The sequence below is a fragment of the Tinamus guttatus genome, unplaced genomic scaffold, assembly GCF_059628265.1.
Source record: "Tinamus guttatus ecotype Peru unplaced genomic scaffold, ASM5962826v1 Tinamus_guttatus_pri_ptg000060l, whole genome shotgun sequence".
Lineage (NCBI taxonomy): Eukaryota > Metazoa > Chordata > Aves > Tinamiformes > Tinamidae > Tinamus > Tinamus guttatus.
The window spans coordinates 432,961-505,049 of NW_028288594.1; the positions used below are offsets into that span (position 1 = coordinate 432,961).

Sequence of the window (72,089 nt, forward strand, 5' to 3'; positions counted from 1 at the left end):
TAAGTCTTTGCAGCAGATGCCCACAAGCGGATCTAGGTACCTGTCAGGCTGATGGTGGCACTGAGCTAACATGGCATTTTAAACAAACAGGCTGCTTCACAGTGAGAGCAAAGTCCATTTATGTTATGTCAAAACTAAACTGCATCAGTGCAACAGGCAGGAGCAAGATTACGCAGTTAATTTTGATATCGGTATGAATGGATAATACGTGACATTGCTGTTCACCAATGGGGAATTATCAGAATAAGAGTGTTGCCAATGAAGTCTTTGGTTCCCTCAGACTGTGCTTCCTCTAAAACTGTGCTTATCAAAGGAGAATTAATATGGAGAACTCATACGGTTCACGTGGAACATGTATTCACAACACTTAGTGAAATTAGGGCCAATAATTGTATCGGCTCCAAGGAAAACTGTATTTTCTGCTATTATAAACTGGAATTATTTATTCAAAATCACTGGAACCAGTAGATCTATGAACATCTGTATCCGGGAAGGGTATGTTCTAAACTCTTGCTGACTTGCTTGTGTTCCCAGGAAACCCTGGAAAAAGACTGAGCTTTTTATTCAGGTTGTGCCGTAAACAAACATACTGATACTTTACTGGGATAATTCCCAGGTGATATTGACAGGAATCAATGTTGATGAGTCACTACTCGGTAGTTTTCCATCTTGGTCAGGATTCGTATTACACCTTAAGAAAATTAGAAAGAATATCTGTTGTCTAAACAGCTTCTGATTATTGAATAACCCCCAGTACATTTCATAAGAGAATGGGTGTTGCCATTGAGAGGAACTATAAATGTGTTTCAGTGAAACTGTCAAGGAAAATTGTATGATGTGCAAGAAAAGGGTATACATCTTTTCTCAGTGATGGATATGTGAAAATGGCAGTAATGAACTTCAACAAACACCTATGTTGTTGAATTTATTTGCCAGTATGATGCCTCTGAGAACAGGAACATGTGTTTGTTTCTATTTTCTATTTATGATTTTTATGTGGCCATATGATATTAATTTTTCATTTGAAGCTTCTTGGCACTTTTTTTTCAAGTTTGCATTTAAAATTATGAATGTGCTGAGTTCAGCCAATTGAATTTTGATAATCGATCTTCATGAGTGAAATATATTTATTGGTCCTGAACATACATATACAAATTAATTATAGCAGCTGAGAGTCACTTTATTATCTCTTACGTTAGTCTTATGTTTTAGAAAATAGACTATGTAGAATAGGCAATCTTTGCAGTGTCCACATTCCTTTTTTTCCTCTTCATAAATGTTCACAGCTTTCAAATAGCTCTATCTGGATTAGTTTGGCAGTGACTTTAATATCAACAGAAAATATATACAAATTAATACAAAAATTCTGTGATTTGTTACCAGCCATTGATTTCATAAGTAATAACACATTAACTAAACTGACAATTTTTTTCTTCTGCTGGGAGGATCGGGAGATATATGGTGGGAGGACAGATGTGATCCACAGTCCATGGATCTTGACAAATGAGGGTTTCCTCCTGGCCTCTTCTTCGTGGTGACAAATATATTTTGCTATAGTAAATTCCTGTTTTATAATGGTCTCTAAGAATATGGAAAATTATACCATGAGGGAGCCACTTCCTATCTCTAGGGTTAGAAAAACAGTAGTGTGTAGTGTTTTTCATTCACCCATCTTATACCCTGGATTTAGGGTGGGCACAGTTGGGTTAAGACCTGAACACCTGCCCTACCAGCTATTGTGTACCCTAGCAAGCAGAATTAGTGTATTTCTAAGAAATTATTTTGATTCATTTAAAGGCGTGATAAAGACAAATCTGGTTTCCCCTGCAGACAGACAGGATTTCAAACTGTAAACCCAAAGACAATGATCAGTTCAGAAAAGCCTCTGTTTTTTTTTTTTTTTTTTTTTTTTTTTTTTTTGAGAACATCAGACTTCTGTGCTGCCTGAATTGACGGATGAGTAGATAGCAAAGGCAAATGGGCCCTCGCCTTACTTAGCTGCCTTGTTAGGCTGCTGGAGAAGAGGAAACAGTTGTGATTTGTTCTGAAGAGCCCAAGAGCCCTAGATGAGAGGGCAGCTCTCTTCTGCAGTAACAGCCACTGCTGCGGTCTTCTCTAGCAGAGCCTTGGAAAAGGCAGCTGGGCTACTCTTCTCCACTAAGTAAGCCAGCACCATTTTATTTTTTCCCCATATTGTGGGAAAATTAAAAGTCCATTTTACAGACTTAATGCAGTCAAAATTGTCGGGAGAGTCTTATCCCATAATATAAAAATATTATTTTCTATTATCATTGTAATAGTGTGTGGTTTTCCCTTCAGGAAATTTGTTATGTTGTTAATACAGTTTCCTCTCTGTTTTCCTCCCCCCTTTACTTTTCCTGTTAGATGTACTTGTTTTTTTTTCCTGTTGTGTCAAAATAAGGTGATTGTGAGTGATGGGTCCTTTCTGAAATGAGAACACTTTTGCAATCTGCTAACCTTTGGCACAGATTGCACATACTAGTGAAAGGCCCAACACTTTAGAGTGATTCACTCTGAAGCATTACAGAAAATAGGTTTACCAGTTGAAAAATTTCAAGGCAAGTTCTCTTTCGTCAATGTGGTCTCTATAAAGTACTCTCATTTTTTTTCTATTATGTGATTAAGAAGAGAGGAGATAATGAGAGCTTCTTAAGGGATCCCGTAATGCACCAAAACGTATACTAGTTCTAATGATTTTAAGAGAGAGAATGAAAACACTGGCAGGAGATCAGCTAAAAGGAACTATTTTCAGATATATTGCACACTAGGCTATATCCTACTCTCAGTTTGCACACCTAACTCCCATTAACCTTTAGGGAGGTTAGGTGCATTCATGAAAGGGAGGATGTGTCCGAATATTAAGATTCTGAAAGATTTGCTTTCTTATGTATTGTGTTATTAACAGAAAGCTGATAGGATAAATAGAATGTAATATAATAATAAAGTATTGACTTTTCAGAATTTTTTAACTTTCATAATTGAAATAGTTTTCTCCAGGCAAGCAGAAGTACCATTTTATAATCTTATGCTAAGATACTGAGATTTGCTAAAAATGAATGCTTTTTCATCCAGTAACCTCAGATTATATTACTGTAAAAATATAAAATTTTTAAGTTTATAATTATTTACAAATGAAATAAGAGAGTTAAAAAGACCAAGTAATATGGGATTAGAAGCCAGTAATCCTGGCTTCTAGTCTTCTATTCTTACCACACAATAATACTTACTTTTCTGTTTTTGGGATTGTAAAAAGGGTGATTTCTAGTTAACTTTTCATAATTTTGCATAGGAATTACTTGAGTTATGTAAGTTTACATCAATCCCATGACACGTGATTTTAAGACTTCAGCAAACCATAAGACAATGAAAAGCATACATTCATAAAATGTTAGAAATTTAAACAAATACCCCTTTTAGTTTTTAAAGGCTGGGGAAAGCATACAATTTCCTGTAAACAAGGTATATTTTGCTGCTATGTATGTGTAAAAGTGGATACTCTACCGCTGGCAAATTTTTATCCAATAAATGTTTTTTAACCATAGGCGTCATCTCCACAGGTTTCGGTGGCTCTCAGTGTGCAATTTCCTGTGGAGTCAAATCTGTCTTTTTTGTCAGGACAATTGTTACAAGACACAAGCCTGTTTGTCTCAGAGAAAACAGTTAATGAAAACTTAGTAGTTTATGTCTCTGTAATGAGGAATTTGGCTCCTTGGTGTTCATTGACACTTTCTATCTTTCACACTAAATAGGAGTTAAAAGTAAGTGCAGATAAAGATCTATATCATGAATCAAAGAAATGAAGCAAAAAAACCCCGGCCTATACCTATTATATATCCATATTATATATTCTTTTCATTTTTTTACATTTTAAAGTATTTTAAAATATTAATATTACTGTTTCATATATTGCTTATAAATATAGTTTATAGAGCTTCAATTGTTTCTGATGTATACTTAATACATCTGCAGAAATGGAAGACTTTTTATAGAAATCTTTACTAGTCAGAAAAAAATGCACATTTTAGTGTAATGTCTGTCCTTTGAATGTGATCTAAAAATTCAGCAAGAAAAAGATTGTTAAGCCTTTAAAAAGCAACATTATTTATACATTTATTTCCATGTTTTCCATGTGCTGCTCAAGTGTGTGGTAGAGATAAGGAGCCTTCTTCTGGTAAAAAGCAAACTGTCCTGAGTTCAGTTGCCTAGGGAAGAATATGTATGTGTTTATTTCAATTTACATGTAGGAGTTTTTAATCATGCATTATTTCTACACAGTAGAGTCTAACCTGTTCAGAGATAGATGCTAGCCAACTGTTGTGATATATTTGCAACAGCAAGTTGAAGAAACAAATGCAAATCCATTAGATTTTATTTTATTTTTACTAGTGAATATAGTATTTTATCAAATTTATTTCTTTGAGAGAAATAAAATATTGGTGTTAGCAAATAGAACATTTTAAAACGGACCATTTTCCAGCTCTTGTCCTGACTCTGCAATTTTGTTTAGGGAGAAGTTACTTAAATCGTATCTTCTTCACCTTGAAATCAGATTATACAGAGGGCTTTTGTCACGACTAGTGTTCGCTGCTGATTAAGCTGATATGGCATTTTATTTATGCAAAGTCACAGTTTTTCAATGTATAAAATTAATCATATTTATTTCAGTAATGGTTTGTTACAGTTAAAGCTAAATTAATTGATATTTGGAAGCTTTTTGAATGGCAGGCATCATATGTAGTTGTTATTATAATCATATCTGCGTGGCATAGATTGCATGTAACTCTTTTCCTGACAAAAAAATTGACATCTGGATCATACCCAGATTATTTCTGATCTTTTGCTCTTGCAACCTTTCGTAAACTGATTGAGTTACTTCAAACCTGTGTTGTGAGGCTAAGGATGACAAATATTACTGAGAGTTTTAAAGGAGTTAACTTCAAATTAGAGTGATAGAGGCATTCAAGTGGCAGTTAAGAACTGACCTTGCAGTTCTTAGTTCTACAGTCAACTCAAAAGAACATACCAGTTTTCTTACATATGAAATAATTTTTAGATTTAAACATTTAAAATGACTTAAAAAGTCTAAAATTTTATGGTTAAAAGATGACCTCTGTGAGGATGAAATTTTCTATGGGCCATTGTTTGAACTTGTGCAGTCTGCTAAGGCAAATTTCATATATTTCCACTGAGAAGGCAAATTACTTTTCATAGAAAAGGATCAAATGCTTCAGGGTGGGTATGCCATATTAACGATGGGAGGTGGGACAGTGAGGGTACAAGAATTGATGGGACACTTACGGTTCAAGGAACTCAGCACTTTTCATTTATGCTGGAAAAAAATGTAAATGGTGTCACCCTCGCCTCCTGGTGCAAAGTTATCAGACAGACATCACTAAGTGCATCATATATCTGACATTAAAATGATTGAAATGTTATTTCATTCTATTTCTTTTCTTTTGAAAATCTTATTGCAAATGAAAAAAAATCACGTATAATACTGGAAGAAACACTTCTGGATTATTGCCATCCTATCTCAAAGCTAATTGAAATCCAAGATGTTTGTATCAAAGCTGTAATGAGACACTGACAGGTATCTTTCTGCCCCACTGGAAATGTAATCTTTCTATTGAACATTTTGTCCTGGTGAATTTCATCTGCAACAGGAATAGGCATTTTGCATTTGAATTGAGAAGGTCACTGCTTTAGATCAGATGATATGGTCTGTACTCCACTTACCTTTAGATGAAATGGATCCTTTACTGTACTGAATTAGATGGAGAATTTTTAGATGTAATTATCTTATTATTTGATCTAGATTAATTTTGAATTCTTAAACTACCATCACTTTTTGATCTGTGGACATACCTATAACATTGCAACCAGTATCAGTGTGACTCTTAAAAAAGATCATTCCCTAGTAATAATATACTTTTATATTCAGTTTCTTAGCATTTCTTAGCTAAATTAAAGCAGAATAAGATCATAGCACTTGATATATTTGATCACCTGATAACATTTTCCTCAGTTTTGCAGCAGTATAGCAAAGCTATGAATATTTGCTCCAACTTTTTGGAAGTAAACTTACTAAATTCTAAATATCTAGAAATTAACTCTAAAATATATTTTCAATGTTTTCATTATTTTGTTCACAAATAATTATATTGACTTTGGTTAAGAAAGGCACAGTAAAGCTGAACAGCAGTTGTGATGTATTAATTCACCCTCAGTGTTAAACCTTGCATCGTGTTTCTTTGAAAAGGTGGCCTGTTATTTTTGATACCCTAAGGCAAGTTATACCAAGTGTGTACAAAGGCAATATTTTTTTTTCACTGACATGTTCTGACATGAAAACATGCCATTAGCATTTTCATTTCATCAAATATATATATTATTTTCACACACACACAAAATAAAAAAAAAAAAAAGGGAGAGAGAAGGGAAGAGATCTCTGGCTATAGAAGGGGTAATATGGAAAGCATGAATAGCACCTCTGCAGATTTGATCCTGTTCCTATGTAAACCGGTGGAAATTTCACTGCAGAATGCAGTGAAGGCAGGATCAAGTCAATTACAAGTGTGTTCCTGGTAGTTTTTCAAACCTTTCAAAATATCTCTGTAAATCACAATTGGAAACCAATCAATTTGATATTAAGGTTCATCTTATTAAAATAAATTAACAATATTGTGTAAAATGAAAGGAAATAGCTTTATTTATTTACTTCTTTTAAAAGGCTAAGTCATATCTAGGATTTTCAAATAGCCATATTTTGTTTGCTGAAACATCTGAGACTCCACAGCACATTGATGTGGCTCTTCCTGCAGTTGATTTGTTTCTGTGCTATGAAAAGTAGTGCTAATGCTAGGAAGCTGAGGGATGAGAAATTGCTATGTTAGACATTGGCCTGAAATACATTTAAAATAGACTTTTTCTATGGCCCTGTTGCAATTGAAAATTCTGATTCACTGTCTGTTAAGTAAGTGTTGGAAATGCTTTTAGGTGTTTCATAACTAATATTTAGTTTCTCAATTCAGTAATTGTAAAATAGCTAAAATATAATTGTAACATAGGACTAAGCACTTTTTACTGTAAAAAAAATTGTGGCTCATTCTAATGTGGATTTATTTTGAATCTTCTGCCGTTCACAGGTGATTCGGTAATGGCTGAAGAGTACACAACAAGCTGGCAGGCCCTATGGCATAAGGTTTGCACAAAGCTTCTTTTACATTTCTCCAGTACTGGCCTATTGCATTCCAGGCCCAATATTCTGAGTCGTTAAATTGCATTCTTGTTAAACATATTGGCCATGAGATCATACAATGCTATGTTATATATTATGCTACACTATGCCACATTTACAGAGAACAGCATGTGGTTTTGAAATCTTAGATATTGTTTCTATACATTTTAAATTACAACTTATCTAATCAATCAATATCCAACAATATCTAATTTATAAAATTAAGATATTTTTACATATTTGAGATATAGTAAAATATGTACATAAGATTACACAGAATATGGCTATGTAATGCAGCTATTATCAGTATGTATGTATAATGCATATATATGCTTATGCATAAATAATTATATAATTGGGATATTAGGGTTATTAATATATTCAAGTTGTGAATCAAGTCACAATGTACTGCCAATACCTGATAGTTTTAACAGAACCAAAGATCAAACAAGCTTCATAAAGCAATTCAAAACAAAATATTATTTTAAAGTGGTTTATGAGGAATCATTCTATAGCATTTGTTTATAATAATAAGGAAAAAAACAGGAAAAAATAAAAAAAAAATGAAAAGAAATAAGGAAATATTGTATATCAGAAAATATTTGTTGAAAGCACATATATTAGTGTATATTATAGAGCCTGGTCCTCAAAACTACTAAATGTATTCTCTTCAAATGGAAAAAAAAATGGAGGGGCACTGGTATTTTGAGAAAAAGCATGAGAAATATTGGCCTGAAGGTAATTGTTTTGGAAAGTTAATTTAAACTGTTGAAAACAAGGTCATAGAATAAAAGTGCCATTTCAACCATATAACTGTAATAAATTCAACTAATGCAGAAGTTCATTCTGGCAAGAATAAATAAGAATTGCAAAGCCTCATATAGTCAGAACAGAATTCAGAAATGTATCCAAGTGAGTAAACACCAAATGAAAGCTTAGCCCTACTTGTGAAGAATCCATTCCAGCAAGAAATTGAACTATGGACTTTTGCATCTGAAATCAGTGGGACTCCCTAGAGAGCTAAAAGGGAATTTGCAGTTTCTGGCAACAGTAGGCCAAGATTCTTTGCGCTGTACTGTAGTGCACAAAGGCTCACGTTCCCCTGCTTCCCTTTACTCAATGAACTTCTTTACTAAACAGAACTTGGTGTTCTGAGTTTTAAAAGTGTATTTTCCAGGTTTTCTAAGCTGATGCTTTGCATCAAAAAAGAAGTCTGATTTTCTAAATATTATAAAAGAATATCAAAAATATTGTGATATTCTGAAGTGCCTTGAAAGGAAAATAGAAGGTTCAAAAATATTACAATTTTGTAAACTTGCAATACTAACAGTATCAACATTAAAAGGCAAAGTTTTTATGGAGAAAGGCTTCATTACTGTATGCTTCAAAGAGAAATAATTTATTGTTGTATGCTTATGCTTGAACTGGAGAGAGGCTATCAAGTGCAGGTAATGGAAAGACAGCACGATCTGTGAAACTAAGTCTCATGAGACTGGGAAGTTGTGTTGGAAAAAAATTCTGAGGCCTCGGAGTAAAGATATTAGTTATAAATCAGAATTGATTTTATAATGAAGGACCTGCCAAAATATGTTGTCATCTGTGCTGGAATATGTTGTCATATATTGTGTATGTGTGTGTGTGTATACATATATGTATACATATATGTATATATACTTGTATGTATATATTGTATATATCTCAAATTCCAGATCACTATGAAACACTCCAGAGCAGGGGAATTATATTCATGTATAATGAGCTGAAGGGAGAAAGATTTTCCTGTATCTTCATGAATATGGTATATAAGATAGAAAGAACTGCTGAACAAGATAATGAAAGATTGGGTTTTCGTATAAAAATTGTAAACTGTTTGAGAGAGAGACAATCTGTTAATCACATGTGTAATGCCTGCCACAATAATGATTTGCACTTGAAGCTCTGAACATAATAATACCAATAATTTTAAAAATACATATTTTAAAGTGGTTGTTCTAATTTCCTGTAGTACATCTACTTACCCTATAAGACTTTCCTACAACTATTGATCATCAGCTTGACTGAGGATTATTAAGCGACCATGGCACTGCAAAGCAGTATTTATTGCAGAGAGTAGCAGGCTGGGGAACAGAGAACTATAGAACTGGGTTACCTGTTCACTTTTTTTTTTTTTTTTTTCACTTCAGAGATCCTTCATGTCATTCTGAATTATCCAGAGACTGAATATGGTTGAGTATTGCACAGGTGCCTCAGCCGTGAATCTTTTTCATTGCAAAACCTTTTGATAAAAATCCACAAAGACATCACAATGAGTAGATAAGCTTGTGAGGATATCCATGCTTGTCTTTGAGTTGAGAAGCATAAAAAATTAATAACATACTCCAAGATTATCTAACGTCATTATTTATTTTGTGGTACCAAATTCTTTATGTTCCAAATACAGAAGAATACTCAAGTAAAATATGTCAGGGACATACATGCAGGAAATACAGATTGAAGTGGTTTATCTCGGTCAGCTGTTTTGTGTGTCTGCCATAAACAGGACTAGCTCCTCAATCTACATCCCCAAATCCAGTTTTTCCAGTGGAAAAACCCTGAGCTGTTAGCAGAACACTTTCCTAGAGAAAGAAAAAAAGCCAAGCAGAGGAAGGGGAGGATGAGACAGTTTAGTAATCAAGAGCCACTTGGTGAACCATCAAAAGAAACTAGTTCTTTGCCAGAGAAAAGATACATAGTTCACAGAAAGCAAAACTGAATGCCATTAAACTAATGCAGCATGATCTGGTCAACCAGAGACATTTATATAGTTCATTGATACAGTACCATTTGATATCTCTAAATTTGCAGGCAGATGGATAGATGTGGGTGACGGTGACAGTGGAAGAAGGCATTATATACTGTAAGAAACTCATGTTTACCTTCTAGGGATTTTTTAATTTCTATGAAATAATACAGAATAATATTCTTTAATATATCTTTGCAGCATATATGTGTGTGTGTATATGTATATATATATATATATATATGTTTCTTATTTCTTATCAAGCACAGAAGCAGTATGCTAGTCGTTTTGCAAATATAGCTCAATAGGACTCGGTTAATTAATGCAGTGAAGACTGGGAAACTGCCTATAAGACTTTTGTGTTTCCACTTGAAATCCAGTTTGCACATGTATACAGGATTTTGATTTTTTTCTAACTCGCTTATGGAAAAGAACTTCATTATATTTCTAACTTGTTTCCAATCATGTGGCATATATACAATATACATATATATGCATATGCATATATGCAGTTTTATTTTATTGGGAATTTTCCTTTCATGAAGGCTCTTCTTATTACATTGCAGACTGATCATAGCTGGCTAGTTGCTTTCAAAAAATCACATTTGTTCAGATTTCCGTGTTGAAAATGGAGATAGGATCTGATGACTTTGTGAATTTTCTATTATCTTTATAATGTCACTTCCCTGACTTTTGCTGCAAGTGGAAAAAAAGATTTAAGCAAAGAAGAGCTGTCAGTTACTAACATATATATGAATGAAAATGTACTGGAAAGAAAGAGACTTGTTATCCTGTTGTAAAAGTCAGTAAATCTTTATGAAACTAGAAAAGGCTTTATTTTTCATATGAAATTGAGAATTTCAGTTTATGTGAGCACATATGTTTCAAAGTTGTCCTACACCTTCGTTTATCATACATAGAGTACTTTTATGCTGTATTTTGTAGGAAAAACATAAGCTTGCTCTGTGTCTGCACTGAGCCTGCTGGAGTCTCTTTTGGATACAGTGGCAGTCTGAACTAGCAGCAGGAAGCTCAACCTTGAGCTAAAGGTTTTAGCTTGGTTGCAGCAGCACTGTGCAAGAGTGTAAAGTGACCTTGCATGTGTAATCATTTTTATCATGAGATAATCGTAACTTTGAAATCAGCAGTATGAAAAAAATAGAATCAGTCATTTTGTTTTGATGATTTAATTTTTATGTTTAATTTAACCAACAAAGTTACTAACTCTGTTAAATTATCTGTCAATAATTACATTTGGCAACCTACATGCCCTCAGAGCTAAGCTCTCCCAGACTGCCTTCTGCTCTCAGTATTTACTGTATTCTTACTCTGGAGTCTTGCTTTTCTCATGAAGTACCTTTCTGATACAAACAGATTTCAGTATAACAAAACATATTACTGTCCACAGGTCCTTTAAGATTAACAGACAACAGCAGTCAGAAACCAGCTGTGTATGATTTGATGTTCAACAGGTCTGCCTAATAAGCCAACATTTTATCCAGTGTGTTAACGTTCAGGGCATGCGATCCAAAATGGAAGACTGCACAAAAGACTATATAGACAATGAACTGCTGAAAGGACTGTAATGATGCACAGTTCTGTAGTGACTCTTTCCTCTATGTGCAGGAACCCTGCACATAAGCAAAACTCCATATGGCAAATTCTAATGACAGTTTTTCTTGCTTATGTGTATGTTACAATGCAGCATGGTCAGCTCTATATAAAAGCAATATATTGCTTCCATTATAGATAGGCACTTGTATTAGAATGCAGATAGTTTCTTTGATAATCTTGAGTTGCTGACTTGAGATGAGTAGCTTTCCTTTTATTAGTTGCAGCAGAATCAAAAATAGAAGCCGAATAAAATAATTGACTAGGAATATAGCTGCAGATAGTATTGTCTAAATGCCCCACTCTTTCTTTCCTTTTTTTTCCTCTATCCTTAGGGGAAAACAGTTATTTCTCCTCATGCTAAATCCAGTTGCTGTCCTTAGTAGTCTTGTAAATCTTGGCGTAAGTTTCACAGGAGAATAAAAAGTCAAATCAGCAGGAAACTTGTACATGAGAGCAACAGGCAGCTGCAACGGGGGAAAAAATCAGACTTTTCCGTTTGTTTTCTCTGGAAGATAAAACATATTCTTGGGATTTTGAAGGTAATATGCCTTCAAAGAATAACAACTCACTGTTCAGCAAGTCTGCCGGCATTTCCTTTCGAAACTTTTTTTCTGAATAAACAAATCTGTAAAGAGAACAAACTGAAGTTTCTGCTTTTCCTAGTGTTTTGCATATAGAGTGTACAGGCTGTATTTTCTCAAAATGTGTTAGACTTCATGTTATAGATATAAAGTAACTAAACAGTGTTGGATGTAGGCTATTAAGATGACTATTACATATTTTGCACCAGAGTAGACTCAAGCAACAGAAATATTTTTAATTCATAATTCAATAGGTTAGACAAACAAGCAAGCGATTCTTTATTATTAGAGTCGAACATATCCAAAAATAGTATTAGTAAATTAACTATGGGCATTTTTAATGTGTAAAGATATGGAAAGGAAGAATAAACAAGATACAAATAATAATTCACAGATAAACATATTGACAACATATAAAACTAGAAGAGTGAATAATCGGAATTTTAACCTGTTGGATGGATGGGCAAAATGTCTTTCTGTTCAGTTACTGCATTTCATAAGAGCTTTCTTCAAAGTGGATGAGTTCTTTAAGACATTGGGAAATTTCTTATTCATGCTAAATTGACCTGTCCTCTCCAAAATGAATGATTACCAGCATCAGAAAACAAATAAAGTGTACTCAGAGATATAAAAATTTGGGGGTTTTGTGCAATGTTGTGGAGGAGTGATTCAGGAAATAACAGAGTTAGGAATATGTACTCAATGGAAAAAAACAGGGAGGGAAGTTTGAGATAAGAAATATAACTTTTCAAATGGAGCATATTCAGTGCTTGGAAAGCTTATTATGAATAAGTGCAGAATAGTGTAATTTCTAGGTAAAAGTTGAGATGCCTGAGAGTCTCACAGGATTATAATGGTTGACTTAGGACGGAGACCTGGGCATTGCTGTGAACAGCTCAAAGCACATGGAAGTGTAGTCAGATGCCCAGGCAGAGGTTTCTATATTCATTTCTAAGTTGGTAACAACATTCTGAAGAAGCTGAACTGGAGTACATGGTGCTCCTCCATGACCAATGCGGGCGTAGGAAGGGAGAAATCAAATGCAGAAAATCAGCACTGTCTTTACTTCTGTGCTTGGATATTTTACCTCATAGGAAATTCAGGTGCAAACCAAAATAGAAGAATGAAGTACCACTTCACTGTCTCTGAAGTCCCTGAGCAGTTCTGGAAGCAACTCTTACCCATGGTTATATTCAAATGGAGTAACAACAGTGTGAAGGCTTTGAATACCTGTTATGCTTTGGGAATAGTTGACTGCCTGTTTTGCCTCTGATCTTCTCATTTATTTGAAGATAGGATAGTGGTACTTAGGTCCATATGCCAACTCTTCAAGCTTTTTGTTACGTTCCTGGGGTCCCACAGGTGGTCAAACTCGTATTAATCTTTCGCAGTTACTGAAGGTTCTGCCTGCAGTGCTGTTGGCATGGTTCCGCTTGGAAGCAGAGAACTTAGGGTTACATGTATTAGAGCACTTTCTTCGCTGGGCCATGGAAGATTTGTCATTGTTTGTAGCAACTAGTTGTGTATCTGTCAATGCAGAGGAATGACTGTCAGGAAAAATGATTTGTGGTATCTTGTCCTGTACTGCAGCACTGTGGAAGCTGCTGCAGTTACCTTTTGCAGGCCCCTTCAAACCTCTGCGCACAGTATGCAACAAAGTAAGGGAGCGTTTGTCTGTCCACACTGCTGCAAGCTGCAAAAAAAACTTCTGTCACATTTCTAGCTGCTATTCTATTTAACTGTGGAGACCCATCATTTGGTATCACCAAGTGCTTACAATGGTAATTTCCACATATAAAATAAATTATGAACAGAAACCATTAGCCTAGGTCAAAGAGGAAAGTTTTGCTTTTTGATTGTTTGAAATTGGCAAACTAATGTTTGCTTTGAAAAAGTGAATATTTCAAAGGGATCATTTTTGTGTAAGACTGCAAGTTCAAATGGGAAAAGTCCTAAAGTTCCTTTTTTTTTTTTATTATTGCTACTTTTCTATCTTGTATATAAGATAAATCCCTAAACTAGCCTGCTTGCATGTTCTTTTTATTTCTTCTTTTAGTTAAGCTTATAATCACACAAAAATTACAAACAGCAGGTAGAGAAATCTGAGGTAGAGCAAAATAAAGAGTAACTTCCAAGTCAGAAAGATTAAGAACTATGTTTACGTGTCCTTTTAAAAAGAAAATAAGACTAAATGTATACATTCTGACATGACTGTGGTTTATGCCTGCTAGCATTTCTATTTTATTTAAAGGCATACAAGTTATATTGCATGATTTAAAGCAGTGACAGACTAACATTTGGCAGAAGCAGTTTTGGTAGTGCTTGCCACCTAGTGGATTACCGCTTATGTACACATAGGATGAAAAGAGCCATTCTCCACAAAATATTTGAAAATCTGATTAATCACATTATTTAATAATATCCTGCAAACTTTGAATACAACTAAACTTTTTTTTTTTGTCAGAATTAGTTACAAATGAAAATTTAAAGGAAAATTGCCAACATTTATATGCCCGATGAGACAGTCAGCTCGCTCCTGATAGAGGCAGTGTGAGGTAAATGAGCAGTCAGTGCATGTAGGCAGGGAGCTTGGACCCAACTGCAGACTCCAGCCCCAAGTTGGCACATGTTGGTGTAGTCTATGATGACCATATTTGCCAAATGTGAGCAAGCATATTGACATTTATGCCAGTTTTATCTTCTAGTTTTATCTTCTTTTAGAGTTCTGATATCTCTGTTTAATTTGGAGCTAATAGAAGAGATGAGGAAAAATGAGCATTACTTGCATTCATTGGCATCCATTTGGTTGACCTGGACTCCAGTCCTTTCCCATGTATTAATTCCTAACTGCCCACTAGATTTGCAGAGATCAGGTCTTCACTATCCCATCATACAAAGCAGAGCAGTTCAGAGGTTGCAAGGCTTCCATCAAGTATGCGGGGAAAAAAAAAAACCTCAACACAAATGCCATCCATTGCTTTTCAACATTTTGAGCTCCCCATTCCAAGTTGTTTATAATTGAGCTTCACTATTAATATTTTCAGGAATGCTTAGAAAATTTCAAGAGCTTCTTTGGGAGTTTAGCAATTTTCAAAAACAGTAGTCAGGATGATAACTCAGTCCTTACCAAATTTTAAAATTTGTGATTTAGTAACATAATATAGTTCTGTACTGAGTGGCATTATAAGCTTGAAAAATAATTTTTATTAGCATACAAAAAGTGTAAGGAAAATAGACATTGTAATTAAACATTTGTTTTTATCTACAAATATGTATTACAAGAAAACAGTAACATAATTCTTAAAGTCCTTGTGAACAGGCAGAAGCAAAGAGTTTTGTAAAATGGAAACAAAAGTTTTCTGAAATAGAAAATATTTGACAGTATCTTGTAGTATCTCAATAAAATTTCCATGTACACAAGCAATCTGTATTTACAATCATGTGCAATCTTCTTGATTACATGTAGTAAGAAGTGTACATGTAATAACTGTACATTCAATATTAAACTCTGATTTGTATAATCATTTCTCAGATGCATTAATGCTGGAACAAAACTCGGTTCTGCTTCTGTGCCCAGTACTGTAAGACAGTGTGTAAATCCATTAAATGCTTTTTTTTCAGATATAAAAATCCTAGCTTTTATATTAGGTTTGTAAGTTCCTATATTTTAATAGGAACACAAATTTGGAATGTAAGCTGTACAATCATGTCTCTGTAAAAACATAATAATTTGGAATATTCCAAAACACCCATTAAAATGCTGATAAAAAAGTTGGAACTGTTATTTGCACTTATGTATACTGATAAAATATACCATTTTAGTTTCCATGAGGTACTCCTACATGTAACTGCAAGTTCTATGGAAGAATAATTAGAGGAAGGTCACTTAGGGAAACAGATTTAGGATTATCTGTTTTTTGTTTGTTTCTTTTTCTTTTTCTTTCCTCTAGAAAGATGACTCTCCAAAGTCCTTCCTATTTTATTTAGTATTTGAACTAACTTGAACTTGATAAATACAAAGATGTTTTTTTATCTGTTTGAAACAGAAACTATAGCAAACCTGTAGCATGCAAGCCTATTTTAAATTGCACACATCAAGGCTGACAAGAGTTTAGGAGCTCAGAGCTACTGCATCTCGGAGAGACCTTCCAAAGTGGAAAGGAGCAAGAAGCCCATGTAATGTGCATCCAATATCACTGCTTACTTATGTGATACCGTGATTTCCCATAATAATTTCCCTGTGATTTTCTACTAGCCTCTTTAACCTCAAATTTGAAAAAGAAAAACACAGCCTGGTAGATTACCCTTGAAAGGCTGGTAATCCTGGGTTTGCAGTGAGTTTTGTTTCATCGAAATAGAGACAGAAGAAATGCCACCATTCTTTTCTGAAGTATCATTACTCTTGGATAATACTCTTGGGCATAATTATTACTACAGCTTAATTTTAACAGCATACAAAACTGTTCACCTACAGGTTGCTCATTTCAACACATCCAGTTCACTGATGTAAGAAAGAAATCACAGATTTTGTGAGGTTTTTTGGTTTTTTTTTTGTTTGTTTGTTTGTTTTTCCAGTATATCATATGGTTATAGTTTCTTCCAGAATATTCCCCATGACTACCTTGCACACAAACATACGCTTTTATTCAATGAGCTAGTGCCAGGCAAGGACTGAATTAGCTAATTTCATGGGAGGATAAGACACAGGAATAGGGCAATACATGACAACTTAAAACATCGCCTGCGTTGTACCTGATGTGAATAAATGAACTCATACTCCAGGAGTGTGAACAGAGCACCTATCACAAACACTAAATTTGCAGCCACCAGCTCTGCATTGCTTACTGATTCAACTAAAAAAACATAGGTTTGTCTGAGAAGAATATAAAGAAATTATAGGAAAACAAGATAGCAGAGTTAAGTGTTCTCCAGAAGCTACAGTGACTTCCTACTTAGCCAGCAATATATACATTTGTAGTAGGGTGAATAACATAATAATATCATGTCAGTTGAATACTGATGTCATGTAAAAGGAACACTTGATTTTCTCTTGGAATATCATTATCAATAGTATCTGTATTTATTCAGAAGCTGCTCAGTACATTTTCAGGGAAGAAATAATTTTGTGGAACTTGAAAAAACACATGCTCGAAAAACAGGGGAGAAGCAGTCCAATGCACTGTGCAATGTGGGACTGGTGGAGTGTCACCCAATAGGATAGTAAGGCCTTCTCTCATACGTGAGTTCTACATGCAAGCATTTAATAGCAGGTATTTTCCCAATCATTAGACGAATGCTAAATGGCTCCCGGGTATCCACATACATATGTGAGCAGTGACATAGAACTAGAGGATGCAGCCCTTAAATACAAAGTGGTACGATGCTAGCTTTCTACACTGTACTTACCAAATAACTAAATGTTATTGCTAGATCAAATAACAGGACCTGAGATGCACTTTGTCAAAGAATATCCAAAATAATGCATATCCAAAATAGTTTATGCTAACACAACACTTTGAAGTAGAAAAATTGCATATTTGGCAAAGCTTAGTGTGACTGAGTGTTTTAAAAAGCTGAACTGAATGAAAATTAATGTAGACTTTAAAAAAGTAGGAAATGGTATGCTGTCTGAACCACTATGTAGAGTTCTTTGTAACGTGATTAGTGATCAGTTTAGAACAGTTACTGCAGATATCAAGATTACTTTAGTGAGCTCTGCAGCTTTTGTAAGAGATCATAATAGAAAGGCTCATCACTTTGGACATATGCAATCAAAAGAATCTGTTATTATTCAATGGTAGTAAAATAAAAGCATTGCTTATATTTGTGAAAAAAGAGTAATACATTAATACTCTGATTATTAAAATAAGCTATAAAAGTAAAGTGCCACTACAGACTCAAATAGGATTATTTAACATATTATTTTTTAAATAAGAGAAATTTAAATGGCTTGATTAGAACAAAGTTTGTCTTCACCCATGCGACGCCAGTGTGGAAATCCTCAAACTGGCTTTCAGTTGGCTGGTAACCTCGTCACGCCAGCAAAGCGCCACTCTTTCTTGCAAGAAAGTGTTTTTCACTCCAAGCTCTTCTCTCTGTGATACTGCTCACAGAGTACTCTGGCTTCCAGTTTCCTAGTTTCTAGTCTAGTGCCGTAAATCAAAGAGAATTGTACAATCAAATAAAGATAGTAAATACTGCCTTCTGGGATCGAAGGAAGACTTGATTTAAGTAATATATGTATAGATATGAATATGAACACACATACACACTTAAAATATATATTCTATATATATACACACACTACATAATGTGTATATATACTGTATATATACTTTATATATATATATATACTTTTAAAGTATCTGTAGTTGTCCAAATAAGAAAAATTCTGCCTTCGCTACCTCAACATTTCCTTGCACTTCAGTAACAATCACCCATATCCAAAGCTAATTCTGTCTGTACAGAGCAATGTACCCAATATAGTTAAAGAGGTCAAAATTTAAAATCTGATAAACAATGTAAATGTTTTTAAAAGCAACATGACATTTCATGACAATTTTAGGCAAACTGTTTCATTTCTTTCTCTGAATTTAAAATCTATAAAATTGTACAGTGCAACTCTGCAAAGTGCTGATGACCTCAAACCCCACAGATTTTAGCAGCCAGTGAGAGGGTTCATCAGCTTAGAAATCAAGCCTTTTAGAATATGAACATTATCAGAAAAATTATGTGCTAACCACTAAATTCTCTTCTCTGAAATACACTTACAATTCTTGTTCATACCTGTAAGATTCAGAAAAAATAGTCTCAATAACTTTTCATAACTATAAGAGATACAGGCATTAAATTCAGAAGTGACATAGAAGACATTTTCCCGTTACATCTACTTTTAAAGGCATTAAACTTATCATGTTTTTCGTTCCAGCTTTCGCTTATTTAATGAGGATTAAGCATGAACCAATATTTGGGGCTTACTGGAATTCAAATTCATATGCTGAAAACTCGAATAGCTTTGAGCAAGACCAACTGAAAATAAAACCCCAGCCTATTTCTATATGAGTGTAACTGAATCAGAAGTATTTTTTGGCAACATAATAGTGCTGTTAACACTGTATATTTTCTTTACATCGTTGATCGCTGGCCTGCTTCATCAAGCTTGAGGTTTCGTTTTCTGGCTGCTTCGCTGTTGAAGCCCACGTCAGGTTTATCTGCATTGCTGCAGTCGGTCATGGTGGATTCGGCTTCGGTGCCTTCGGAAGTCCCTCCGTTGGGCCGCGGAGCCTTGGGCAGCTCTTCAGGGGGGCGTCTCCAGTGGGGCCGGCTGGCCATCCACAAAACCAGCGCACCGAAGATCACGATTAGAAGGCCAAGGCAGTTGACAAAAATTGCTTCTGGGGGAGATTCCCTATATGCAGGATTTTGCCTGGGAAAAAAAATAAATAAAAGGGTAAAAAAGACAATTTTTAATGGCAATTCTGATCTAAAAGCAGTAGTCTCTTGCTAGACAAGATGTCTTTTTAGAACAAAACAATGATTCAATACTAGACTGCTATTATTCTGTGTGAATAGGAGTACAGTTTGCAATGAATAAATTTAATAAAAAGTAAATAATACTTACAGTGAAAATATAAGCTTTTCTGTGATTCCCATGAGAGCTGATGCGATCACTGTTGCAAAGATGAGCAGGCCTGAATAAATATGTATTGGCATGAGGGCTGCTCGAAGCCAAACTGGAGCAAAAGGGAGTAGAAAGATTGCAAAACCCAGGAAAAGCTAAACATGAAAAAAGATTCAGAGGTAAGAATTAATAGGATGCAAGCTGCACTTTTCAAGCAGATTGAAAATCATGATAAAAATTCCATTTTGAGATGTCTTTGCATACAAATACAGTAAGAATCAAGATTTTTATTTTTGAATGTATTTTCTTTCAATACTAAAACCAAAACAATAATTATAGATTAGCACCTGTGAAAAAGACATTAAATATTTTATAAATAAAGCTGAGTGGTAACCTTAAAACCAAAACCAGAGTACTGGAGAAACAAAGTTTCAATGACACTAGTAATACTTAAAAGGTGTGAGTAGCTACATTTTGATAATCCCATCAACTTCTCTTCAATTTCAACTTCTCCCCTTTTATTATAGATTCAGACATAAATGAACATCATAAGGCAGATAGTTATCTGTCCTCAGTGAACTGTAGAATTTCACTTTGTTAAGTAGCTTTGGTTATGTTGGTAGCAGCCCCCAGAAGGCCCTGCTCTCCATCAGAATACAACAGTCAGGTGGCATTCACAGAGTGAGGGTGTGTGGGGACAAGGGAACATGTTCAGGGGCCACCCAGAAGGCCTCCTGTTAGTACTGGCTGGGTGCTGGACCATAACCCATCACATTTCATCACAGACTTGCTCAGCCTCACTGAGGCTGCATCCCAGCTTTACTTTGTCCCATCATTACTTACTCCTGCTGCTAAATTAGAAATTGTCCGTGAAATTTTAAATTCATCTTGCTTTAACTTACAGCCTTGTTCTGTCTTTCCATGCTGGCTTCAAGAGTCTGGTGTTTTCTCCCTAGGAACCTTTTTAATACACTGTAATCAAGTCATCTCTTAATCTTCTTTTAGATTTGAACAGTAAGAGCTTTTTAAGTCTTTCCCAGGAAGACAATTTTTTCCTAGCTCTTATATTTCTTTTGCAACTGCTCTTTATATTCCATATTCCGTACTTTCCATATCAGTTTCCCTAATTATGAGAGTATTTTTACCTCTGTATAACAGTTATTTTTCTTGTTGTCACAGCATCACAAGAACTCATTTTGTGTCCACTTTGAATACTTTTTTTCAAAGACATTGCTTTCCGAAAGACAGTCTCCATTTAACATTTTTGTTCTATTCTCAAACTGTAACTGTGCTATACTGTGTTATGTAGTGTATATATACACACACTATATATACTTTTGGATTCAGTTCAACATATTTACACTTCTGTTTCTGCAGATATATTATTATTGAGCATCTCCTCAAGAATACCACTAAGAATGACTATTGGAGGGAAAATATTTACAGTAAATTGTACTTGTTTTACCTCTTGTTCATCTTGCACATTAAGTTTTTGATCAACATACCACTTCTGGCAAATGCAAAGTGTATTTCTGTATAACAAAAATACTACTTTATTAGTATTTTCTAGTAACAGCTCTCAATCACTTTACAAATTCCTGTTAAGTCTCTGACCGGAGACTTGCATCCCAGTTTGGAAGACATAGTATCAGGGCCTGGTATTACTATGGCAAAGGCAGCCAGGGCTTTGAGTTAAGTGACACTGATTATGTTCATAGTAGCAAAATGAGAAGCAGATTGAAGGTCAGCAGACAATCCAGCGGTAACTCGTTCACACATCTAAGCCTTTAGATCTTTAATGCCCCCTCTTGCACACTTGAGGTCAAGAAGTGACAACCTAAAACTATACTAATTCAGCTGAGAACTCCGTAATAAATGTTCTAAAGATATTTAAATAAGCTCTTGACAAACCAAATCACTTATTTCTCTTAGAAAAAATACACTATGGTTTTGTAGATGAAAATGTTCTTTCATAGTGATTTTTCAAAGCAGTTCAAGAATCCATTAGGACCATGATGCTAGTCTACACATTCAGTAGTTCTCCTGTGATATCACCTACTGTATATTCTGTATGATAACACACTACTGTAAACCTGAATAGTAAATAAACTGCAATTATCCCAGCAAATTAACAAAATATGCTTTAAAGTGCACTTTTCTGTGAGGTCAAGGATAAAGTATTTGCACACTTACATACTAATTTGACACATGACAGAATATAAAATAGGCATCCCAATAGCTACCACATAGTGCCCAACAGTGAAAGCCTACTATACCTAAAGTATTAAACACATTCTTAAACTTTACAACCTGGTTATAAATAAAGTTAAATGCTGACCTGGAGAGAATAAAGTATAACAGCAGCCAGCCCAATCCAGCTGTGCAGGCTGTACATGTTGGGAATGTTGCTGGCATTGTGGTAGTCAAACACGGCTACCATAGAAACAATTGCAAGAATCATAGCTATGGTATTTAACCCAGCGTGGATGAACTTCATCAGGAGTTTGCTGCATTTCCAGGTCCAGGGCAATCTATATACAATAATGGCTGAGAAAAGAACAGAAACAAGATTTCATACCTTATAGGATAACTTTTCTAAGATTTTAATAATCATGCATCATTCCAATACAAGTTACAGGAAAATCAAATACTTAGTCCTCCAAAAAAGTCAGTTAAAGTGTTTTCCTTCTGTACAACCTAACACATAACGTATTCCAAATATAAAACTGAGGCTTAAATACAGTTGTTAAGGAGATTTCTTCTAACTTCAGAAAAATGTAGATACGTTTCAAAAAATAACAGGAAACAGCTCTATTCCTGCTTAAGGCCCCACTCCTTGAAGTGATTAACTAAAGTGAGAAATAGGTCCAAATTCTTTTATCCAGAAAATCAATCACTAGAGAATTGTGTAAGAATGTTTTTATATTCATTCTCTTTGCCAGTTTTGAATGCTCTTATCAAGTAATTATATAGGTATGTATAATAATTATCTATTACATAAATATTAATAGGATTATTTTAAAGGAGAAAATGCTACTCTGATTTTAAGGGAGTCATAATTTGACTCTAACAAATGGATTTGGTAAATAAAACTCTTCAAACAATCTTAGATGAATGTAAGCTTTTTGCTTGTATTATCATATATAATACTAGGGGGCTGTGATGTGTCTAGTCTGAACAAAATGACACTTTCTAAACAGCAATTGAACCCCAGAAGGCCCATGAGGGCAAGCTCAACAGCAGAGAGCTGCTTCTTGCCAGGCTTTTTTGTCAGCTCCCCACTGCCCCATCCCTTCCACAATTGCCTGCCACATGCCTGAGCCACAGGTACTTTACTAGGGGAGCCCGTGGCTTTCGCATGGATCAGACCATGCGACTGAAGCCCCAGGTACATCTTACTACAAACCAGTAGGGCTTCCAGATATGCAACAACAGAGAAGGACGTTCAGGTAATAGGGGACAAAGACTAATGTGCACGCTCAGTCACTTGACAAAAAGAAGACTAGTGCCCATATCCTGAGCAAAAATACTGAGCTTTATTGAGCTGGTTCAAGAACTCCTTTAATCTTTCTGGCAATTAAATGACATTCAAATTCCTCTAAAAATCAAAGAATAGAATGTACACAGGCTTCAATAAATGTTTCCATTCCAAACATTCAGAAACACATTATTATATGCACCAGATAAGAAAAATATGTAATAAATACCTGATAAATAGAAAAAGGAGGAATTTAGGCAAGTAGTTCTCATGCCTTTCTCATTAATCATTTTTTTCTTTATTCTGCATGTTGTGCTGAATAGTGCTGAATACTAACAAATGACAAATTAATTTTAAAGCTTTATTCATACTTATGTATTTTTACTTGGATGCATGCCAAAAAGCATAAGATTGTGCCAAACAACTGACAAAGAAAACTCTGTTTGCAAGTGGAATTTCCACCCCGAAAGTGGATTTTAAATCTATGCCTGCTTTTACTCACTGTGTCAATATATAATACTAGAATGGAAGTGATCAGAATACTTAACACTTCAGCGTTCTCTTTTTAAAAAAGTAGAATTAGTAAATCAAAATCAGGAAACTAGAAGGGTACTGTCCAAGTAATCAAGCTGTAAAATGTAGATTCATTTCTGTGGTTCAGCACATCAAGCTTATGATCACCTCCAACAGTTCTCAAAAAGTTATATAGAGGATAATATTATATCTTGTTATTGTAATAATTGCCTGAATCGGACCGCTATTATCAATTGATTTTAAATTATTGATTAGAATTGCTGGCTTTGTACAGCATTTATGCCACAAGACCCCAGCTAAGCCTCAATATCATATGGAGGTATTTGAAACTGTATGATAGAAAAGCAAATGCAGAGTGAGAGCCTGGGCCCTTGTTCACATTGCCACGCATCAGTTACATGGAACATGTTATATGCCATAGCCTAGACAGAATGCATAACAAAGCACTTGCACTAAGGGCTGCCTGTGACCTGGGCAAATCTGCTGGTCCACCACTGTCAGAAGAGATAGTCCCATTTCCCCACCACCACTTTCGCTCTCCATGTCACTGTGCAGTCCCCTACTTTGTCACAGCGGTGTGTGCCTGAGCAGCAGGAGGGAGCTGGGGCACAGAGGGGACAGAAGGAGAACTGATGGAGGAGGAAACTGCCGCTGTCAGCGGTATGAGCGTTAAAGACTGGCTCAGCAAGAGGTAAAAGCACATACAGAGCTCCTGTTCAAATGATACACCTGTTCAAATGTCATACTAGTGCAGAGCTGTGAACAACTTTAGTTTAGCATCCGCTTGTAAAAGATTAAGACTAGGCATCCTTAGACAGAGGTTCTTTACTTTGATCTCAGTCCTGTTATGAGCTCTGACTTTAAAGAATATCACACAGGACTGAGTGAACATGCAATAGCTTGCATTTGGTTTGAAATACCTGTTCCTTATCAACCATACATAGAAAAAAAATCTGAAATTAGCTTTCTAGGAGTTTTGGCTGTTGAGTGCTCTGTAGAGGTGGCAAGGACTGCTGGGGAGATCCCTCTCACGCCAGCAAAGTCACGCAGCCTGGCTCTGAGTCCGCGTGCGCTGACACAACCCCTCTGAGCTGCCAGAAGGAGCACTCCTCCCATTTCCTTTGCTGTTCCTTCATGGACAATTCTGTTGCTTATTTTCTGCCAGTTCTGGATGCCTGCTGGCTTCTTTTGAGAACCACTTTAAAATGGACGAAATTAACCCAAAGGAAATGCCCCCATTTATGATTTCAGCAGAGCTCAAACTAAGTTTGTCACAAGAGCTGTCTCTTCACAGCTTGGCTGTGATGAGACCCTGAGCTCAGCAGTTGCTTCCCTTTCACATTCCTGAAAATTCTACAACCCATCAGCTGCTGGAAACTGCAGGAGCTGGCTGTTTTTCCTTGGAACAGACGTTGTGTTATGTTCAAATAAATGTAATCGTGAAGTTTGTCACATAAAGCAAGCGTTATCCTCAGGAGTGATTTAAAGATGAAGGAATGTTTGAGAGATTTGCATTGCTGAAAAAGGATTGTGATCAGAGGATATAAGAAAACATTATAAAAATTGTATTTCACACTGAAGATCTTTTGATCTTTTTGAATTGCTCTACCACCTTAGGCAACTTGTGAAACTCATAACCCTCTCCAAGGATGATGCTTCCTGCATAAATCCTAGAGCATCATCCTTTTTGCAGCTTTGTTAGATGGCTGCTTAGTCACCTAGAGCAGTTACGTCTGGGCACTTTGCAACTTCTCTGGCCAAGGTCAGGAGGAACCACTGTTACTCATTTAGTCTTTAAAATGAATGTTTAATAATCATTTGAGCCAAACTAACCTCTTACTGCTGCAGAAAGGTGGGGATTCTCCTATATTTTCCCCTCCCTCCTCCTCCTCTCTGCTTTTGTGCATGGTCCACCTTCTCCCTTCTACCATCTATGGCACTTTTGAGTCCTGCTGGAATGAGTTCAATTTGTTAATCTAGCAAAATCTCAATTTTTTGAAGGGTGTTTTGCTTTTCTGGTGAGCACTGGATCTGACAAGCACAAGAATTGGCGCAAACAGAAAATGGCAAGAAGATGAAACCAAAGCACAGAGAAAGCTAAAAGGGAAGGAGGAAAACAGTAGGTCTTTTTCAGCTGGAGTGAACTGTTAGATTGCCTCATACACCTATGTAATTTCATCCATATAGAAGAAATTTAATTGACTCTGGAATATCACATGATAATGTGGAAGACTAGGACCTTTTCTTTCTCCTTTTCCTTAAGATTAAGCAACACTTCTGTTTATTCCTTCATTAATACATTTCTGCTCCTAGACTCTTGTTTACAGGCTGTTTAAAATGCAAGTTATATGACTTGTAAATGATATATAAGAAATGTTAATTGTGCAAATATCTCTCATGATTTATAAAGTCAGCCTTGGTGTAGAATTTATTAGTCATAGAGAAACTCTATATAAGCACAGAAAGCATGATCCAAAGACAGGAAAAAAGACTGCCCTGTCCTCCTGGCTCTGACTCTGTGTAGTTTCCTACAGCCCCCAAAACAACCAGGCTTCTCCTCAGTCTCCAGCAGAGATCAGCATATCTTTGTAGAAAACGACTAACTAAAACCACTGCTTTGTTAGGTCAATAAAGAGATGAGAAATCCTCAAAAATCATTTATCCCCAATTAAGTCTTGATAGCTCCCATATTTATTTTCCTTTGGGAAGGTGCCAAACACTATGATTTGCAGAACAAACATGAACTGATATGCAAATACTGCTTCGGAGTATGGTCTGGTGCCTACAGTCATTTGTCCAATATTTCCACATATAAAATAAGACTTTTTAAAAACTTATTTAAGTTATATTATCACACTACTATTCCTTCAAGCTATTCTTAAAATCCACTTTTTCCTCATTATTTTTCCTAACTTTTTCTAAAAAAAAAAAAAAAAAAAAAAAGTTTCTCTACTAATGTATACCAGGACTTTTATTACCTGTATTTTTCCAACTTTCAGTTTAGAAATCATCTGGACAATTGACATGCACTGGCAGTGTTTACCGCATATCCTTTACCTATGAATTGATCCACAAATGGTAAGTATTAATGTCTACATAATGCTCATTGCACATGTACTGCCCCATATCCACATTATTATAGTCATCCCGCCTTCTATAGGCCATTTCTATTCCTATTTGTGTAGGCTTTACCATTCCCAAGAAGCAGGTGGTTGTTTGCTATCATGAAGACTCACCCACATTACTTTGAATTCGATGGCAATTGAATTTGATGGCAATTGAATTCTCTCAGCTAAATTTGGATCAGCTCCATCAGCTCCACAGCAGAATCTTTGCTGTTAATATCTCATTTAGAATGGTCTTCCTTCTGTCTCTATCTTTGCCTTTCTTCTAAGATGATAGGAATTCCTACTTGAAACAATGCTCTATTATCAATTCTTTGGACATACTCTTCTTTTCAATTCTTTGGTTGTAGTCTTCTTTTCAAGCTATGGTGAACTTTTCTTTACCTTAGAAATACCCTTACTTACAGCTGAAGCAAAATCCTTACTCCATGATGTGGAGACAAACTAAGTTTTCAGTGAAAAAAAGAAAAGGGATAGGAAGAACTTCTGCAGAAAACATCCTTTTATTTTCTGCAAATAAGTTATGTAAAAAAAAAAATCTGTAATTTGATCTCCTGGTAAAGTCAACAGGTGTTTTATTATTGTTTTATTTATTTATAACCTAAAATTACACCTCACATGACATATTGGGCAATAACAGCAAACTGAAAATATAAAGCAGCTTCAGAATGTCATAGCGCAAGCGGAGCAGCCCTTGCTGCTCGTGTGTGTCCAGCCTTGAACGCACCATGCACATGTGGCACCTTCCAGTTCCTCTGGAACCAAAGTCCAGATGTGCTGGCCTCGTTCCTGGCTGGATGAATGCAGTGTGTCATTCACTAGGGAAGCTCATGTAAACAAAGGTATTAAAAATGAAATTGTAATCCTCCTTTTACAAGGTACTCCTGTTTACATTTATACTCTATGATCTTCGTTACTTAAGAAAAATGAAATCTTCCCCTCAACTCTCCCCAGAGAAATCGGTGGTAAAATTATGGAGAATTTCCACTGTTCTCAGCAATATTTATTTGTCCTGCTTACTAATGTTTCATTAACTCTCCTCATGTTGAAACTAGTAAGAAGTTTGTCCCTGGCTTTATGGGAAATTATTGCTGGAGTTGTTCTCTCTGCCTCTTTATCCAGTTGTTTTCACCTCCAAATTTCAAGATTCCTAAAGTACTGTCTAGTGCCCTTATTTTTGTAATGTTTAGATCCAGTTTAAATCTATGCATAGGCATAGCTAAGTTAGCAGATCTAAGTATTGCATTTCTCTTTCTTTTTTTTTTCTTTTTTTCTTTTTTTTTTTTCTTAACTGAAACCATTTATAAACTACATCACGTCGGGCCTTTTTTTTTCTATTCTCTTGGAATTAATCAATAACACTAACAGCAAAAGCACAGTTCAAAATCCACCTTTCTTATCATCCCGAGAAGCCGATAAAACCCTTGCACTTAAGACATAACACGCTAAAGGCGTATGATGGCCACAAAGAAAAAAAAAAAAAAAAAAAAAAAAAAGGGGATATTGTTAATGTCGTAACGGGGAGCACTTAAAAGCCGGTCTAAGCCTCAGCAGCACAGCAGGCAGTGAGAGGTTCCTGCCCGCTCGTCCCGCACTGCCCAGGCGCCACCAGGAGCGGTGCGTTTAGAAGCGCATCCTAGAACGTACCTCGCCGCGGCCCGCGCCACCCGCTCCCCGCCCGAGCCTCCCTCCGTCCCGGGCCCCCGCGGCGGCTCCTCGCCCCGCGCCGGGCTGAAGGGGCGGCCGCTGCGCCGCCTACAAAGGAGCCTTTGTGCCCGCTGCTGCGGCCGGGGCGCGCCGTCTCCCCCGCGGTCCCGCCGCGCACCCACCGATGCCCTGGACGAAGACGAAGCCAGTGACGACGAGGACCGGGTGCCAGTTGAACTCGCCCGAGCTGCCATCCCAGCTGAGCCCCTCGCGGTAGTGGAAGACCCAGACGAGGGCGAAGATGACGGACGCGAAGCCGACGAGCAGCGCCGAGACGAGCAGCGCCAGGAAGCGCCAGTAGTCCTCCATGTTCGGGGGCCGCGCGGCCGGGGGCGGGCGGGGCCGGGGGCGCGGGCCGTTAGCGCGGCCGTTAGGCGGTGCCAGCGGCTGCCGCCCCGCCCGGCCCGCGCCCGCAGCCCCGAACTCCTCGGCGCCGCCCCCTGACGCGGGGCTGCCCTCATTTATTTTTTTCCTTTATGTACTTTTTACAAACTTGACAAGTTTTTCTTCACATTGAGAGCTCTGATTTCAACTGACTCCTGTGTGCCAGCCCCTGTCCAGACCCCTGTTCAGCCTGGCGCGAAGGCTCTGGGCATTGGGAGCTCACGGGCCAGCGGGTGCGGTAGGTGCTGCTGGATAAGGAACTTGCAGAGCTGTTATAAAGATAACCCCAGCAGCCACAAGCTGCGAGAGATAAACCAGGAAGGAGAGAGCTGGTGTGACAGGGGCAGCCCAGGGGGAGTGCGCACTGGGGACACACTCACGGGAGGAGCGCCCAAGGCGCCACTAGTGCATTCAGATGTGTTCCCGCAGCTGGCCATGATCCCCTTCGCTCGTGCTGCGCTCACCAGGCACTGCAAATGTAAGGCAGAGACTAGCCGGCTTCGTGCGCAGACGCTGGCCCAGATGTGCGAAAGTGTTTGGGACTGCTCCGCTCAGTGTCGCAAGACCTGCCAAAATGAGGCAGTTTCGTTACACGAGAGGCAGATGCAGGAAGCCGCTGCCGTGCTGTGGCAGGAGCCCCAAACCACGCATCCTTCCAGAGCAGAGCCGCAAGGAGAGGAGGGGAAGGCCCTGTGGCTCATGGTTATTTGTGCCAGCGACACTAGAACACCAGTATTGTTAGGTTTCCTAGGGCAAAGCATGTAAGAGAGGGCAGACGTCTGGACGCACATTTTTATTGGTGATGCACACACACACACATAGCCTGCCAGGGCTGCCAGACTGCCCATCCTTAACTCAGGAGGGAAGCAGGTCATCTCAAATGTACGCTCACAAAGTTTTCCGCACTTTAAGTGAAATTAATCTATATACCCTATATTTCTAAACCAACACATAATGAAATCATGTCTCCTTATGTACAGAAAATGTCTTGTGGCACAGTATAGCATTTATACATAATACATAATACATGTCCATTAAAAAAAAAAAAAACATGTTCTGTACCTTTCTTCAATCCTTTAATCATTGTTTTTTAAACAACCAAATATAGAGATACCAGTGTACTCCACTAGTATTTTTGAAAATTGGTGTTTAGTTAAAGAATATATGTGAAACTTCCAGATTTATGTTGAAATGCTACAGACCACAAAGTATCAGTTTCACATGCTTGTTAGTTCCATGCATGAAATTGCAAATTATTGCGTATAATTTCACAAAAGGATTTTTAGTCCCCAAAACTTGTCCATTCTTTCCAGTTATATGAGCTGGTATAATAAAATGTATCTTGTCTTCCTGCAGGCTACATAAGCACAAATATTTCTTAAGTCATCTTTATGTCTCTAAACGTAATCCTCCAAATTGCAAAATAATTAGAGCAGTCAATAACAAGAACAAACATAGAATTTTATTGAAATGTGAACAAGAGAGGAGTTTAGAGCTAACCATGAACAACATGCTTTTTTAAATAGCGCTTAAGACACTTTAAAGCTTACTAAGTGTTAAATAAGCAAAACCAGAAGAAAGTACAAATAAACAAACTAGATCAAGCAAAATGAAGTGTACTTTGTGGAAAATCTGTAATATACAAGGATTTCAGGCTAACCCTAACCCTACCTGCATTTCTAGTTTCCTTTTCTTCCACCTCTTTTGCCTATTTGATACGGACGTAGGAGAGACACAAAGTCAGAGGGATTGCATGTTTGCCTGGCGGTGGGGACTCCGCCTTGTGCCGATGACCGCTGAGGACTGAAGTGTGAATTTAACGATCTGCCTGGGACATGAACCCCCACTGGCCTAAAGGCGAGACTGGCTTGTTCGGGAGGGTAGCCCGACTCTGGGATTACTGAAGCCTTGCTTTGCATCACTGTGTGCAGCTGCCATGGGAGTTCATGATCTCTCCTCTTTTCCAGAGCTCCCTCACCTAGAGCGTATTCTTGCTTTTCCAGTACAGCACCAATTCTCTCAGAGTGATGTTCTCTCTTAGCACTTTTCAGGACACAATATGCACTTATTTCTTTCTTTCTGCTCCTGCGCTGTCAGGTATAGCACTAGGATGACAGTGCCTTGGACGACCCGTAAAACATACACACAGAGTTTTCATTACTTGCTTAGAAGAGGGAGGAATGGAAATCCATACTCCTTCCCATACTATTCCTTCAGTAGACAGCTACTCCGCAGCTTCTGTCACTGTTTGAGAGCAGCAGCCTAGAGACAGTACATGGACATTTATCCAAGCAACGCATCATATCAGCATAGCTAGTTATTTTCTGCTTTTGATGTAACATTATAAATGCAGGAAATGTTCCTAATTCCCAGTGATAAGCGGCTGACTTGTCAGAGCTATAGCTGCAATGGAGTTAGAGCCTCTTCTACCAACTACATCTTTATCTGTTTTTCTAAACTCGGCTCGGTTTTCTGAACCTTAGAACATGACATTCCAAGGGAGTTACAGTCTCCCTCCAAACATTCGGAGAAGCTCTCAGAAGCCAGATGGCTGTTTATTGCATAAACACACAGAATTGCTGAGATACCTCAGCCACGCTTGTCCTAGTGGCTAACTTAACTGATCCTTGTGAAAAGGCCTTACCAGGAGTAATAATGACAAGTGGCCTTAATTAATTTGTGTTGGACCTGCACCAACAAGCCAGGATGCTGCTTTTACTCTCTTGGCACTGAAGTCCATGTCAAAGAGGCAGCACCTTCTCACTTTTGCTGTTGAAGACCTTGCTGATTTAGCTTTACAGGAATTGTGGCTAGTGAACAGGACCATTGCTAAAATAATCTACTTACTCTTCACCCTTGGGAGAGCTCTTGCTGAGGTGAGTAAGGCAGGGTCTAAAATTCTGCGTTGGTTTAAAGGCCAGACATTATTATCTATGCAGTGAAAATCATTATTGTGCTTTAATTCATGGCATTTTCCTTCTAGAAATTTTGAAGTATTTTTCTGATACATTTGAAGTCCTTTGTAACAATTTTTGAAAATCATGGGACAGTGGGCAGTAGTCGGAACCGCTAAAGCACCATTATAAAATTTTATTGCTTGTGCTTTGTATTTGGCCTGTGCTTTCTTATTTTCTTCCCCACTGCTCAGCAGCCTAGTCAGTGAGGATGCATTAGAAAAAGACAGGATGTGCACTCTATATATGCTTTCTGCTCAAAATCAGAGCAAATCTCACCAAAAAAAAAAAAACCAGCCAGCGAGCCAGGCTTTTCTAAGCATTGACTGGAAAGTTCCTTCTATATGAGTAAAGACAGAACAGCCTTTCTGGGATGCAGGCTTTGTTTCTCTGAAGAGGTCATGGTGAGGTGGAAAAAAAAAATAGTGATTTTGCAGAAGTACAAATGCTGGAAGCATGCTGCTTTGGTCCACGAAATAGCTGTTTAAAAGACAGTTATAAACATCAAGCCAGCTTTTTAACCAGTAAAAAGAAGGGGCAGCAGTGTTACAAAGCACTAGCGGAAATACTGTGTCAACAGCAGGGACTTTCCTAGATCTCTGCTCCGACCGTGCAACTGTGCAACATCCACATATCCCAAAGTTAAGAATAACTGTGGCTCCAGAATGTAACTTCTGCGGTATAAGTCTGAATGTGGGCCAACTGAACAGCCAAATAAACATGTTAATATACCCGTGATTGTTTTCCCTCATGCTCCCATCTGGCAAGCAACTGTTGCTGGAGACTGGCTGGTGGGCCTGCGATCCCACAGACACTGCTCCCCACTCCTCCACTCTGTATAACCCAGATAACCCAGAGTTCTTGAGCCATTTTCTGGAATATTAGCTTCCCCTTTCATGCTTCCTTTTTCCTATTCTTGAGAAGAGCTTATTCTTCCCTGAGAATGTAATGTTCCTAAGACTGTGATACTCCTTCCCCCAGTCACCCAAGAAGAAGGAATTTGTACGCCCCATTTACCAAATACGTTGTTAAGCTGTATCAACAAAAGCAATTGTAGCATTGTATCTACTCACTCTGCCAGGGGAATATCTAGTTTCTTTTATTAATTTAAACACTCTATTCTTGCAGTTCTTTTGTAATCTTTATATTCAAAGCAAGCATTCGTACTTATCTGTGAACAGGAGGATGAATTGACAGAAAAGTCTTTTGCTGCTCCTGAAAGTTGTCACCATTTTGTAACTTCAGTAAAGCAGAAATAAGAGCTCAAGTTATTAATGTTTAGATGCCAAATCTAGCAACAAGAGAGCTTTAAGTACTCCTCTCTGAATATCTAAGACTGTGACAAAGATGTAAACAAAGATGTTCCTTCAAATATCTCTATTGATAAAGTAACAGGACTTATCCAGAGCAAAGAATAAAGAAACTATGTAGAAAATTTGGGTGATGTCACCTACCTGGGAATTTTGCCAAGAATAGCAAAGATCCCTTCAATTTTGTTTGCAATATACATTTGAAAGTACACATGCATTAACATCATGCACATATATTTATATTTTAGATATGCTTATGTATTTTTTTCCTGGGCAACTAATGCCAGCAAAAACAACACAAGAATGGGCTTTAAAGTTTTTATCTTCTGAAGTATGCATTTAAAGCCTAATTATTTGAGGCTTTATCTGCAAACTCTGGAAAACAGGACTGTAGTAGTAAGCACCAACTGAAATTTTAAGTAATATAACTCAGAATTTCACAGCAATAGTTTCTTATGCCAATTTAATGTAAAACCAGAAACTATCAGTTTCTATGAAGAGTGTTTTTTTTTTTTATTTTACTTGCTCATAAATTAGAAGTTAAAAGCACTTAAGTTAGCCCTACTTTTGTTTTTGGCTAGTATTTTTGTTTTTGTTTTCTTGTAACAATGTCACACTTTGATGCCCATTGAAATGATTACTGGTATCATGTGCACTAGACTTTTTTTCTCCCCCTTAATGGGAACCATATGAGCAATATCAGAATTTCTCCACTTTACAAATACTCTTTAGCATACTGAATTATTCAGATTTTGTAAGAGCTTTTCAAATATCTAATTTACATGAAAAAGAGAAAGATAAATGTTGCAGAATGATCAGATATGGACATCGAGCTGTAGACTTACAAGGTTAGATTTAATGCATTTATTCTGAGTTCATCTGTACTGGGTACTGCACATTAGTACAGCTCTGCCAGCATGAGCAACCAAAACTTGTTTGTTGCCTTACGTATGAGATCTCCTGGCAAAGCAAACCACTAGCTTTTTCTAGTGGTTGAGTTTTGCATTTCAAAATTTAACTTGAAATAAAAGTTGTTGACGCAGGTGGCCTGCAACCAAGCATGCAGAAATTTGCCTCTGGTTCAGGTATATGCCATTTTATGAAATGTTACTATAACAAGCTGTGGTCAGGATTTTCCTCCCTTGAAAAAAAAATTACATATTTAATCTGTGGGGCTATAATAGGTACAGAAGTCAAAGCAGTTGTTCACAACCTGAAAAAGCACAACCCATAACCATTTGCTGACTCTGATTCTCTGGTGTGTCCCAGCCCTTTTATAAGTGGGATGGCAAACACATCCAGAGAGGCACTCAGGCCTGGCCATTTTGAATTCACTATTCTTTAGTACCTTCGGAAGTATTTTAAATTAATCACATCCCTCCTATGCCAGGATAAAAATGTCTGCACGTGACCTTCCATGATGGAACATCTGCTGTTATCTGTAGTTTAGCAACACACTGTGTATTTAGAATAATATGATTTCTTACACAAAAAATGTGTCTGCTTCATCAAAGGCTGGGGGATCAGTGCTGGTGAGTGCCTGCTGGTCGCTCTAAACTGCCACATTTTTCAGCGAGTGGATGCTGATGTGTAATTGTTGATTTAGTACACACTGTGACAAGCAATGGCTCAAAAATAACAGTTACTGGAAAAGTAAAAGCATCAGCTGATCTTCATGAACTGTATATATACTATATAACAAACACTCTTCTAATTAAGTCTTTACACTTATAGATTGAAATGTCTTGCTTCAGGGAATTGAAACATAAAGTGAAACATTAAAAAAATAGCATAAAATGCCATTATAAAAGTAAGGATGTCAAGAAAAATATGTCAAAAACATTAAGCATGGGGAGGACTTTTATAGATACAATTAAGTGCGAAGATCCATAAAATTCCCAGCTCTATCCAAACTGGGAAGTCTGGGAATGTGTCTGCTTTTGGTGTTATCACTTCTATCAGAGATCTGTTTTTTTCAGGACTGCAGGGTACTTCTGAAGAACAACAAAATATTTATTGTACCTTTTCAGAAAAAAAAGAAGACCAACTTTTTGTCTGTTTCTCTCTGTCTACTCTGGCCACTAAGGGAAGATGAATGATCATGTGGAAACTGGACTTTTCCTTTAAAAGGATAACTTTAGTCTCATTGGCCTATTTTCATTTAATGGCTCTTTATCAATAAAGATTCTGATATCTGTCTTGAAACAATAAATTGCTGTGTTATCAGCTATGCAAAATACTTTGCATACATCAGAAATAATGGATAGAAGATATAAGGCATATTATGAAAATCAACTGCAGCAGTTTTCCCTTAGCTCTTACTTCTAGTCATTAAGTTTTTTAAAAGAGAACAGGGAAAGGAGAGAGGAGAACACAGAAGCAGAGATCTGTGCTATGCCAAGAAGAGGGAGGAAAAAAAAAATGAGAGATTTCTTTCTCTGTTTTAAGCACTGATGCACCTCTACTTTCCTTTGTTGCTGGACTTTTGACTATCTGAGAAAAGCGGTTTTCCTTTTTGCATATAATTTTCTTTTTCACACTAAACAGCTTTGGATTTGTCTTCATTAACAGAGATGAGAAATTCTTAGTGAAAGGAAGTTAGTTACAAATAACTAAGTCATGCACACTCAGAAAAGAAATTTCTGCATTAGTATGGCAGTTCCATACTACAATCTTCCAGTGAAAAAAAAAGGTAAGTAAAGGTAAATACTTGAGTTTGTTACTACGTCTGTAGATCATGATCATCAGTGTGAGATGAAAGGAGTAAAAGACAGAGAGAGAGAGAGAGAGAGAGAGAGAGAGAGAGAGAGAGAGAGAGAGAGAGAGAGAGAGAGAGAGAGAGAGAGAGATAAGCATTGGTTGTCCCTCCAAGATCTCTTCCACTAAGGCCACTTGTGGCCTGCATTTGAAAATGAAGTCCAGATTCTGTTTTTTTTTGTTTGTTTGTTTTTTGGGTGTTTGTTCTTTAAATGAAGGGTTGCATTCTGCAGAGTCTGAGCATACCACATGGGGTGCCCATGCCTTATGTAGGCTGCGCACACTGATCAGGTTGGGTGTCTGGTATGCTTGGCTCAAACTGAAGAATTCCTGAGCGTGACTTAACCATGAGGCAGCAATGTGCCCTCGTGGCCGAGAAGGCCAATGGGATCCTGGCCTGCATCTGGAGGAGCGTTGCCAGCAGGTGGAGGGAGGGGATCCTGCCCCTCTGCTCAGCTGTGGTGAGGCTGCACCTGGAGTATTGGGTGCAGTTCTGGGCTCCACAGCACAAGAAGGACATTGAGCTTCTAGAGAGGGTCCAGCAGAGAGCCACAAAGGTGATCAAGGGACTGGAGCATCTACCTTATGAGAAAAGACTAAACAAGCTGGGCCTGTTTAGCCTGGAGAAGACTGAGAGCAGATCTGATCAATATGTATAAATACCTGAGAGGAGAATGTAGGGAGGATGGGGCCAAACTTTTCTCGATGGTGGCCAGTGACAGAACAAGGGGTAATGGGTAAAATTGAAACACAGGAGGTTCCATCTCCATATGAGGAAGAACTTTCCTGTGAGGGTGACAGAGCACTGGCACGGGCTGCCCAGAGAGGTTGTGGAGTCTCCTTCTCTGGAGATCTTCCAAACCCATCTGGATGCCACCCTGTGCCACGTGCTCTAGGTGTCCCTGCATGTGCAGGGGGGTTGGACTAGATGATCTCTAGAGGTCCCTTCCAACCTCAACCCTTCTGTGATGACAGGGGAAGAATCAGAGAAGTGCTTGTTTTATTTATAGGTGTGTGTCTGTGTGTGTTTGTATTTTAAAGCAGTAAATACATTTAAGTGATTAATACTTATCCTAAAGCTAAAGCAAGATAGTCAGAAACCCTGAGCCATTTTTTACGCCGCACATCAAAAAGAAAGAGAAGATTTTATCTAAGTGGTTTAATGGTAATTCTGCTATTTTCATATTATATATAAAATTTATCTATACAATTTTACTTACTTTAACATTAAAGTCTGCATTAAAACTGCACGGATAAAACTAATTAAGATAGAATACAGCAGATAAAGGTTATCAATAGATTGACATCTTTCTTCTTGCTGTCCTGTACTTCAATCCAGTTGCTGAACAGGAGCAATAAATGCTTTACTCAGCAGGATGAGCAACTGGTGAATACATGAAAAGGCAATTATGGACTACCGATAAGTGTACCATGTTATACCAGAATTTAAAATAACAACAATAATAATAAAACTCTTATGCTCCTAGAGTAGCATAAAATGGTAAGATAAAACACTGGTTGAAAGACAGGAGTCTACTAATTCCTATATATGAAGTCCTTAATATCCACATGGAAATCTCTGTAAGTGTTGTTTGTATCTTAAGAATATTCAAAAACTCTCCCTCCTTTTTTACAAGAAACTCTTCCCATTTTTTCATGGTTTGAACACTCCTCTTCTTCTGCATTATTACAGACCATTTGGTAAACGTAACAACTGAATCTCCTGTTCGGTTTCTGTTCTATATGTAATACAATGTCTCTGTCAAAGTAAACTTCATGACTGTAAGTCTGAAATGAGAAAAATGATTTTGATTTCAGTCTCCACTCCCACAACTTGTGAAGAAAACTAACACTGGTTACCTCCATGATCAGACAGGAGTTTTAAGTAGACAGCTGATGTTTCAGATAAAGGACAAAATTTTAAAAGTTTGAGAGGTTTCACACTTGTTTTAGGATTTCAAATTTAAGTGCAATTCAGAGCATTCAAGTTTAATTAAGATCCTAAGTTGTCTATACAATCAGTGATAAAAGAGGTGTTTCAGGGAACAAGTCAGATGATTGAAGTTTGATACCTAAATTTGAACTGTATGAGCAGCCCACCACATTTCTCCAAACAGAATGTAGGGAGGACCTGGCAAGTTCTAAAGTGGAACTGAAGTAACTATCCAGGGAGGGACTATTCAAATTGACAAATGTATCAGAAATACTAAAGATCAAAGAATGTTTTGATTTCACATAATGGAGATATTCAGATAAACAAACTACTTTCTGATGGAATACTTAAATTTCTAAGTATTCCATACATGTAATATTGTACAATACTACTATGTTGTACAAGTCTTATCCACAATACTTGGTAACACAATTTATACATGTGCTTCAAATTTGGAGAAGGAATGAATGTGAGGTGAAATGTAAATGAGTGTAGTGACACATTAGCATAAGTAAAGCACAAAATTTCTACTCACCACATCCCAGGACTCAAGTAATGGAATACTCTTGAGGAGAATCCCACGATCATTACAGTGAAAATCAAGATGAGCTCTTCCCTCAGCTCCTATTTGAGTAACTGCTACAATGGATAACAAATCCAGTTCATCTTCGTAGTCCACAATCTTAAATGTCTTGGGAAAAACAAAAGCTCGAATATACATATCAGACATAACATTATTTTTCCTTCTCTCAGAATTCTATAGCTCTTTCCAGTGAAAGAAGAATTAGAACATGGAAAGAAAGTGTAGTTCAAGTCTTCTGACATCAAAGACTTTGTGAACCTGATATCCAGCAGGTATCCTTCCAAACACAAACTGTTCAGCATATCACAACAAAATTCCTTATGATAGAGAAGAAAATGATGTTCTGAACACTCCTAACGTGCAAACGCATATATAACATGCAGGAAAGAGAATAAAAAATACATTGAAAATACTTTGAAAGTGACAGAAGAAATGTATCATTTAAACTCCGTAGTCTCCGCTGAAGCAAATGTGTTAGATTATGGTTTAAAACCACGGCCAATGAAAGGCTTTGCAATAAATGTTTCAATGAGATGTCTGAATGGAGAGTAATATTCTGTCACACCAACATTTAAATTCTGTGCCACTGAAGTTGCATGGAGTTATGATGGTGATTTCACAGGGCGTAAGCTCAGTTCTTACAAGAAAGAGAATATTCAAACCACAAATGCCAGCCAAAAAGAAAAGAGCCAAGTGAGAAGGAGGAAAGGAAGCAGTTAGAAGGTAAGACAAAGACAGCCAAAGACACAGGATGAAGAATACAAAGATTAACATAGGTAATGGTTCCAGCCATAGCACCTGAAGTCAGAATATCTTCTGGCCTGCTAAACTTCTTCAACAACCCATGATCCACTTTTCTTCACTACATAATAGTTACCTCTTGCTCTGGGTCATCATCTAGCAAATTATAACGTTTTTTCACCACTCGACCAGAAGCTGTTACAGTAACAGCGCTGTCCACCTTGGGAGAAAAAGAGACAGTCTGTTTCAGACCATAGCCTGTTTTAAATTGTTAATATCTATTTGACAAAGCATCTGTTTCATGAAAGTCTTCTTGATACCATTTTACTCATATACGGCTATGACTGGCTCTGTTGCTGCTATCACCATCTTACGAAGGCTCATGAACTTGGTGGCTGTAAGATACTACTGCTCTCCACTCTACTCTTGCTCAGAGATTCTCCGCCCTTTCAAGGTGTCAAAGATGCCAACGTCTCAGCTATTGTTAGCCAAGATGCTAAATGGTACCTAAGGCAGTTGTGTCATCACCAATTTGCTTCTTAAACTGTTCCAGAAGATGAGGAAAGTATCTTAACCAGAGTTGTTTCTACTGGACACCACTAACACTGGAAACACTCAAAATTAGGATATCACTGTCTTAACAGAATTCACAAGGAAAAGCTACAGCACAGACACCATTAGAACTTGTATTTCTTAGCCATTATTCAAACAAAAATCATCTTTCCTAAACAAATCATAATAAGACACTAAGTCATTAGCTGTCAAAGCTTATTTGTTCCAAATTCAGTACAAGTTCTATTCCTAAGATAGTAAAGATTTTTAATACACATACTTTTCTTCTAAGGTAGTGTCAAAATTAGAATCACTACTATAAAGCAGTTGCTTTTGTGTAAAAATACGATTTTGCGTGCTAAAAAAGGTAACAGTCATACAGCAACAGTCTAGGCGCAGTCATAAATTTTTCTTTGCAAGTTTGCTGCTTGACCTTTTCTGTTATTTAATCCTTTGTGCAATCTTCTATCCAAAAAGATTTCATGACACAACTGAGATGATAAAACAGCTCATTTCTATCGAAATGCTCAGATCATCCCCTTGTTACTTTGTTCTACTTTCTGGACTCTTCTGACTCATTGATGATTCAGTTCTGGTCCATTTCAGCTTCAATTCAGCTCACCAAGACAGCAGCTGAGTACTCACCTTTTTTGCTGGACTATTCTGCTATTTTAGTGCACCAAATTGGCTCCCCCACGATTAGATGAGTGCCAAATGCGTCACAGGAGAGTGAAGTGTGCATGGTCAGAAGAATCATCCTTTCAGCAGCAACAATGTGCTGCCTTTGTTGTCTTATAAGCTTACCCATGAGTAATAAGAGACTTGAAACATTTTGGCCATTTGTATGATTATTCTAAAGACTTGACCAAAGTACCAGTGATGCACAGAATTCTCTCTTGCTGGCACCATCTGTTGAAGAAAATCTGTCACCAGCTTCTGAGCATGTTTTGACAATATCAGTGAACACACCATTATACTGTTCACTATAACGTTTTCTGAGAACTTAAAAGACTGAAGGCTTCAGAAAGCTATGCTGAAAATATAGGTCATTTTCAAAATTTCTCTCATATCAGCTTAGTGGAAGTCCAAGGATTATTGAACCCCTTAGGCTCAATTAGGCTCACAGGATTTGGCTTATAAAACTCATATGCACAAACCCTTTGTATACTCTCAAAAATCATACATTGAAATCCTGGATATTAGAAAATGCTGTTATAAACTCACACTATTTTCCCTGTTGGCCACAATCATAAAGTCTTCTGCAATTTCCATTTGAGTTATATTATTTTCCACCTCCTTAAACTTCAAGACTCTGCAAAAGAAACAGAATATACAAAATAAGTCATGTAATCTACCTGATACTATATTTCTATATTTATGATTAAAAAAACCCCACACATTACAATATCAGAAATAAGTAGATTTGAAATAAATGTGAATTGAAAAAGTAATTTATGACATTTGAGAACAATGGTCCCAGCATATTATTCCTATCACAATCTAGTGTTGCCTGTTAGTATCCACATTTACCATGGAGAAATCTGCAGATGTTCCTATTAGAACTCCTGATTCTGACAAACTCACAAATTTTCCAGTGTCTAGGCGTTAATGACAGATCTTTGGCCTGCAGGTGTTCAAACTGCTGAATTTATCTAGTTCTGTCCAGAAACTGTCTCTCACAAGCTTCAATATTCTGTGATGCATATCTATTGATATTACATAATATGCCAAATTTTCTGTAAGAATATATGAAAAAAACATAATACTCGCTTCAATAATCTGTCTCTGACAGAAATTATTTACAAATGTTTAGCAAAAGACTGTAGAATGATACATGTGCAGAACAAACTGCTCCTGTTACTCAAGTTTCTTACAGTCTGTAGTTTAATGATTTCTTCAGCCAGAGATTACATCTGGACAGCTTGTTCAGTAGCCACCCATCAGATGATCTCTTCTCCAAACTTTTACATCCATTGATATTTATTTGTTCAAGTCCATTTAACATTTTCAGAACAATAAACAGAAAACTACCGTTCTCTTTCCATCCCTATTTCTCCCTAACTTATCTTGCAAATGTGATCTTGGGATGTCAAAGAGTGGTATCACCTATCTGTATGGAAAGCAGTTCTCCCATTCTACTGATGACCCATGGAACAAGCATATTCAGAGATTCTACATGGCCGTTACTTTATTTAATTTGAATTTAATTCAAATTGTCCATTTTTTTTTGATATTGTACTGTCAAAGATGTCAACCTTCAAAGTAACAGAAGGGTGAAGTAAAAACCAAGAGCAGACAAGTTTTCTGGGCTTCCACCTATATTGTTTGAACACAGGAACATAGAACCCATCCAATTTTGCTTCATTCTGCTGCTAATGGGAGGAAAAAAAAAAAAAGTCCCAATTCTTGAATTACCTGAATTCTTATCCAACTCCCTCTTGCTGCTAATTTTCTGCCTACTCTAAAATATATGTTTGTTTTAGTGCAAACACAGACACAGAAAATACAGAACCTCAAATACAATAAATTGCTAGGGGACAGCTGAGCATGGCACTGAGAAGCAATGGTTATCAGGGACCATAGGAAAAAAAGTAAGAAAAAAAGAAAAAAGGTTAATATCATGCAATATGACTGGATAATTCACAAGATTAAACCTGTATGAAGAATTAGAAAATACACAGCACCAGTTGAAAGTCCAGACTTGTAAAAGAGGTAAGGTTTCAAAATTGGGTTTAAGTGAATTTTTATAAAGGATGATGGAATGAAAAAAAAAATCCAGATTATTAGCATACAAGCAACAAGGCATTTATTTCACTGAAGCTTTTGCACATATCAGATTTTCAGAAGTAAAAATCATTGCCTAGATGCTACTCTTCGTTTAAAAAAAAAAAATCCAATGTGTTTTTCTTATGACAGTCAAAGTGTTCCAGCCCGAACAAGGAATTTCAGAAATAAACTCTGAATTCACAAATCAGTATGAGTAATAAAAACTTTACAAAGGGAACTTAGCAAGTTGAGTGATGTAGATGTAAGATAGAACCTGTTCTTTCATAATTGTACTTAATCTCCATTGCCAAAAGGAGTCAATAAAATATATACTATTATAATTTACACACAAGGATCATGTTGAGTCAGAGAAGGCCATTTCTACACAAACACTTGAGTGCTGCAGAAAATACCCTGTCAATCTTGTGAACATCTCTGAAATTATGAGTTACCAATCACGAGTTACCCACCACTTGACTCACAGTAATTGTCCTTTCAGACAACCCTATCACATAAGAAATACATATTTAGGCAGTCTTTCTGGGAGCCAACTCTTTATTCCCCTAAAGATTTTCCATTACGCTGAGCATTATAAATATGAGCATTATACTTTTTCTCACGCACGCATCTGCATACACATGCGAATGGAAATCTGGAATCTGTTCTGACTCTTGATAATTCACGGAATTATGCTAACTCCTATAAATCTATGCATGGGCATGTACATAATTATCAGATGTGCAAGTTCACATAGTTGTGCCAGAAGAACAGATTTTAAATGATACTGTATACAATTTTTTTCTTAAAGACATTTCCCTGACCCAGCACCCCACCAACCATGGCAGTGCTACTGTGACCTTTGTTTAACTCCCATATAATATTCTAAAATATAAATAGTTACTACAAGTTCACTAACTTCCTAACAAAAATAAAATTTGAGGAAAAAATGCTCATACTTTATCAAATTTGGTCCAGCGTGGATTATTCTACCTGACATATCTGGATGGAAATATATCCAATCGGGTTCCAGTGAACAGCATTTCATATCCTGTATGCCATTTTTTGCCTGAAGAAAGAAGGAAAAGCTTATAATATTAATATTCCAAAAGTCTCATAGATGTAATTGAAGAGGAAGTGCTTAGTTCCTCTCCACATGTATCTGAAGGATTATGAAGATTACTGGTAATTTGACCAGAAAGAATGGCAGTGGGACAATAATGAGAAAAACAAACTTGAACAGTTCCAATTCTAAAGAAACAAAGTTCAGCATTTGTTATTATATAACAACCAATGACTTTAGACATCTCCTCTTGCCTCTCCTAAAGTAACGGCACAATGAAGATTTAGCTTAGGCTCTGCAAACACTTCAACAGTTCTAGCAATGCAAGTTGTTTAACACCAGGCGCAGTCTCTTTTGTGCAAATATTTGCACTATGTGCAAGTCTGTGATAGTCTGATTTCAGCTGCTAACTGCTTAAAACTGCAAGATTTTCATAGTTTTTTTTGTTGTCGTTGAATTCGCCTGAACCTGATCATTCGAAATTTCAAATGCATGAACCCATACAAAAAAAAAACAGGTGAAAAAAGGATTGCGCAAGTATTTTTGAATCAAACCTCAGTTATGGTTGTGAAAAATCTGTTTTAAGATAAAAGCAACAGGAGAGAAAACACTGATTTGATCAGGCTAGTAAGAGATGAGGCATTAATGAATTATGAATTAATGAAAAATCCTGAACTGACAGGCCTGAGAGCTGCCTTTATTACAGAAATATTTTCAAGTCAAATGCTGACCTAAAATAAAAGCTGAAATGAACAGCTGACAAAAGAATATATGATAAATAATAATTTAATAAAAATAAATACACCCAAGGTGGCTGGATTAAAGTAATGAAATCTTTCAAGAAAAAAGGATAGAACCTAGTATAAACCATTCACAACAAGGAAACACACTTCAGTTTCTTTAAGCTTGACATGTTTCCACAGTCATGCTATTTGGCAGGCTGACCAGTGAGAAGTGCAGTAAGATATCACCATGTAAGGAATTCAGGTGCAAGGATCTGCTTAAACCTTTACTTCTAAGCTGGGGGTACTGTGTTATATAGCACTGGCAATGCTAGGTCTGAATGAAGTATCAGAAGCAATCCTAATCAAACTAAAATATTTCAGAGATGACTGCACTGGATTGCAGATACAACACTGCTGGATGATCCCTATAAGAACACCGCACCAAAAAAGACACTGGTTCTTCAAGCACTATTCAGAAGGAGAGATGAGGACAAACAAGATACATATGCATTTCAGAGAAGCTGCTGAATGTATTACCAAAGCCTTGTCTTTCAGAGAACAAATATGGAAGACTCCTTTATCTTTTTTCTTGTTAGGTGTGATGATATAATGCCAAGGATAACCTCCAATTTGAAATGCATTCTCCAGGGAAGATACTTCAAATAGCAAAGGTGGGGTATCTGCAAATATTGGGTAATGTTAAGAGCGTTAGTAGCAGAACATTCATCATTTCATTGATCCTTACAATTCTAAATCCCAATAACATGACTAATTCTTCAGAACTTTTTAAGACTGAAACACCCAGGTAGCAATCATTTCCCTAGCACTGGCTATACCACATCACCTAGCACAGAGGGGTACATCCGCACTTCCCTAAGGAAGGTTACTGCCTTCTCACATCTCTGGGCTGAACTTCTCTTCTGAGGTCTTTGACTTATGTCATTCCACATGAGTTGGGTAAGCAGAGGCTTAGAACACAATTAAAACTAATCCAGCATTTGAACGAAACAGGAGAAGGGACATTCATGTGGGCAGGTCAAAAAACAAATCTAGAGGAACATTGCGATCTTGAGAAACAGGCTAACAGCAGCAACCTCTTCAGCTGGCAACCAAAGCTGGCTTGGTGAAAAAGAATGAGACCAAACATCACATGTCATTACTTACCTGGGCGTTCACACATATTTAGGAAATATAGTAGAAGAAATTTACAGAATTGAACACACAAAGACTTCTGAATCTGAGTACTCCTTCCCTTTTTGTCTAACACTGCAAACAGCATGGAACATAATGAAATCAGTAGTGGAGTTCATAAAAATAAAACAAAGAAACTTTTCTATTTAATGGCAAAAGGAATCTAGTTCTCCCTTTAATGCAATGGTAAAAATACACAGACAATGTGCCATTCTTACAAACCTTCTGTGTACCAAGCAAGAGAAGCATCTCTGAACAAAATCAACAACAGAGATTTAAAACTTTTCTCAATTAGCTAAATAAAAAATAACTTCTACAACTAAAATTGAGACTGAAAAATCATCTCTTTTTTAACAGTGAAATGCTGGAGAAGAAAAATAATAATAATAAATAAATCTGTGACTACAAGAGGCATTTAAACAGGCAAGATATAAATATCCAAGCTGAAGTATTGTATGGAGGCCATGGTTCTCATCTGGTCTTCTGTGTTTGTAATTACTAAAATTAAGTCTGACTTTATCTTTATGCCTTCTTAAGATTCAATTTACAGTCATACTTTTCCTAGGAGGCCAACTGAAAGTTACTTATGGAACAGCCTGTATCACTCTGAAGTATCTTGAACTTTCCTGAAGGATTCATCCAGTTTTGACTTGTTCTTGTCCTGCTTATTCTGTATAGTTAGCCAGACCATAACTGATGATGTTAAGATGTCACATCACATCAGAACTTATATTTACATAGTGCTTCTCTCTTTTACCTTCATTCTTATTTCAAGATTTTTAGCCAGTTAGATTTGAAGCAAATTAGTTTGCCCATTGCAAAGTCTTTTCTGAGCTGCAATATGCCTGTCTTCTCATTCTCTCTTGGACTAGCACGTAGGAAATCAAAAACCATGAAGGGTGTAGCAAAGTACCATTTATGAAAACTGAAGCATCTGCAGAAGTTTGGAGAATGCTGCATTATTTGGAGCATTAAGAATGCTGCATTAAGAAAGATCTACAGCTGTTAAAACTGGCCAGAAAATGAAAAATAAGTCAGGCAATTTTGTTAATATTTCAGCCCATGGGCTTTTTAAATAAAAAATATATAGTAAGGACTCTCAAAAATTCTGGTATATGAACTAAGCAAGGGATTTTAAATCCATTTCAATTGATTTCAAATTTAATGAAAAGATACGTCTTTTTAATGCTCATTTGACAAAGATTTCTAAGGTCATAGTCACCTAGCCCACTGCTATAGCCAAAACTCTGCTGCCAAAATGCGTTATTTCCTCGTATGTGATACTTGTTCTTGCCGCTCAATAGGTGAATACTGTTATTAATCCTAAATCCCTTGCAATGCCAATTGGCAATTTGCAGTTGAGTCCCTCTGTTCATTTCCTTAAAATCTCTTCCAGCCTCTAAACATAAAGCCAAGTTGCTCCTGGCAGTACTAACTTGCATTTGTTCTAAATGTGGGAAAAAATGAGCAAAATATATTCCTCTTCATCCTATTTGAAACCATTGAATCTTTTAATAATATCTCAAACTACAATTTTAAATTATTGACCTTTCAGAAAGTCACATTATGGTTTTACGACCATAATGATTTACAGTTACCTTTTTCATTCTTTCGACTGTGACCAAAGTCAAAGTCAGCAATAACTAAAACTCCCTACCAGCCAATAGCTGCTTGGGAACCTACATGCTTTGATCTTATACATTTCCTCTTGGGGACCTATCACACCATAAAAACAGCACCATAACTATTGTCACTCTTTCTGTCAATTTCTGTAGATAGCCTAGGACTAAGTAAGCAGGAAAATCACAAACAGTTAAATTACAGTAAGTGTAAGCTTAAACTCTGCAACTGTTAAAAGCTCCCTCACTGAAGGGGTTACATGATGATGAATATTCAGTCAGCCATCTCATTCTTAAAAGAAAACAACTCAAAAACCACAGGAATGCAACTATCGGAAACAGCAGCGACGGAAAATGTTTGTCATTAACTTCAAGACTTCCTAACTACAAATTCTTCAATACAATTCAAGATCAAAAACATTCTTCCACAATACTTTGTTATTTTCAGACTTCAGTTTAAAGTCAGTGATTCATAAGAACTGAAAAATACCTGGTATCAGCTGCCTTTTAAAGCTGCCATAGCATGTTTTCCGCAGGGCCCCTAACACTAAATTATGGTTTAACCAGACTGAGACAGAGAGAAAAATGAACAGAAACATGCCTTTGCAGGACACAAGACACAGATCATAGCTCCCTCTCTTTGTTTTGATAATGCATTGCATTTTAAGTGAAAGCATTAGCTGTCTAAGTCTGTATTTTGTGTACCCTCCATTTAATATAAATCTGGTTTCGTCTCACTGCTATATACCGACTCTGTGAACAAAAAGATCAACTTTTTTTTTTTTTTTTTTTTTTTTTTACAGGAATGTTCGCTTGTAAAAAATAATATTTAACTGAGAAACATCCGAAGATTAAAAAAGGCATGCATATTTGATATAGATGAACCGGCATTTATCAAAGCACATAAATGTGAATTTGCAGGAATGTGCTTTCAAAGGAAAGTGTTTCACACGGAGTCTTGGTCTTTGGTCAATCATTGAGATTCTTAGCACGACATTCTAAATCTCAAATGCACCATGAAACATGACTGTTTGGTTGTTTGGCTTCAGAGAAATTAATCAAGTCTCTAAAATAACAGACAACATTCATAAGTTGATGATGTGAGACATAGGAATTGTTTTCAGAGATGATCTTGAGGGCTGAATTTATTTGCAACAAGTAGAATAATCAAAATGCAAACATGACAAATTATATTGTCTCCTTGAATTCCTTCTGCAGTTTGTCTCGTGTCTTATGCTTAAAAGTGTACCACATTTTTAATAGGTTTACATAACAGTTGTCCTAAGCCTCTCTCGCCTCCCAGAGTGGCTGCGTCTCAAGAACAAGTAAGGGGATTCTGCTTCAGTGCTTTAAATATTTCAAATAGTTTATTTTCTCTTCCAGTTTTATAGGCAAGCCCTATTTAATTAATTGTTGCAATTAGAAGAAAAGCACTTTTTTATATATACTGTAAAACCAGAAGTAGAGTCACTAAACAATTAAGAGTACAATAATTTTAATGTTCCTTGGTGTGAAATAGTCATAAATAAACTATAAAAGTCACCAGCTAGGATAAAACAAAGATCACAAATACCTGTTATTTTAATGTTACACGGAAGACCAAACGGATACTTTCCTACAATTCCCACTTGACCATTCCAGTTGAATTCGTATCCCAAATCAAACGGCTCTTCCATGAACTATAATAATGCAAAACAATTTAGTTTTATTGAAATATATTTACTTACTGTTCAGTTTTACTGCTTCATTGTTACTGCATTTATTAATTTCCTCCGGAAGTTTTATTTTGGAATTAACATCAGCTTTTTATTGGAAAAAATATATATATATAAACTCAAGTCTCACTGCAATTCTATTTCAAGTAAAAAAAAAAAAAAAAAAGAGAGCTCTTCCATGTCTATCAGTTTGTAAACTTAACACTTTATCCTGCAATTATGGAGTAGGTGAGCAAAGACCAGCACACTCTGCTTTGGTATTTTATTTTCATGGCATGCACCCATGTGGATATGAATATTAATATTAATGTCCTGTTGCCCCCAAACAGTGTGAACTTTATGAAAAAAATCCAGTTTCATTACCTTTTCAGAGATGGCCTGGAAGTTATAGAGCCTGACCAGACCCACACTATGCATTATGATCAGGACTCCATTAGAAACAGCAACATCTGTCACACTATTTCCAAATATCTGGAAAAAGGAAGAGAAAAATATTCTATTAGGGAAGACATCATTGAGAGGTGATAAAAGATACTGAGATTACTTTCTTAATTTTGCAATCACTTTCATTTTTTGACTATAACCAAAACTGATGGCAAGTGTTTTAGTGGCAGAGGGCTCTTATAGCTCATCTAGGTTCTTCTGAGATTCTGTAATACTTGGCACTACAGTAACACCTCAAGTTAGATAAATCACCCCCTTGTAAGCACATTCATTCTCCTATTAAGTCTCAGTATGTCTCCAAATCATGTTACCCAGTTATGGCAATACATGAATAGATGATATTACCCAGCATCCCACAGATAGTCAATAGCAAAGCTAACACTTCAATCTGAAAATACTGATTTCGCATCCTCTGTTCTTTCTTCATCACCAGGGGAAAATACAAGCCTAATCATGGCTCTGTGACTGCACACAGCTGCAGTAAAACTACATTATCCAGCTGTCAGAACACAGAATCCTCTGCTGAATCTCAATTAGACACAAGCATGGGACACTGACTACCCCCTTCAATGATTACGCTGTATTCATTTTTGCTAGTGCTTAGCACATCTCCACTGAAAAAAAGACAAGCAATTCTTAATATTTAATGAATAACACATGAAGATTGTAGAGTTCTTTTTATAAAAAGAAATTTGGAGCAGTTTTTACTTCTTAGTTGGAATTATTATGCAGAAATTAAAACAGCATTAAAAGATACAAAACAAACAAAAAGGTGAAATATTCCTAAATCCTAACATTGTCAGCAATCTTGTGATCAGTTTAGTCTTGAGATTAAAATGTACTTCTGAAACTCTGACCTTTTATTTAGTCTTGTGTCTCTTTCTCAATGTATTTGTTAGCTTAAAACAGTCTTCTCATCTCGAACTCCTATACCTGAGAACTTATTGCTTAGTACTTATTGCACATTCTTCTCAGTAAAAATGTTGTATAGCTGCATTCTACAATCCTGAATGCTAAACTTAATTCTAACTTGAACAGCAACAGCTTTATTCCAGGAACGGTTAAAGACAAAAAAAGTAAATGTATAGTTGAAAACTTAGCTATAACTAGGCTTTTTATTAAGCTAGCAGTTCTGTCTCAGTAAGACATTTTTAAGCATAAGTCCTAACCATGCTTACAGTACAGTAATCACTGCGAGCCCAAAACATAAATGTCTATTGAAAATCTAGCTGGTATAAGCCATACATGCAGCCTCTTCTCAAGAAATTTGTAAGCTCAGAGGCTGAATTCATCTAAATTTAAGTATTTGCCCCAAATCTATTTGACAGCATAGACCTCTGCAGTACCAAAATTTTAGAAGTCCTTACCCGATCCCTTTCCAATCCTTGGTCTGACAGCCTTATCAAGTCAAAATGAACACTTTGGATGTTCTCATTTTCCAGTTCTGAGCTCTCACCCTAACCAAAGGGCTAACACAAAACTCAATAATAAACTATGGGAAAACAAATGTATTACTAAGAACTAAAGTAGTCCAAATGCAAGTCTTGAGTCCTGTAGCCCCATTTCATTTTTCTTTCCTTCTTAAATAAAATTAGAATTGAAATTACGATAAATTTGGGAAATTCAGATTTGAGAGTACCCCGAGGATACAGTAACATTTACTCTAGTGACTAGTATAGGGGCAGATGAAAACATACTTTTATACATTGCTTGTACTACATTCATGATGAATTTGGTATCTCATTTGTAATCAGATTGAGAGTATCTTTGATACTGGTAAAAATTTTTGTTTTCCAATCCTAACCTGCTGGCAACTCTGGATCCCAAATGAAACTGTAGCTCACAGAGCCTTCACACCACCAGCCTAGATAGAGCCTGAACATTTCTACTCTACCATTTATAAGTTGCATCCAGAACTTTTTGGACCTAAAGTATATCTGCTTTTTCCACTGGAACCATTGGACTTGCCCTCCAGCTTGAGACTCCTCATGTACATATTCCTCTTTTCAGTTTACAAACCAAACTTAAAAACTTAGGAAGTCTCCCCTCTGTTTATAAAGCAAGACACATTTACCTTTAATTTTGTTTCCATATAATGATTTGTCACTGTATACAGACTTCAGAGACTATTATTACAAGTAGATACAGAAGCATATCTATCTTTCTTTAAGAGGAGGAAAAAAAAAAAAAGTCTGCAACAAATTTTATTTCTCTAATTTTTATAGATATCTAATTCTTATGATTCCTGTAAGCAAAGGCTATTTAAAAGTGTTTCTGCACGTAAAGGAACAGCCCAGTAATTGAATGCACACATAATTTCTGGTTTGGCCTTTCTGAGTTAAGGCTCTTTTTCATTCTCTATCAGACACAAAAAGGACATTACTCTTCATTAACATTTCTGGACACTAGGCCTTTTTAAGCTTATGAATAACCTTTGCAATACTGGAACACTCGCCTAGGCCATACCCGTCATATGATATAGTAAAGACCACAGTTAATAGAGGAATTAACTTACCTTTTTGTTTATTTCTAGCATTCCAATAAATGAAAGGGGTAAAACTTGGAATAGAGCAAGATGGAACAATACAGACTGTTGGATGCCTGCCTGGGAAGGAACAACACTGAATTATTCTTTAGGCAATTAGTAGCCATTGGCTATTTTCATCATCTAGCATAAGAGAGCACAGTATCTCCATAGCCGTACATTTTTTGATTCATTTGTAAATATTTAAGAATAACAGATTATTTTTCAAAAAACCCACCTGCCGTGCAGCTGCAGGTAGCTTATTCTGAGCTGACTTTATAACCATTACCTCTTGAGGAGTATCCCAGCTCAGGTATCTATTTGTGAGAAGAGGGAAGGCAAAATATAAAATCATCTAATAAGAAATACAGTATTTTACATAAAATATCATCTGCTAGAACTAGGCAGATACCAGTGTCCAGGCAAACTTTATTCAGTGCCTGACCTGGGAGAAGTACCCAAGATGTTGAAGGCCTGTAACTACGCAAAAGTAATGGAACTATATACCAGAAATGGGATATTTCACATGTGATCATGAGAAAACTTCCAAATATATTAGCTGTTGTAATTTTTCTCCTTTCATAATTCACTTTTTTTTTTAATCCTTCAGCCTAAGAGGAGATAATTTCTTCTGACAAGTGGGAAAAAAACCTACCCACCACCTATGCAGTTTAGCAGAAGCAGCAACTGCTCTGCTTTTAAACAGCAAAAATGGATACCGTATGGAGAGGAATACTCCCAGGTTAAAAAACTGCATACTAATAATTGTTACTTACATAAACTCAATGTTTAATACCTGAATTTGCAACAGGAACCAGCAAGGTATATTTTTTCCAGTATCTCTCCACTATCAGCCGAAAGACGTAGAAGCCAGTTCTGAGCTGTTAAGACTACCAGGGAAGATTTATAGTCCGATGGACTTGGCAGTGTCTCCCCCTACATAACAGAAGTTTATCAGAGGTTTAAAAAAAAATAAAAAATAAAAAAACCCACCTTACATCAGGACTATATATAACATTTTAACACAATAATAAGAAAACAAAAGTGAACACACATTCCAAAAACTAAAGATCAGGATATCTAAGCTCATGTTGGTGCTAAATTACTTTTTAAAACTTTCTTCCCCTGTACAAATAATTACAAGTATAACTGCTTATGGATCTAACTGATATCAGTCTTCATGAAAAAATAGTCAATGCAAGAATCACAGAATAAAATTACTCAACAGCAACTGCCCAGCCTTGGGATACATCTAAACTCTTGCTAATTCAAAAATAAATTAAAACAAACAAACAAAACAAAAAAACAGAATTTGCATTGTAAGGAATTAGAACCGAGTTGCACAAGAATAAGGCACTGTTTTTTAAATCTTCCACAGACCACCATGTAAAAGCATTCAAACATGCTGTTGAGAAATTTAAATAAGTGAAATATGTATGTATCAGCAGGAAAGCATAACTCTCAATTAAAATAATCAATCATGTATTTCAAACCTTAAAAGACCTTATAAACCTCTAAGCTGTTGAAAAACAATTCACAAGGAGACTCTTTTTTTTTTTAATTGGAAGATACTAATTTGCATTTGCAGAACAATAGTAATCTTACCAGTGGGCATTCCAATAATAAAGCATCTTCTATTTTTTCTGATTTAGGAGACTTTGGCTTTTGGTATAGTATTCTTGGCTCTTGTGCAATGCTGGAGGAAAATGATTGCTTATAATTAATCTACTTTATTAACTATTTTCATATGCTTTTATAAAACTTCTGTTCTCCTGTTCCTGTTCTCCTCAGGAAAGCCACAGTTCTAAACTGTTTCTTTTTACAAGTATCACACAAAACTGTTCTCAAAATACAGCATAAAAATTATTAGTATAAAATAGTATTTAAAAGCTAAACTTTTCTGTCTTGGGAGGCCATTTTTGTAATGAAAGGCTTTAGAGTAACATTTTTACTTTAATGATATGAATTCTCACTTTAATGATATGAAATGCTTCTTGCCTCACCAGAGATAGAGGCAAGAAGTGGTTTGGGCTTCCCATCCATGGGCCTGCCTGTGCTGCCCCCAAGCTCCAACCCTGCGGCTGCGTGGGGACCAGGAGAGTGCAGTGAAGCTGCACTGACTTGCAAATTACACAGTAACTGCAAGCATTCCGCAAGCTGTGCCTTTAAGTGAACAGTGATTTGATTTAATGCAGAATTTATAAACTGATTTTGTGACACATCCTTTAGGACCCAATGGAGGCAACTCCTGGTCACTGCCTTTTACTGGAAATTCGACAGTGCTGACAGTAATTAAAGGTAGACTTATGCACCTGGTTATTTTCTGGTTCACACAAGACTTATCTCAATTTGTAGGAGCTATCTGGATGAGTAAAGTTAGTTGCATACCTAGATCAGAAATTCAGAGTTAAACTATAAGCCCATTACCTGCTAATACAGCACCGGTAATTGTCAAAGTAAATTCTTCCTCTTTCATAAGCAATAGGAGATGTAGAATGAGTTGTCCAAACATTCTTGAATTTAGTACTTTCCTGAAACAGATAGTGACCATAACAGTGAAGGCTTCAGAACAAACCAGGCTTTTGGAAAATATTTCACTAAGATCCTGCATCTTAATAATTTACTTTAGTTGAACTCACGCTTCTGAATGCATACGGGAATCAATCAAGCAATGAATAAATCAATCAATAAGATGTTGGATTTGTTTGCTTTACGAGCGCTCCTGCCGCTCCTCCCGCGGGGTTGGCTCCCAGCTCCCGCTCCCGCCCGCGGCTGCCCCAGCCAGCCCGCCGCCGTTACCTGGCACATGATGCTGCGGAGCAGCCCCATGTTGGCCCTGTGGGCGACTCCGGCGTCCCTGGCGTAGAAGCCGCGCGCCCTCCTGCTGAGGAAGCGGCAGGCGTTGCGCGGCGCCATGCCCGCCCGCGCGGGGCCTGGCCCCGCGGCCCGCCGGGTACGGTAGTTCCCCGGCTACGCCTCGCGCTCCGCCCGGGGGCCGGGCCGCGCCGGCGGGGCGGGCTGCGGGCCGCATGGCAGCACGAGGCGCTGAGTGAGCGGCCAGGGGCGCCCTGCACGTGTGCGTGTAAGTGCTCCAGCTCGGGTTCGCTTTGCAAAAGCGGCGAAGCTGCCGGCCACCGCTGCAGGGATAGCGGAGCTTATCTTTAAAAAGAGCTTAAACGGGCGTTTCGTTCCTCGTGTGTTTCCGCCCCCGTGCGCAGTAAGCGCCTCCCCGCTGCGGCGCAGCAGCCTCCCTGGCGCTGGGGGCGGCCGTTGGGAGGCGGCCGTTGGCGCCCCGCGCCGCGGGCGCTCCTGGAGGAGCAGGCCGAGCCCGCCGTGATCCTGCTGCGGGGTGGGGCTGACAGCGGTGTTGTCGGGAAGTTGTTTTGTGCCTGCATGGCCGTTTCGTGCGTGTAAAACCCCGAGTTCTCAGGGGCAGGCCATGTTCAGCCGTGCAGCTGTGGCATCAGCCGGTGTTGGTTCTTGATACTCTTGGGTTAGACTGAACGTGCAGGGGCTGGTGCGTGGGATTTGAAATAACTTCCAAGTCGTAGCTCAGTAAAGTCTAGTCAGACTAACAGTCTTGCAGAAATGTAACTACTGAGATTCTTAAAAGTAAATTACAGTCACTGTAAAATTCATGTTATCTCTGTTTTAAACATCTTTTTAACATTCAAGACAAATCACCAGCTGCCAGTTGTTGCAGTCATATGTCCAATACTTTGTAGCTGAAAAGCAGTTTCAATGACTGAACTATTTAAATTTAGAAAGAACTATTTAAATTATTTAAATGTATCTTCATGGTGTATATGCATAAATTCACCAGATTTTTTTTTTCCCTATCAAAGCAGCAGCCAGCAGAGGGTGCACAGGTTAACTAAGAAACCTCATTCCTGAGCTATGTTTATCGTAGATGGCTTCCTCTTGATGCTGAACTGGCAAACAGATTATTTTGTTGAGTCAGTTCCGTGTTACGTTGTGCTGTATAAATAACTGAAAGGGAAGTGAGGTGCCTCATGGGAGAAAAAAAAAGAGGGGAGGGGGAAAATGAGGGAAAGTTAAGAATTCCTTTTACTTGGGGTGGGTTAGGCAGAATATTTATGTATTTAATTTTTATATCTGTCAGATTGTTATGTAAGGAGACATTTTGTCTGTAACGTTAAACAAAGGCATGAGTGTTTGTAGGTTTATGGCCTAAAACATTTTCTGGGAATTTCACTTTTTATATTAGTGTGTATTATTTAAGAATTTTATACAAAGTAAACAATATCTTCCTAATTTCTATTTTCAATTTTTTTTAGTCATAATGTTTATAATTGCGGTTTCTGAATATGCTGTTAGTAGGTAATACAAACATAAAATAGTAGAACCATTATCACTGAGAATGTTGTTATAAATAGAGCCAGAATAAAAGTGGAAATTCCATTACAAGACAGATTTTAGTCATCAAAATATGGTTTTAACTTCAGTTGGCTTGAAAGTTGCAATCATGGTATTTTTCACAAGTGGAGTATATTGAATTTGATTAAACTATTGAGACTTCATTATAAAATTGAAATACTCTTTGATAGTAATAGTTGTCCATAGGAGCATTCTGTTTGCTTTCTTACTTTTAGAAGTGATTATATAGTATATGCATTATTTTGTTCCTAATATTTTTTTCTTGAAGTACAGCTACTCATCTTCTGCATGTATAATTCCAGCAGATGTTCTCAGTAAATGGGCTGTTTTATTGGATTTATTTTCTTCCTTCCAATACTTTTTGGTTTGAAAGTTATGGTCAACAGAATACAAAATCTTTTTAATGGTCTACCTGAAAAGTGGTGTTAAGAGCAGAGTCTTTTTGCTCAATGTTTCTGTATGAATTTAGAATTTGTTACTGTCATATATTAAAACACTGTTGCTTTTTGACGGATGTTAACTGCATTCTCTCCACAGGAGTCATAATGATGAAATACTCTTTTTGTATTTATTAATCAAAATGTATATATTTTCTGTTTGTTTTTTCTTTCACCCTTGGTAGTCGGAGGTGTGTAGTTAAGTTTTACTAAGGTCATTGTCTGCCCCCAAGAAGGCCTATGTCATTCCAAGGGATGATGCATCCCTGTAGGAAAAACAGTTTGGGGTTTTAGACATGCTGAGTTTGAAAATCTGTGAAGTAACTCATACTTGGAAAAAAAAAATGTGCATATTTGAAACAACATAATTGGAAGACTAATCATAAAACTCGAAGAGGGCACGTTTATTCACTTTGTAGAGTATAACAACATTTTAATAGCATTTTAAGCCTTTAGCCTGTCTTTCTGTAAATGTTATATTAGGTGTTCTCAAAGAAGACTTTCCTGTCAAGCTCCATTTAGTCTGAGCATGGTGAAATGCTCCTAGAAAACTCTGAAGTTTCCCAGAGCTCATATGCTGCCTTTCATGTGGTGTTCCACCGTTTCTACCTCCCTCTTCCAAATTCCTATGCTACTTTGTTGCATAAGATACAAAGCCTTTAATTTCTTTCCTGATCATCTTTATTATTTTCTAGTTTCTTAAGTTGATTTTCTTAACTGTTATTCAGCTGTATCAGTTCTGTGGAGAAAGTGTTATCCTTATTTTCTAAAGTATTTAAAGATGTCTTTCAGTTGCCTCTTGAGGCAACTGGCCCGATGAGGCCCAGAAAGGACTTGTATTCTTCTCTTCCTGCATCTTCCACTATATCATTTTGTAACTTGATTTGGGCTATTCTTGGGCTATGTCTAGATCTCAAATATTAGTGTAAGTGTATTTTTAAAATATACACTGATAACGCTTAATCACCTCTTTTGTGTTATCATTTTTTTAAGGTTGTTTTTTAATTTGTGTTCATGAGTGCTCTTTTACCATGTGCATCTCTTTTATAGCTAAGGCATTCTGAGCTTTGGTTGTATTCAATGATAATAAAAGCAGTCAATATATGCTTTACAGGAGAGCACTGGAAAATAACTGGCGAATGTATAGATAAGCTTCTCAGTGCCAAATAGAGGAATTAATTGCATGAAGTTCATTGTTTTCAGAATATTTCTTAACAGCAACTTGTAGAGTTAGGCTTCATGGCTGCAGATGGAGGGAACTGCTAGCTTTGTTGTCAGAAATCCATGAAATGTCCAAACGTTTTCACCAGGTTCTCATACAAAAACGGCTTTTTTTTTTTCTGACATTTGTTTCAAAACTATACTTCACAAGCATTTTTGTGCATTATGGAATATTTTGTGCATAATTTACTATTTCAAAACAAGATTAGAACAATTATTTTCTGACGCATCTTTATTTTTTCTTTATGGAGATTCCTCAAAGGTTTCATTGCTGAAATCAATTACAAAATGTATTATTTCTGATTTAGCTGACAGTTAACATGTTAAACCTTGATTTTGTGTGTCCCCCTCCACCAAACTGCACTAATGGTGTGAAGATAGATTGTTAGGGGAGGGGAGATGCTTTTTCAGGGTACTTTCTGTAGGATTCTCAACTAAAGTTAGGGTATGACCTGTGTTTGTGAAGATGACCAAATGCAAAAGGCCAAAATGCAGCGCTCCACTGGGGAAAATATCTATTTTACTCTTGAGCGTAGCTGGTGAGTGGGTGGTTTCTCTTTTTTTTCTCTTTTTTTTTTTTTCCTGAAAAATAGTTATCTTTTTGCAAACTATGGAAGTTTTTAATGTAATTCACTTTCATTATCATTTCTTTAAAGGTGAGGTTGGATTGTTATAATTAATAATCAAACATAAAACAACTTTGCTTTCCTGACTGTGAATCCAAAGAAGGAAATAATTCTAATTCTTTCAGGTGACAGTATTCTTTGTTGTCATTTTTTGAAGATCATCTAATCTGCCGAAGAGAAATGGTGGTTACTTTTTTCATTAACAAAATTAACTAGGGAACAATGACTCACTTCTGAAAATATCATTTAGGCTTCCGAGTCACTTAGGTGCTTTCTGAACCTTTGGTAGCCAGATTACCCATTAATCTCATGATCTGTGGATCTCTCTGGCTCTCAGGGATGTGTGCAAGTCACGAGAGAGATCCCTGACGATAAACACTCTACGCAACAGGAAAATTAATTCCCCTGTCCACCCCACTATCCTTACATTTTCTTGTCAAGACTTAGCATCTAAACTTGTGCAATTATCATTGAAGGGGTCATACTGTCAGAAGAAGAGCTCCATCTTTGGATTCTTAGTGATGCCAGATCATCTTAGTCATCTGACTGTATTTCCCATCTGTGCATCTTTTTATGTTCTTACGGAGATATTTAGAAAGCCAAGCAGAATTATTTGACTAGCCTAGCAGCTGAATCATTGTATTTCAAGTTGAATATTAATGTTGTTCCAGAAAATGCAGGATCTTAACTCAGGTCTTTCTTGAGGAAGTAGATTTGTAAACAGTTTGCAGGGTAATCATGGATTTCTTTTATTCAGGCATTTCTATAATTTAATAATAATTTTTGATGATGATTTTAGTGTTTTTTATTATTTCTTTTTTTTTGTGCGTGTTTGAGAATGCTCATTTTGCCTTTGTGTAAATCATACATTTTGCAGAAATTGCTCGGGTGTATTAATTTTTATGCCTCATAGTTATTACTTGATAGTATTTCATATACTTTAATAATTACGCATTATTTTATGAATAATAATGCATGCATATTTTCAGAAAGAGAGCGTGGATGGTTTGTAATAAGTAATTTACATGTAAACTAGTATCATTTTAGTTGTTCAACTACATCAAAAAAAGAGCTGTAATAAACTTGTTAAAAATAGAAGTGCTTTTAATTTTTTTAATGGGACTAAATGCTACATTTTCACTATAATGTGAAGCCCCATAATCTAGTAATATGATGCAGTCCCAGGAGATGAAAAGTAACATGATTCATGTTTAGCATTGACAGCCAAAAGGCAGAAAAAAAATCTTTGACAAATAGAGGGAATAGAGAGAAAAGTTATAATTTTTAAAATTTTCTTTATCTCTCTCTCTCTTTTTTTTTTTTTTCCGCTGGGCTTACAATGAATAAACAATGGCCTTTTAAAAAACATGACTCATTCAAAAGTATACATTAAATGAGGAATTGTTTAGTTAATTGAAGCAATTCCTTTGCCAGATTTTGTAGTGATGTGTACAAATTAATCTTTTTTGATTCACAGTGTAAGATTTGTGATCAAATAGCACTATTTTTCTCAAGAAAAAAAATCTCCATTTTGTGGCCATTTTGCACAGAATGTTTTTTTAATAATATCAAATTTATAGTGTGCCGGTTTCTCTTTAAGCATATTTTGTATTTCCAGTATGTTATATTTGCATGCTTTATACAGAATAAACAAGCTTTTTTTTTTTTTTTTTTTTTTTTAAGTATTATACAGAACACTTGGAGGAAGAAAAGAACAAAGGCACATCAGGGTAAAAGTAGTAGGTGGAGTATTTTATTTTATTCATCTCCTAGAAAGCCTACGTTAATGAGAATATGCCAGAGAAACCTACAAGACAAAATGCTGGTAGTAGATATGCACACCTTTTATCGTCCATTATTAATACTGTATGAACAGACTCAAAAAAATACAACAATATAAGAAAGAATTATACATACAATAGAAAAATCTAAAGCACTTCGTAATTATTGTGAATATGAATTTAATGTTTTAAACCATTCCTTATCAAAGGAAGAATTGAACAGGGATTCCAACAATACTCAGTAAAAATTTTCGGTTGGTTTCTCATGCATAATGTTTACAAATTCTTTTTTTTTGATTTTTTTATTTCCTATATAAAAGCACAAAACCACAGTCAAAAGTCCAGAATTAAATCTTTTGAAGACTGTAACCTAGTGAGTAGGGTGAAAAATGTCAAGCCCAATGACAGTATGTTCCTGCTAGAACAAGTGGTTTCTTTACTGATTGCTTTCTGCTTGTCTTTTTAAATGTACAATGTCAAACTTTTTTTTATAGTTTTATTGTGTTTTTTTTTTTTCTTCACTGCCCGATAAATCATTTGGTGCAGTTTCAAAGTTCTATCTTTCAGATACTCTTATTGCAGCAGCCTACTTTTGGCTTATTTGGGCTTTCAGCACACTCAAGGAACATTGCTATTAAAAAAAAAGACATTTAAATTGATATTTTAGTTAAAGATTATTCTTAAGTTTGATAATGGTGCTTGAATATTTGATCAGTTTCTCATTTAAGTGACATAAACAATTATGTTACAACAAAACTGTGTTTTGTGTTAATCGTGTTTTGTAGGTCTCTGAACAAAATGAATTTCATTACAAGGTTTTCTGCTTTATGTCTGAGGAAAAACAAGATGCAGCAGAGGCACCAGAGTAGTAGGCGGCCAGCTGTTCCACTTGGATCACGGATTTTGACTGATCCTTCCAAGGTTTTTGAGCATAACATGTGGTAAGATAGCTGTTCAAGGTGCATTTCCACATACATACAAACACATATATATGTGTGTCTAAAGGTAGCACTAGAGAGAACTAGAGAGAATCTTTATGTAGTGTAGTGTGTAAGCATCTTCCAGACTTAGTGCCTTCTGTTAATTGGAAGATCCTTTTTTGCGTGTGTGAAAGCTGATTCAACTATAGTCTATCTATATAGAAATAGATTTTTAGAAAAAGGCCACCCTTTTTCTGTAACATTATGCCTCAGCAAAGCTCAGTTTTGTTTTTGTCCAAATAGCTGCTGATGTATATCTTCACTTTTTCCTTAGATAGCTGCTTTCAGGGCTATCTAACACTGAGGTAGATGTGGCTGGGATGGATTGTGAATATGGTGTGAGGAGGGGGTGTTCAAAGGTCTGTTGGGAAGAGCATTGTTCAGGCAGTGATCTGTAGATAAATCCACAGAGCTGGTAGATCAAGAACGAGGCTGTGAAATTGGGAGGGGCTGACTTGGATCTGATTCAGCAGGGTTATCCTTAGGGAGATAAGGGGAATCAGGATGAGCAGCGGTTGAGCTGAATAGATCATGTAGGGTAGGGACAGATTTTCCCCAGTGTTCTGTATGAGCATTACTATGTCCTCCTGTCTTCCATTCATCTTGTTGGGCAGATTATAAAATTGACAGTCATCTTTTGACAGTGAACCAAGAGCATCCATCATTGCTGCTGGGAGTACTAAGAAAATTAAATTTGGGTACTAAGATTTAGATATTTGCTGTGGTAATTTTCTGTCATTCAGAGAGAGAATAATCTGAACATTGGAGCAAAAAGTTTCTACTTCCATTCAGGTTAGTAATTGGCTTAGTTTTCATATGTTAGAGGCTCAGAGATAATTAGACCTTAGACAAGTTAATGGAAAAGAGATAACGTGAGCAAGCTGAAATGGAAGTATCACTGTCTGATATTACGTCAGGTCGTGTTAACCGTTTCTGATGTGATTAAAATGGAGATGTTGCTTTGCCACTGTCAAAGTTCAGCTTAAAACACTTCTGAATTTAAACACTTCCATGCTTAAAATTCTTCTGTATTCTGTGTTTATGCTAGCTTACAATGCTGAAGGAGCTCTCTCATTTTAAGCACTGAAGCTATTTGAATAGTTTATGTAAGAACTATATTGTTTCCACTGTCTCACAGATTTTGGTCAAGAGTTGCTGCCGCTGCTGTCTCATTATTGCTTATGATGTCTGTCATATAGATGTTCTAGGAAAAGGAAAAAAGAATTCTTAATTAAAATGGAGAACCTCAGACACATACAATAATGTGTATGGAGTACATAAGAGCTCTACCAGACACATGATGATGTGTTAAAATCAATCAAGCATACAAGCAATCCATACAGTCAGCCCTTCTGACAGATGCTGTTGCCCTCTGAATAGTGCTTGGTTTCAGTTTGCTAGAATGGGCAAGGTCAAAAATAGCAATGAGAGAAGCAAATTTCCAAGAAGGTGGCTTCAGTGGCTCAGTTTTGTTCTGCTACAGCATATCATCAGAGCCTTGATGCTACACAGGAATACTCTCTGCATGAACAAATACAGAAAGGAAAAAAAGCAACCTGCAGGGGATAACAATGCGAAATATTTCAGTGGAAATGAGAAAATTTGGGGCAAAAAGGAGGAAACATGAGGAAGTCTGAGGAAAGCAGACAAATACATGCCAATTAGTCTACCACAATTAACCAAGAGGAGCACTGAAGGCCTAAGCTACCTCTGTGTCACCAAGTATAGAATGGGAGGATGCTAGATAAATTGTAGACACAATCAGCCCCTTTCAAGTTGGTGTATTGTTCTTTCTGCCGCTATAACCTGTGGGAGTTTAGTCATAGGTTTTCAGTGAATTGATTTCATTAGCTTTAGGGTCTAACAGATTACTTGAATTCTGTTGTCTAACTTAATAGTTCTAATACTGTCTTTAGACTGAAAGATTTTGGGGAATCTTTCTTTTGGGGGATGAAGCAGCTGCTTCATTTCAAAAAGCTGCCAGGACATTTTGGGACACTCCCCATTGTGGCCTAATGCAAACACAGAATCTGCAAGGAATGCAGGAGCTGGGCCATTAGGGTAAGGTCTTGGATTGATTCTGTGTACATTTAATGAATTAATATAATGTTAAGTGAAAGACTTCACACAAATATACATAGCATAGACTCTGGAACCACCATAGCCCTGCTTGTCTTATTCTCCCTTTTTAGGGGAATCCTGTTTTTGTTCCCTGACTAGGTAAAATCTTGTTTCAGCAATTCCACTTATTCTGCTTGAATAAGGAGTATGCTCTGTTTCATGAATAGCTGATTACTTAGCTAAATGATCTTTGTTCCTCCTACCCTAAAAATTACTAATATGAGAGGTTTCTTGCATCAGGGTCTTTGCTAATAGGTCTATATCCAAGTCAAGTACAAACCTAATAGGACACTCAAAACATATTCCTATAAACCCTCGAAACACATTCCTATAAACCCTATATCCTGCATGTAGTTCCATCCTTAAGACAAAGATGGCTACCACTTTAGCCCATTTGTAGATGGAAAGTTTTTCTTTATCATTTCATTTGAGTTTTACCATATAATTAGTTTTTATGTATAGTAGACTCAAATCTGTTTTTAACTGTCAGTCCCCTTATGGTCATTTGTTTGCACTGCAGACAATAAAAGTATTTGAAACATAGGAATAACAATTTTTGAAATCTTGACTCCTTTGTTTATTAGCTCCATAGTGGTTGTTTGCAGATCATAGAGAGCTAAATATTTTATCAAGTTTACACTATAGCACTGTTTTCCATGATGTGGATTCCATTAAAATATAATATAAACAAGCATAGATACTGCAAAATATCTCCCTAATCTCCTGCCTATCATGAAATTGTTGAGTGAGTTCAAAGGAAATATGGTTCTGTTTGACACATTTCAGGTTATCTGGTAGCAAATGCTGTAACTGTCAGCTCTTAGTGGAAAAGCTTACCCAATGCACTGTTTTTCCTGGAATATAGTATATATTACATTACTTGAACAAAATGGGTTTGTTTCATACAGGTTAGCTTAGGTAAATGAAGGCTTGCATGAGAAAATAAGGAAGTTGCACTACAACTTTTGTCACTGCTAAAGTGACAAATTAGTGAGCAAAGGGAAGTCTAGACAGTATCTCACAGAAAGAACAAAAAGATGGTGTGCTATGGAGTTAGTGAAAATAATTAGCTACTAAGATCATTGGCTAGGAGAGAGCACTGAACTGGCTGTCAGGGTAGCAGCAGCTGAAGTCAACAGGAAAGCAAAAAAAAAATTTAATATAAATCTGCTGGAGATCCAAATTTACTCGGGTTTGACTGAATGATCATCTTGCATCAAAATGTAGTTTTGTAATATTGGAATAAACAGTGTAGCTAATTTGAGACTGTTCCCCTGCAACCCACGCCTCAAAAAAAAAAAGAAGGAAAAAAAAAAAGATGTTTAAAGGTGTTTAAAGGCATATTCTTCGACTACTTTTTTGCAGGGACCACATGCAGTGGTCACAAGAAGAAGAGCAGCGTGCCAAGGACAAAGCAGCAGAGAACTCACTTGTTAAAGTCCAATTAGAAGACCAAGGTAATTGCATAATGGCTTAAAATTACTGTTTTAATAACAGGTATTGAAACATTTGAAGATACTTGAAAAATTCCACAGCATTCCTTTCATTTCAAATGTTCCTTACTAAATCTATCTTTTGTTAATTTTATTTGTTGTCCGAAAGGATTGTTCGAAAGTGCATTTTGCTTGCAATTCAGTTACTTATTGGAACAATTTTGTCTTTTTGGGGGGGCAACAGGCTTTATGTAAAACAATGAAGTCAACATGTTACAATTGCCAGTTCTGTCCCTCATTTTGCAGTACTTCAGAATAAAAACCCCACCGCACAGACTGTTACCTTCCCCAAAAAGAGTGAATTCACAGGCAGCTATGGCAGTGAGGTCTAAAGTTTCCATTTGCAATATGCAAATACTTTGTAATGATTGTGCCCTGTTTAGTGGACTAGTGTTTCTACACAGTGCCATATTTCAGGTAGGTACCATAAAAGTTATGTTACTGGTTCCTGCTTGGTACTTTGGGCAGCTGAAAGTGCTTCAGGAAGTAACATGCTCACTTCATGTGGAAAGTGTTCCCATGCATCATGCAGAATCTACTCTATAAATGATTAAGGAATTTCATGCCTGTCCCTAGAGGGAAAACTTTGATTTTATTTTCCATTTCTGAAAAATGATAGCTTTAGGTTCAAACTGGCATATTAAACTCCAGACCAAACTTTTTGCTATGTCATAGCTGGAGTACTAAGTTGATTCTAACATTTAAAAAATGGATTTTTATTTTGTTTTGTTAGATAGATATTCTGAAGATAATTATTGTGTATGGCCTGGTCATCAGTTTATTTAGTGTGTCTCGAAGCTGGATAGTTTATTTATGACCCTATGTTCAGTTTAACTGATACAATTAGGGCGCTTGCTGGGCTGTGTTTGAAATACCTCTGAAGGTATATTGGATTGTGCACCCTTCTTTGCTTTGGAGGCCCTGAAGCGGAGACTTACTTTTTCCTAACACCTCCTTTTTTGTGCTTTAGCACAGCAAATAGTCAGTCTTTTTTGAAGATAGCTTATAGGAAGTAGTCTTTGCATACTAAGTTGAAACTGACCCTATTCTGGACCTTTGTTCATCCTGCCCTTTTATGTTCTCGCCTCTCTTATTCTTTGTCTTAATCCAGGATGACAATACTTGCTTTTCAAAATTGACATCTAATATTTTCATTGTTTTTGTATGAAAGTTGAAAATGAGCTCGTGGCTGAAAAGTAAGCTGTTTAACCGTGCAGCTCATGGAACCTTTTTCTCTTCATCTAGAGTCAATTAGAACGCAGTTCATGCTTGTTAGAAATGAAATAATCAAGCTTTTGTCTATTGCCAAGAAATACAAGAATCCAAAGACATTTCCCATGAATGCCTCTCTGTTTAAAACTTGAATAGGTGAGCACTGCTGATATTATTTCTTCAAATAGCTTCAGCTTCATTCTGCAAGTGGAAGTACATTTTGGTCTGTTTGTGTTAACAATGAACTAGACTGAAGCTAATGAGCAGGTTATTTTGGGGCCTTAGGAATTACAAAAAAAGGAGAAAAGAAAAGGCAGATTTCCATAATACTATGATATCACTAAAACAGAGTAGTTCTGGTGAGCCTCGGTAAAACAGAAGTTAAACAGAATGAACTTGTGGTACTATTTTTATGTACTTGATATACTTCTTAATGTGTCCAGTTTATTCTCAGACATGACCACTGGTGTAGTATCAAATGCATATCATAACAAACTCTGTTAAGAGGGAAAAAAAAAAAAAAGGACCAGTAAAAGATTGCTTTTGCTTCAGAAGCGTACACATTTGTGAATTCTGTGATTTTTACATTCTTTAGAAAATTCAGTCATCGAGCAGCTTTTTAAAATGGAATGAGCAGATCTCCCCTCTCCTCTGGCAAACCCCAGGAGCCAAGAGGATAACTGTTCATTCTATTTTAGGAAACTTTTGGAGATTAACAAAATAAAGAGTACAGAGTTATTGAATGTGGCAAGTAATTTTTAACCTTATCTTCTAATGAATTCAGAAAATAACTGTTAGTAGAGTTGACACAAAAATTATGGCTTCGGTAGCATATATGAGAAAAAGAATTTATAGGAGTAATGGATGAATGGGTATTACACAGTGGAGCAGAGGTGGAAAGTACAGTGTCATTTCACTGGGACCAACTTAATGCCCAACTTTCCTGTATTTCCATTCTGAAATCTAAAAAAAACTTGCTGGGAATTTAAATACAGGGTTCTGGGCAAACCTGGAGAAAAAAATAGTAACTATGACAAGGGTTGATGATGATTTATGAATCTTTTGAGTAAAGGATTTGTTTTTATCTTAGAGCCGAGCAATCTCTATGAATGTGCAACATAAGACTATTGAAATCTGGTATAGATGACCTCAATTAACTCTTCACTTATATTGTAAAATAATTCCGTAGAGTTACTCAAGATGTCTGAGTTTTGTCCTTTAATAATACAATTGGATGCCTTAAATGTTAAATTTTAAAAATTATGCAGATTTTTAGGACAAGGCATTCTGCCACCTCCTTCCCAGTTCCCACTACTTCTCTCTTTGTCTATTATTCTCAGATTTGTTTATATTTGAAAGCAGTAACAATTTAGAAACTAGCATATTAAGATTTAAGTGAGCATAATAAGTGAAATAAGTGAGCATATGTACTCTGAACTGTATTTTTTAAAAGCAACTAAATAAATGAGTGGGTAGGGGGCAGAATCAAAAAGATGATAATATATTTTATGATGTAAAGTTAGCAAGAGATGTCAAAGATAACAAGAAAATTCTGTAAATGCTTTGAGAATGAGGGAAAAACAGAAAAAGATTTGTTCCATACTTAGAAGGAGAGATAAAGAAGGGCAAATCATCAACAAAAGAGATGTTGAGAAAGCTGATTTTTTAATCTTTTTATCAGCCTTCCTTTGTAGGGGTTAGATACAGCCTAGTGGCTAGCACTATTAGTGCTGGCAAGAAGACGACTGCTTCTAGTATTGAGAAAGAATAAATTACAAAGCACATCCATAAGTATATGGATGACCAAGACTACTTACCTTTTTTTTTAAAAAAAAAAAAAAAAAGAGGCAGACAGAGAAGAGTTAGAGAATTACAGTTTTAATTCCTGGAAAAATACTGGAAGAAATAATCAAGTACTTGTAAACCCTGGGATTGGAAAAAACAAGGGAGATGAATACTGTCCAACAAATATTTTTCAAGAATAAATGATATAAAATCAGGTTAATTTCACTCTTGGAGAAGATTGTGAGCCCTGGAGATAAGGGAAAAACAGCAGATGTTCTAAAACTGGTCCTTAATTAGGCTTTCAACTGGGTTTTACTTGACATCATATAAGCAAGTTACATGAGAAAGATCTAATGAAACTACTTCTGGGTAACTGAATGCTAGAGAGTTTCTTTCAGGATGGAAGGTTGTACTGGGCAGAACACCATTTTGTTTGGCATCCAGTACTGCCTGGTATTTTCATTAGTGATTTCAAGAATGGGAAACTTGAAGATGATATAAGGGAGGAGGTGTTTCAAGTATGGTAAAAGAGAGTATTAGAATTGAGGAAAATGTTGACAAATTGGAATAATGATGTGAAAGAAATGGAGTTAAATTTACTGATGACAAGTGCAAAACACTTTGCTTAGGAGTAATTTCCTGGAAAAAAAAATACTGGGTTACTGGGTTCTGGAACAATTGGTTAGGTATTAATTTTGCAGAAGATCTGAGGGCTGTGGTGAATCACCATCTGAATCAGCAGTGTCATGCTGTTGCAAAATGGCAAGCCAAGATGTATGAAAAGGATTACAGCCTGTGAGATTCATTAAATATTCCTTTTGCTCTGTGTTGATAATGTCTTTTCCTGAACTACAGCACCGAAAAGAAGTATATCAATTAGAGTTTAGAGAATAAAAAATTGCAGTGATCAGAACTCTTAGAATCATGGCTTGTGTATGTGAAAGACTTAGAAAATATAGAAAAGAGATTGTTTAGGGGGGACATAGTAGAAGTCTTCAAATAAATAAATGGCTTTTGCAAAGAGAAGGGATTAATCTTTTCTCTGTCTGCTTCTTTAATGGGACAAGAATGGAAAGAAATTTCAAGTTGAGTAGTGAAAAAAGGTTCCTAACTCGATAGGTGCTGAAGGACTGGAATAAGTTACTGAAGGAAGTTGTCCAATCTCCATCAGTGTTTAAGAACAATTTGAACAAACTTCTATGTGCAAGGAATGTGGATTCTTTGACTTAATCAAGTCCTTCCAAGTGCTTTTTTGATTCCATAGGAATATATCTTATAAAGTAAAAGTTACACAAAAGTCTGTTATAAAACTTCTTTGAAATGTTTTCACAGTAAGGAAGCCATTCTGTAGCTTCTGGATTGTTATTGCTGTGTTGTTATTTTCTGTCAAAAGGGAGTTTCTGAATGGGTGTGAATGATTGTTTTTTTTTTATTGGCTGTGCAATAGCATTGATCAGTTCAAGGGAATGGTTTTGTAATTGATGTTTCTAGAGAGATGGATTTTACTGTCAAATTTTCAATTGTTCACAGAGTTTCATAAATTGTGGAATTATTTTCAATTCAGTATTTCTTAAATAGGAAAATCATGGAAAATATTTAATTGAAAAGAGCCATTGGTTTTGTAATTTGGGATGTGGAAAATTGTCTAAGAAACTCATGACTACATATTTTAGCGAGAGTGATGCTGCCCTATAATGTCACTGTATACAGACTAAATTGATGATGCAGAAAGGCTGTCTGTCCCATCCTATGATAAAATCTAATTAAACTCTCATAGAGTTTTTTAGTGAAACTCAAAAGACCCAGAATCTGTGTGGCTTTATTTAAAGATTCAGAATATGGGAGGCACACTTCTTAAACTGTAGGTTTGGGGTCCTAATTTTATGGTGTTTTACGTTATTATGCAGTTAAGCCAATAGTAACCCTGTTTTTGTTTTGTTTTTCAGATAAATATGAGAGAGAAGCCAGTAAATATTGGAATGAATTTTATAAGACTCATAAGAATAACTTTTTCAAGGATCGCAATTGGTTGTTTCTGGAGTTCCCAGAAATTCTTCCAGAAAAAAAGAGAGAACAGTTGAAAGCAGAGGAAGAATCTTCAGAACCCATAAAAATAAAAAGTACCAGCAGTTTTCTTCACAAGGATTTTCCTGGAACATTTGAGAAAGGAAAAGAATGCTGGGGGAATAATTATGGGGAAGACTCTACTTTTGTACAAGGACAAGTATATAGCAAAAAACAAGCAAAATGTGTTGCTCGCAATCCTCAGGGTAAAGATTGTAGAGAAAAAGTTGGCAAGCTAGAATCCTTTCCTGGTAGTGGTGCTGCTTACAGAGTGTTAGAGGTAATGCACTGCAAACATGCCACCCATGATTTGCAACTCTACATAATTTCTCAAAACTATGGATAAAGGTGCTCAATAACTATCTAGAAAGTAAACATTGAAGACTTAAAGTACTACATTCACTTAGGACAATACCCTTCAGAAGAACCTAGAATCTAGATTTTGTTTCTCCTTGCAAGTTCCTCCCAATTTAGGATCTGGAGCTAGATGACTATATTCCATTGAAAGTCACTAGATATTGGGTTTTTAAATTCCTAAAGAAAATTCTTACTTAAAATGCTTTGTTCTCCATAGTCAACATGTTCTTGCCAGATGGTGAAGTTGCACAAGAATATTGTTTTTCCCTATGCAATTGTTCGAGAGCTGTGTTCTTTCTTAGCATTGGAAAGATACTGAGGGGAAAACTGGTCATAGAAGTGATATGAGCATTTCTGAGTAAGCGATTTTTTCCTTTTCTGTCTAAGATATCTTCAAGTATTACAGGTCCTACCTATCACGTAATTTAAGAAAAAAATATAAAATATGCGATTTTTTTTGCTTATTTGTTTTAACTTTCTATTTCTCTCTCAATACTAGGTTGGTTGTGGTGCTGGAAATAGTGTGTTTCCTATTTTGAAAGTTCTATGGTATGTAGTGCCAGATTTTCAAATACAAAAGTTGCACGCTTCTGTGTCTTCAAATGTTGGTGCTAAACCAGTGCTGCAAGGAGTGTTGCCTGGACTTCTTTAGAGTCCTGAATTTCTGATTGCCAAAAAAAAAAAAAAAAAAAAAAAAAAAAGTAGATAGTGCCATTACAGTATATTGCTTACACTATTCAGCTCTATACTTGAGGTGACCATGTGTGCTGAGGAGGTATATTTGTTTTCAGATTCAGATTGACTTTCAATAGTTAATCTCAGGTAGGTTAAATTTCCTTGTCCTTTGTCTCATGTTTCCGTACAACTACCAGTTATTCTCTCTTCAAAGGGCCAAAATCAAAGACAGTAAATAATGGTGCATGATCTACTGACAAGAAGTTTTATTTCAAATTTGGCTAATATACTTTGTCATATTGCTTCAGGTTTCGGTGCCAAGGAAAGCACAAGTCCTGCATTACGTTACTTAATTCCTTGAGACACCTAATCCATTTAGCTTCAGTTTTCAGAAAAAGGTGTTATGACAGCGTGTCCTCCATGGTAGGCAGGCAGGCAGGTTTTGTTTGAAAGATTATATATGGATGAAGGGAGGTTGGAATAGATTTCTTTATGTTCATGCCTCCATAATACCCTATACAGCAGAGTTCTTACTATTCTGTAAACCAAGCTCACTGCTACCACTACTAGCATCATTGCTGTGTGGAAGTACTCCATTTTGTGGATACAGAAACAAGTGGTGTACTAGGATCATACATGAAGCTTATTACCATGTTAGCATTGCATCTTTGTCCCAGAACAGATTCTTTGCTTCAGACACATAAGGAAAGGGGAGCCCTGTGTCACATGAAAAGTTTGAGAAATACCCCTACATAATGGAATTGGATAGATCCTAAGTGCTTCTGTTGAAAAGCAGAATACAAACTTTTGTGTTTTCCTCACAGGAGGCATTAGTCATAGGTTAGCATTTTGGATAATTAAGGATCCATTCATTTGGTATTTTTCCTTGAGATCTCTATTCTTATGCAAATCTTTCAGATGATCAGATCAGTGCGTTGAAGAACTGACACTTTTGTCTGATGGAAGCATCTCCTACCTCTTAAA

At 36.5% G+C, this 72,089-nt stretch overlaps 3 protein-coding genes across 5 annotated transcripts in view; 1 reads left to right on the forward strand and 2 right to left on the reverse strand.

Moving 5' to 3' along the window:
* Positions 1-18,577: 18,577 nt before the first annotated feature.
* CYBRD1 (cytochrome b reductase 1) lies at positions 18,578-29,010 on the reverse strand. Its single transcript, XM_088519425.1, has 4 exons — positions 28,820-29,010; positions 22,192-22,400; positions 19,854-20,008; positions 18,578-19,658 (listed from the first exon to the last, which is right to left on the reverse strand). Exons 1-4 carry the CDS (start codon positions 29,004-29,006, stop codon positions 19,358-19,360), a joined length of 852 nt encoding a protein of 283 aa, XP_088375551.1. The 5' UTR covers positions 29,007-29,010; the 3' UTR covers positions 18,578-19,357.
* An 8,668-nt stretch (positions 29,011-37,678) lies between these two features.
* Positions 37,679-54,888, reverse strand: DCAF17 (DDB1 and CUL4 associated factor 17). Its single transcript, XM_088519427.1, has 14 exons — positions 54,755-54,888; positions 54,383-54,486; positions 53,561-53,651; positions 52,752-52,891; positions 52,194-52,272; positions 51,947-52,036; positions 49,351-49,458; positions 48,846-48,951; positions 45,000-45,142; positions 43,634-43,743; positions 41,136-41,223; positions 39,496-39,579; positions 38,571-38,726; positions 37,679-37,890 (listed from the first exon to the last, which is right to left on the reverse strand). The coding sequence occupies exons 1-14, from the start codon at positions 54,869-54,871 to the stop codon at positions 37,702-37,704; spliced, it is 1,605 nt and encodes a 534-aa protein (XP_088375553.1). The 5' UTR covers positions 54,872-54,888; the 3' UTR covers positions 37,679-37,701.
* A 915-nt stretch (positions 54,889-55,803) lies between these two features.
* METTL8 (methyltransferase 8, tRNA N3-cytidine) overlaps positions 55,804-72,089 on the forward strand; it is a 23,382-nt gene continuing 7,096 nt past the window's right edge. The window contains exons 1-5 of one of the 3 annotated variants that reach the window (XM_088519439.1): positions 55,804-55,890; positions 61,204-61,359; positions 64,885-64,976; positions 69,956-70,353; positions 70,930-70,979. In XM_088519439.1, the coding sequence (XP_088375565.1) occupies positions 55,853-55,890; positions 61,204-61,359; positions 64,885-64,976; positions 69,956-70,353; positions 70,930-70,979 (734 nt within the window). In that variant the 5' untranslated portion in view covers positions 55,804-55,852. Of the gene's footprint in view, positions 55,891-60,317; positions 60,381-61,203; positions 61,360-64,884; positions 64,977-69,955; positions 70,354-70,929; positions 70,980-72,089 lie in introns of those variants that run through there. The other 2 variants (XM_088519440.1, XM_010221651.2) reach the window with 2 other exon arrangements.

Bases quoted from the DNA above. Each gene is read 5' to 3' on its own strand.
- CYBRD1 (XM_088519425.1), bottom strand. From the start codon at position 29,006: ATGGAGGACTACTGGCGCTTCCTGGCGCTGCTCGTCTCGGCGCTGCTC. The intron at 20,009-22,191 runs GTCAGCATTTAA...TTTCATGTTTAG, and splicing joins TTATACTTTATTCTCTCCAG to CTTTTCCTGGGTTTTGCAAT. The intron at 19,659-19,853 runs GTAAGTATTATT...TTTTTTTCCCAG, and splicing joins GAAAAGCTTATATTTTCACT to GCAAAATCCTGCATATAGGG.
- DCAF17 (XM_088519427.1), bottom strand. From the start codon at position 54,871: ATGGCGCCGCGCAACGCCTGCCGCTTCCTCAGCAGGAGGGCGCGCGGC. The intron at 54,487-54,754 runs GTAACGGCGGCG...TATCTGTTTCAG, and splicing joins TCCGCAGCATCATGTGCCAG to GAAAGTACTAAATTCAAGAA. The intron at 52,037-52,193 runs GTGGGTTTTTTG...GTTCCTTCCCAG, and splicing joins TACCTGCAGCTGCACGGCAG to GCAGGCATCCAACAGTCTGT.